Source organism: Gossypium hirsutum, chromosome D05 (genome assembly GCF_007990345.1).
Source record: "Gossypium hirsutum isolate 1008001.06 chromosome D05, Gossypium_hirsutum_v2.1, whole genome shotgun sequence".
In the NCBI taxonomy this organism is placed as follows: Eukaryota; Viridiplantae; Streptophyta; class Magnoliopsida; order Malvales; family Malvaceae; genus Gossypium; species Gossypium hirsutum.
The window spans coordinates 24,068,008-24,140,096 of record NC_053441.1 but is presented as its reverse complement, the minus strand read 5'-3'; the positions used below and the strand labels follow the sequence as shown (position 1 = coordinate 24,140,096).

Here is a 72,089-nt window from a genome sequence, read left to right as displayed (position 1 = left end):
CATAAACACTGTATAATAAAATTTACGAGCTCACTTGTCGAATTTAGTGGTCTCAAACCATTGTTTCCGGCACCACTGAAAATTGGGCTATTACATTCAATCTTGCTACTCCTATTAGAATATGGTTTTACAAGCTTATAAATAGATATAGTCTACTCCTCTTGTAATTATTCAAATTCGACATAGTAAATTTTTTTCTCCTCTACCCGTGGTTTTTTTCCTAAAAGGGTTTCCACGTAAAAATCAATGTGTTCTTTAATTTTTTCTTTCTCTTTTCTTTGCGATATATATTTTCATTACCGACATTCTATTTTTTACAGAACAAAAAATGAAGTGTGCCATTTTAGCCAAGGGAGTTTATGACTCTGCCTCTTTTGGATTAGCTCATATTTGTCATATAAATAAATTTTGTGTCTACATATTGTATTGTGTCTCGATTCCTCTTATATTGGTATAATTCATCATAATAATTCAAATTAAAGAGAAAATATAAGTTATAACTAGATTTTTTTTAAATTTTCAATAATGCAAAAAAAAAAATTGAAATATGCTTACAAAAAAGTTTATTCCCGCAATAGTTATTTTTTACAAGTACCTTGACCCTTATGGATATCGAATTCCATAGTATGTCTTGTGCCACCAAGTTTTCCTAGCCCAATTGGAACTAGGGTAATGATTAGTAGAACTTAGATACCCTTATATGTTAACGTCCTTGTAAATTTTTTAAAATTCTAAGTGGTAACCATTCATGTATTTTGTAACGACTATGGATATTATTTAAATATACCTCAATGTCCTTAAGTGTTGAGGTTATAGTAAAATATTTAACATCGTAAAACTTAATATGTAAATGACTTTTTTTGCAAATGATAAAATCTTAAAGTTTAAATTGGCTTTATCATCCATGGGTGTTAAAGTCCTATAAAAAAAATCTAACGAAACCTTGAAACATATGAAGCTCATCCCACTTGTTTATCTTTTTCACAAAAAAACACCCTTAAACACTTACCCTCTGCATTGTATACTATCCTATATACCTAAAATTTTCTAAATTCAAATTTTAAAACATACCATAATTCGAATTTTAGTAGATCAATCTCGTAATAATTTGAAAATAAAATGACTTGATAGCAAAATCATTCCTCACTTAATAGATATTGGTTTCTATTTTGTTACTCAAATTGAGAATTTTACTTTTGTGTTGACATTTGTTTTCGCTTTGTTTGAACGATGGAGGCCCTAGCACCATAGGTTTCATCTCTTATGTTGTGAAACTACAATAAAACTAGAAGAAGTAGCGTTATTGATGGAACTTCCAGCGGAATATCATCCAATAGTTAGAATTTCTAAGTACAATTTAGCAATAGAACTTGTTGCAACATTTGGAACGCTAACGACAAAGACAAATTTTTACCTCTAATCTTGAGTAGTGCATGGAGCAGTTGGCATTGGTCCTACCACTGCTTGTATCAATCTCAAATTATGTAACATCTTAAAGTATCTTAGCCTAATGTGCTCGACTACTCCACGATCAATGCGGTTTATGGTTTTGACAAATATTGTTAGACTCTCGACCATAACCTTTTCTTTCTTTTTAACGTATTCCTAGACCACCTTTCTTAAGGCTTCTTATTCCTATTGTAAGGGTTTCACCCATTTTCCCACTACTTGTATTGAACTTTTAAGTATCGATTGAGTTGCTATAAGATCCTTTTGAATAGCCTCAAGACTAGTAGGTTTATCATTTAAAAGAGTCTTTTACCTCCATCTTGTTGATCAACTTTTGCCTTTTGGTTCTCTTCTTTTAAACAATAGTTCTCCTCTACCAGCTTAATTCTGACATCACACACTTACTCCCATTTCTCTAGCATTATCTTGCAAGTATGCAGAAACTCGACACTAGACTCTCCGTATGAATCATAATCTGCACCAAAGTTAGTTGAGGCAAGGGTACTACTTTCTGTAGTAAAGGCCAAATAATTAATGTAACACCCCAAAAATCTCAACATCAATAATAGTAGTATTTCAAAAGATAAATAATAAAATTTCTTAAAAACTAAGAGTTTATTAATTGAATAATTATAGTAAAGTCAAAATTTAAAGAATAATTTATTTGTTTATCTGTCCTAATTCATAACATATTTTTCATAATTCGACATAATAATTCAATTTAAAGAAAATTAGATGTTTATATCACGTTCTCATTTTTTTATGAAGTATTATAAATTTACATAATTTTATATAAAAATTGTCATGTTATTATATTTTTTTATGTTTTTTTTTCTCGTGGCATGATCTTTTTAATTAATTGAATTGCCATATTTCAATTTTCATAGTTTACATAATTTTATCTAATGATTCAATATTTTAATTTTATAATTAATTATTCCATATATAGTTGCATCATTATAGATATATACATACACATCATATATATTGTATTTAAAATTTTAATCCAAATTTCCAAAGCAGCGGTCAAATTCTAGTACTATTTAATTAGGCGAGAAAATTAATTTTTTTAATATTTTATGCTGATATTATTTTTAAAAATATTTACCAATTCAAAATTTATTTTTAATTGATAAACATTTTAATAAATGGTAAAAGTTTTACTCATAAAACTAAAGGAAAAGAAGAAGAAGCCTAGAACAAACTAAAAAATATGTATGCATACCTTAATTATTGAATAATTATACATAAAAATTAATAATAATAAAATATATAGTCAAAAATATTAATATAATTTTTGCCCTCGAGTCATATTTTTGAATTCATCACTATCTCTACCTATATTTCAATCCAATTAGTATTATTAGTAGTAAAAAGGATGATTTGGGGTACCCAACCCTACCTACCAACCTTACCTACCTTCCAAACATACCACATATCACATGTTACTTTTAGTTGGTGATTTTTATTTTTATTTTTTCTCTTTCTGCAGTCAAACGAACAAACGATCCCTTCTTTTAGATTTTATATTTATATTTTTAGTTATAGAAATATAAAATTAAAACATATACTTATCGTGGTTGCGGAGTCATTCACTTTTTTTTATAAATAAAATATTTTAATCAGTCTTAAATCATCTCATTTTATTTCATACTAATAATTTAGTTCATATGGTACTAAAATTTTCTCTACAAACATTGTATTATGATATATAATTTAAAATAAAGTATGTCCAGAATCTGAGTTGAGCTCAGCTTACGTCATCCACTGACGATCGAACTCTTTCTTTGACTGTAGACTAATATATAATTTAAAAATAATTTCCAACCATGATTTTCTTTTGATGCTGCCTACTTTTTTCTTATAATATATTTTTTGAAGTTATATTTAATTTATTGGTTCTACATAAATTTATATACGGTCAATTTATTAATATAATAATTATACTTATTTTTAATATTTTTAAAAATCATTCATTAATTTTTAATATTTTTATATAGTTTAAAGCTACAAAAAAATATATATATCCGTATAACCCAAATATAAATATCAAATTCACACCCAATGAAATTTTGAATATGAAATTCTCAAAACTTCTCCTTTACAAATAAATTAAAATCTCATCAACAACCACCACATCATATAATTTGATTAATTAATTGGTATAGTTGGTTGGTATTCCATATCTATGAATAGATCTGATTATGGGGTTAGGACAAATTAAAAATATATTTAAAATTTTGTTTAAACTCGACTTAGATTAAAATTGTTAAATTCAAGCTTGACCTGACTCACCCGTTTAGACTATTTTTATATAAAAATAAATTTAAAAAATATAATACATCAATTACACTAAAAATATTAAAATAAATATTTTTTAATAATTTAAAACTACATTAAAAATTATGCTTAAATAACATCAATATAATTACAACTTAGCAAGCAAATGTCTCTAAAATAGTAGTAAAATTAACAATAAAACAATAATTATACAATATCTAAACAATAATAACAAAATAACAACAAATATAATAACGAAATGGTAGCGAAACAGTAACAAAATAACAGCAAAGCAGCTGATTCGAGTCAGGCTAGGCTCGAGCTAATAAATCATATCTGAGGCACGGCCAATTAAAAAAAATCTTATTTTTTGTCCAAACCTATTTTTCGAGCTTATATTTTTACCAAAACTCTCACTTTTCAAACGGGTTTTTAAACCTGAACGAGTAACTCAACCTATAATCAGATCTACCTATAAAGTACAAAAATTAATTCGATAAAAAAATTAATTATTAATTGGGAACTGTCCTTATAATATTTTTAAAATAAATATTAAATACATGAATTTTCAATGAAAAAGTAGATTTAAAAAGAATGAATCAAACAAAATCTAATTCCACATAAAGCATGTGTATAATGTTTACTACGAGGTTTCTAGAAAGAAGCAATATCTTGTATAACTAAACAAGGGTCTCCACTCTCCAACGAACCCTGATTTTTTAATGCAAGTATAAGATTGTGGGCGTTGAACATGCTCTATTAATTGAACTGACAGCTTTTATTTCTCAGCTTTTTCCCTTTTTTAATTGTATTCATTTCATAAAAGTTCACCTTATAATAAAATGGGATAGATTTTAAAATTATACATAAATTATAATTTAATGTATAAATGTATACATAAAATTTTGTTTTGATCAAATTTTTGTAATTTATCAATAAAATTATTGATATAACATCATTTTATATTTATATATTATATACACGAATAATTATATTTATCTAATATAAAAATAAATTGATGTATTTATTTTTTTGAATGTGCATAATTAAATCAAAATTAAAGTTTCAAGTATATATTTGAATCACAATTAAAGTTTCACGTGTATAATTGTACTAAATTAAATGTATAATTTTAAGATTTATCCCTAATCAATAATTCAATTCATGGGATTGATAAGGATGAGATTGGAAAATCATTGAAATTCACATTATAATGTTTCGTTCATTTTCAAAGAAATTTTTAATCATGGAATTTGGTAATTAATGTTTCATATTACTCAAGTTACTAAAAAGGGTAATTGAGTTGAATACGTTAATGGATATAAATTGAACAACATGTACCAAAAAGTGAATTTTAAAAAATTCAAGTGAACAACTTCGCTATTAGATTAAAGTAGAGAAGACAATGACATGATACATGGTGACGGAGGATGCCTTGCGTTGCCTACCTTTTTAGTAATTGTGATTGAATGAATGTGCATATTAATTTGGTTTTTAGAACAAATTAAGCTCATTTTTATAATCCTATCTACGTGTAAACCCACCCAATATTTGGTTGCGTTAGGTGAGCACCTTAAGTAATCGTTTAGTTCAATTAAAAATTAAAAATACTAATTTAATTGATTAACACGTGGATTTAGGTCGGTTAAGATGAAAAAAATACTGAATGAACTAGATTTCGATTTCTTTGTATTTTGCAAAAGTTATAGATTTAGTTAATGTTATTTTTCAAAATTTAAAGTTCAGTTATTGTTAAAAGGATAACCGCTAAATTCATTAAGTTAGGTTCTGATGTTTCTAAACTCCAATACACCAAACATATTATCATATATGTTATGTCATGTCAGCTTGTTATTTTCACATATTACTCACTAAAAAGTTCATTTAATGGGCTAGTGATGGTAATTTGCATCAAGATTGAAAATTTAAAATTTGAAAAGTGTAAAAATTTAAAATGATCCAATTAAAGAATATACTAAGTTTACAATTGTACACATAATATATAATTAGTAATTGAATTTAATCAGACATTACATTACTGTTTTGGTTAAGACTAAAATTTTAAAATTTAAAAAATAAAGAGAATAAAATTGACCAATTCGAAAAATACGGAGACTAAAATTGATCAAATTAAAGTATATAGACTAAATTCATTTTTTTTACAAAAGATAGAGGAAAATAATATTAAACATGGGATAATTATCGATATAAAATAATTATTCTTTAAATAATATTTTATATAAAAGAATTAAAAGTTGGTGTTAGAAAAAAACAGTATAACTTTTTTTTCTTTTAAATTGGACATAGTGTAAATGTTATACAAATGTAAAAGACATTAAAAGGCTGAAACCTGAAAGAGTGATTTATTTTAAAAGAAATGGGTGTTCCCTTCAATGCACATTTTGCAGAAATAAAAACAAAGAACTTCAGCCAGTCCCTAATTGTATTTGTTAGTAGTATTACGCCATTGCCATCAAAACCAAAGTCAGCCTTGGCGGCGGCTTAAGTAAGTCAATTACTCCATTATCATATATTAAGGAAGGAAAAAATATATTATTCACCATTCTAACAACTTTATGGTTTATTTTCAATTATTTAATAATTTTTTATTTTATTAATACATAACTTTGATAAAATTTTTAATTTAAATTCTGAATATCAAATTATAAATTTAAAATTGTGAATTTTAAACTCTAAACTTTAAATTATAAACTCGAATCTCATAATTCAAGATTTAGAGTTCAAGATTTGAGTTTAAATTTAGAGTGACTTTAGGGTTTAAAGTTTAAGGTTTGATGTTCAGGATTCGAGATTTAAAATAAAAAATTATCAAAATCATATATTAATGACATAAAAAAATATTAAAATATTATTAAATAATTAAAAATAGACCATAAATAATGTGGTAAGAAAGATACATAAATTAATTTCTCATATAACAAAATTACTAATTTGGAAACTTAAACTTAGATTCCCACGTGGAAGAACCCAAAATTTATAAAAGAATTTGTCAGAAGTCAAATTAAAATTGACGAGTGGTGATTAAAATTTCGCATGGTTGATTGCCGCATGATTTGCAAAGAACAATTCGATGCTCAAATATTCAATATTATAATTGGTTTTTGACAGATTTTATGGCGTAATCTTTGGAAAGTAAATGTTGATTTTTTTTTTGTTGCAGATGAGCAAATACAGATAAGGAAAAATTATAGTAAATTATTTCCTAATTTTACATTGATCATATTAAATTATATAATTCAGCATTTACCAATTACCATTCACGATCATACAATTCCCTTCTAGCTATATCTTCGTCTTTAAGAAAATCAGAAATACACTTATCTCTACTGCTTTTTTATTTTCAATTTTTTATGTTTTCAACCTGTTAAAATATTTTAAGACTTCATTAACCTTGTTTTTAAAGACTCAATAAAATATATATTACTGCTTAAAAAAATTTCTTAGTCAAAATTTAAACATATTTCTCAATTAAGTTTTAAACAGAATTCATATCTTTTAAAACAAATTATAGAATAAACTAATTTAGTGTTTAAAAAATCTTGATGGAAAAGTATATTCAAAGATTTATCAAATTGTGCTTATTTTTTTTATTTTGTTAGGCTGGCACCACCATCTTTTTCTTCTCCTATTAACTCTTTATTTATTTATTTTTCTCATTCACTACACACGTCTTCTTTCTTTTCAGTTTGCATATCTATTTTGTAGATATTTTTGTTGTCTTCACAAGTTGTGATGGACAAATGACTGTGTCTGTCATTCTTAAAACTCCACCGACCACTAGTAGTTTTTCTTGGAAAATGAGTAACTCTTCATCAACTTCTTAATTTGTTTCTGTTTTGAGAGTATTTTAGAATAATCAATGATTTCACGTGTCAATTTGGACATGTGTTATCTTAAGTTTTATTTTGTTTTTTGTTTTTTCATTGTTTAATAAGTCCTCAGTTTTAAAATTTTTTGTCTCCTCTTGTAGCACTTTTTTTAATCTTACTTATGCATGTAATTTTAGTTTTACAAGTGATTTTAGGGATGATTTTGTTGTCGTCCTCTCTAGTTTGGTGAATACTCAATTCTTTTGTCTTTTTGCTCACCGCTTTAGACTATCCGGGACTGATTTCCTTATCATATTAAGTACTTGCAATCACTTTAGATATGTCGTACTTGAGTTGTGACAAAGCTAATTATCAATGTGTCATAATCTTCCATTGATGCTGAGGCTGAAGTCTTTGTTGTGTTGATGAAACTTGTCATTCACCATCTAAGACAAGTATTTACTATTTTTTTCTCTAAATTATATGGTTCCATCTATTGAATTAATTAATGAATTTACCTTTAAGAAAAAGATTTATCTATTTATTCTCCAACATGTAGATTTGTCCTTTTTTTTAAATAGAAAAACTTCAAAAGAGCCAAAACGATCAACATGCAGAAACAAAATACTTATTTTTGATTAAAGGGCAATTCGAAGGTTCTAAGACTTCATCCAATGAAACGTGATGGTAGAAAGCAAGCAACAACCTCGAAGAGGCTATAATTTTGGCTTCAAGACGGTCGGACTATGGGTTTGACTAGATCAAAGGTTTTTCATTTTAAACTTGATCTTTAGATTTTGAATTTTTGATTCAATTTTGGGTGGGATCATCATGAAATCAAACGAGAAAATAGAATCAGGTGTTGATCAAGGTGAATTCAAGCTGAAAATGACTTTCAGGGGCAACGTTTCACAATAATAATTTGTTTTTGTGGAGAGAAATGGTTTGAGAAAAAAAAAGAGGAGGAAATTTTTTTTTTTAAAAAATGAAAAATCTGGAAACGGAAGTAAAGATTTTGGGTATGAAATGAATACATAAGAGAAGAACGTGAAAGGGAAAAGGGAAAGGAAAATAGAAGAAGGTGAAAGGGAAAAGGAAAAGGAAAATAGAGGAAAAATAAGGGTTTGGAAAAGTTGAGATTAGCATGTTTGTTTCTCTGAAAATGACTTAAAAGAAAATATTTTTGCATTTTTTTATGTTTTGTTTCATAGAAAATAACTTAATTAAGGAAAATGATTTACAAGTCAATAAAAAACAAGTCATTTTTCTTAATAAATGATTGTTTTTTTGAAAAACGGAAATCGTTTTTCGAAAAAAAGCTCTTTATGGGTAATTTTACTTTTATATAAAAATTAACTTAAATCAAGCTTGATATTATTACATTGATAATAAAATTTATTTTTAAAAATATTTAAAATTATTAAAAATTAATATAAAATATTATATTTTCAATATTATTAAACATACATATTTAATTATATAATAATTTATTAATATAATTTATTATTTTAATATATTATTTAATATTTCAATTTTAGTTTAATAATAAATTTTTTAATAATATTATTCACATATTATTAAAAATATTCAATATTAATATTTTAATAATAAATATTTATTACAATTATAAATATATTAATAATAATGTTTTATAGTATAAAGGTTAGAATACACCATAAGTCCATGTACTCTTCACAAATTTGGAATTTAGTCCCTATACTTTTATTTTAAAGAATTTAGTTCTTGTACTTTTATTTTCAAGAATTTAATCCCTTTACTTTTCAGATTTAAAAATTAAGTCCAATTGTTAACATTGTTAAATTTTTTTTGTCAATTTTGTTGATGTCACATTTTTAAATAAAAAATACTCACCTGATAGTTATATAAATAAAAAATTACATTGTAATGAACCTGAATTTAACAAAATATTTTTAATATATGCAAAAATAATATAAAATATAAATTTGTAGGTATAAAATAAACTCAATTAAACAATGAAAAGATAACAAAATCTCAAATGCACGTTTGTTTAATTGAAAACAGCTTTTATGAAATATTTTCAAGAAATCTGCCAAACAATTAGAAATATTTTACATAGATTCACCTAAACACTAGAAAATATTAATTTTTTTAAAAAAATAAGTCATTTTCCAGTCAAACAAACAGAGTCTTAATTTAGGGTAAAAAAATTAATTATTAAGTTTAATAATATCTAAATTCCAAAAGTTGTAAACGGGGAAAGTTTGCCACCCATCACATGTAGGTAGATAAGATAGTTTAGGGTCTTGGGTTAATTTTTATTAAGTCCCTCATCGTTCATATTTTTTCAATAGAGTTCCTCTTTTTGTTCAATTTAGGCCATGCGCATGTTATTATAATTCTAATTCAATTTGAACCTTATGGTTATTTAATTTTTGTTACCTTAATTATTTTTAATTAAGTATTCTTTGTGTAAGTGTTCCTAAATAAAATATTTTTTTTATGTTTTGAAACCATTCATTGTTGACTATTTTTTAAATTGAATTTCTTTATCATATTATATATATACTTTATCAAAACAAATAAACTTTATTATAATTTTGTTAATAAATACAATCAATCGTATATTACATAATAATGTATTAAATCAAACATATTATATGACCTCTTTAAAGTCAATTAAAACCAATTACACCAAAGTATAATTTATTTTTATCAATTTTCTAGGTCGCATAATTTTCTCACAATTAATAAAAGAAATCCACAATTATAATCATTTCAAACTAATTCAATAATGAAAATTTTAAATTACGGGCACTGTTTAATATTAGCAACTTTATCATTTCTATATAATTAAAATTTTGGATGATGGTGGTGCATATGGATATGGCTTGCCAAAGGTATTTTATTACCTTAATCAACTTTGAATAAAATTATATAATTACTTTCGACCTAGTATTATAATTGTACAATACATACATCTAATTACGATTGAAAAAATTAGCTATATTTTATATTATTAAATAATTAAACCATTGTTTTCGTTAAAATATTTGAACCGTCACATGGATATCTCTTAAACCTCACATTTCATACCAAAAGTTGTTTAGAATCATTAATATGAACCATGGTCATCGTGACAATATTGCCTAGCTATGCTGTTGGGACACTTGTTATTCTTCATTTCTTTTAACTTGTTGGGATTATTAAGTTGAGATATGAAAAAACTGAGGTTATAATAAACTTAAATTTAATAGAAAAACTTTAATTATGTCAATGATTAGACTTGAATTTTTTAAAATATGAAAAATAGAGAGATTAAATTATTTGAAATAAAAGTAAATGGACTAAATTTTAAATATGAAAAAAAGTAAGCAAAACTGAATATTATTGAACACAAATATGATGGTAAAGTGTTAGTTGAATTTTAGGGTGCAAGGGATAAAACTTCAATAATTTGATACAGATAGAATTATGAACAAGGCTCTTTTATGATAAATCAAAAGAATAGAAAACATACTGTTTTGTAATTAGCTTTCAACTACAGAGAAAGGAAAAATATGAGATACTATCAACCCAAAGTTGTACAATATCTAAACAACCCATTTGTATTTTCACAGTTGCTACAAATTTCACTTCTTTGAAAACCCAATTGCCAACACAAACAGACTGCCTTAGGCTTAGCCACCTTTGGTTTGGACTCAGCCGAGTTGGCTGAGTTAATACTAAACCCAATCGAAAGCTCCAAATTTAACTCGTTCGGCCTGCTACTCGGTTGTTCTTCATCTGTAGTCATGCCACTGCTGGTACAGTTTCCTCCTTCAAGGGAATCTGACTTGGCCTTCACTTGAGACTCATCGTATTTGAAACTCAAAGATAGGGTTGCAGTTGTAATGGGTTTTATTTTAGGAACGGTGGGTGCGTTTCTAAAATCCAACTCGGTGGGTGTGGCTTTCGCTATTCCATTTAGAGGACGATGAGATTGCGGATCGATCCCTCTGCTAACAAGCTTTCTCTTGATGTGGGTGTTCCAGTAGTTCTTGATCTCGTTATCTGTTCTTCCCGGTAACCTTCCTGCTATCAAAGACCATCTGCCATATATATATATGTTCATTCAATAACAAGTAAATCTAAAAAGCTGAAAATATATTAAAAGAAGAAGAAAACTGACTTGTTCCCAAGTAAACCGTGAAGTTTAATGATAAGTTCGTCCTCATCTTCAGTAAAATTGCCTCTTTTAAGATCAGGCCTTAAGTAGTTCATCCATCTTAACCTGCAACTCTTACCACATCTAAGTAGGCCGGCAGCTTTGGGAAGGGAACGCCAAGAACCTTCACCATGGACACGGATGTAATGAATGAGGCGTTGGTCTTCCTCTTTGGTCCAAGCACCTTTGTTGGTATGTGCTTTTTCACAACAGGGTGACCGTCCCATGAAATCTGTTGAATCAAAATATCACAACTTGGGAATGGGATAAGTTCATAAGTCTGTGTTTCAAACGGAATGTAAATATTTAAATGGGGTTGGGCAAGATGGCGATGGGATTTGACCAAAGTTGGTAAGAAAAGAAAACCCCCAAAGTGGTTAGTTAAAGATAGGGTTGGGATTTGGTAGGTAGGAGCTACTTTTTACGTCACAATTCATATTACTTTGTGCTTTTCTTTATTCAAAATCCAAAGGCTTCTTGGAATTCCAGGGTGATTTTAGGTCATGATCAGCAATCAGCATGGTGGTAAACTAATACTTGGTCAATCTTCTACACGCCAACTCATGTTTTCTCGTTAGGCTGATTTTTACCTGCAATCTTCGGTACTTGGTTAAAATCTGCCATCAGTCCCTGTACTCTTTGGATTTTTAAAATTCAGTCCCTCTACTTTTTAAATTTTAAAATTCAAGTCTAACTGTTGACACAGTTAATTTTTTTTGGTTAATTATAACGTTATTTTTTAATTAATTTACTACCAAGTGAATTTTTTATTATTTTAAAATGTCATACAAATAATTTTAACAATATTAAAATAGTTAGATCTAAAATTTAAAATTTAAAAAGTAGAAGAACTAAATATTAAATTTTCAGCGTGATTTTATTGGAGTAGATTAAAAAAGGAAAATAAACGGGCTTCACAATGAGATCACTTTTTTCATTGAATTTTTTTGGATTGAGATTGGATTTAGGTAAAATCCATCCTCCTATACGTTTATATAAAAAAAAATTATCAATTTTATAATTATTTTTATATTTTTAAAATATATTTTTATTATTTTTTACATGATGATTTCGTGTGGGCAAAAAAAAATTAAAGTTAATGAGTTTCAGGTTGTCTATATAAAAAAAATCAATTTCAAAGTTGATTGAGTGTAATAGTTAAGTACATTGTATTCTTAAAAAGAAAACGCGTGTTTAAACTTTAGAAATAATATTGTTAGGAGAGATAGCCAAGATTCTTGAACATTGACAATAAAACAAACCTATTAAGTGCCTTTGAATTAATCCCAAGGCCTTTTAAAGTGTTCAAAAATGTTTTTGAAGAATTTTTAAGGCTAAGTATTGATACCAAATCATTAGTATTGGATACCTTTGAGTTAATCCCAAGACCTTTTAAAGTGTTAATGTCTACTGGGATTGAGATGGATTTGGGCCGGGAATGGGATCATGATCTAGGGGGGGTCATAGTGGGCACTAAGCTCCAATATTTAAGTATGGAGAGAGTAAAAAAAATAAAAAATGATAAGTATTGAACATAATAAAGAGGAATCCGGGAAGACCTTTTTATGCTCACCTCTGAGGCTTTGCATCATCTCTCACGTGACAATTTTTTTAGCCTTGTGGCCGAAGGTGGCTCAAGATTGGTTTATCTTCCTATTTTGTTCATTTGTTCTTTTTGTCTCATTCTGACTGTGTCAAGTTATCTTGTCCTGGTTCTTTGCAGTGTTAAAGTCTCCTTTTTGTTTTCTTCATATTAACTATGCATTAGATGTTTTATAATATCTTTTGTAGACATTTTTTACTTTTGGGCTTTATGATATAACATAACATATTATATATTGAAAATCTACGATTGAGTTAGTATCACGAGTTAATTAGATATTAATTCAATTGAAAAATAATTAAAAATTCATTCTTTTTATAAAATAAATTATATTATTATAAAAGTATTTTTTATATTTTTACATAAAATTGATAAAAAAGAAAAGCTCACCTTAACCTAATATACTATGATTTATAAACATTCAGAATTAGTATTACTACTGATGCTTCATTTTATTCTTATATAAACTATTAATAAACTTTTTATATAATTTTTTCACTCCCATGTATCGTAATTTAATATATATATTTCTACTATAAGCCTAATTGCCCTATGAATGTTGCATTTATTTCTCTTCTAGTTTATACATTTACATTATTTCTATTCTAGTTGGTAGTGATAGACAAATAGTTGACAAATTTTTTTTTTTATTAAAAGACTTCAAACAAAGCAGATGTTAAAAAAAATTCCATGATAACAGAATAAATCTCACCGCTCAAATGCTATTGAATCAAAACTCGAATCCTCGAAAACAAAAAAACTATCAAATCAAAACTCGAATCCTTGAAAACAAAATCGAAGCTAGTAACACCATCCGCAAAATAAGATCACATGAAGGGACAACCGAGGAGCACCACAAGCATAATAATAATAAAAACTGGGTCAACCTCAACGAAACAGAATAAGATATGATTAGAATTGAAAGCACGTATCGTATTGTCAAAAAAAAAAACAAGTGAGTGTGGAATAGCCCAATGGTCGAGGCAATGACGGCATGAGTTAAAGGCTCATATCGATCAAGCGACGTTGCATCCTTTCTCTCCTTGGTGGCTAGTTTTAGAAAGAGATGAGAAAATAAGGTCTCCCTTTTCGGCTTTGAAATCAAAGGCTTGATGTTGTTAAATTGGCTCATAACGCTTTTCCTCCAAACAAGAGCATATTGTATTTTGTCTTTTAACCTTACCACATACAACCACATCATCACATCTAACGAATGGCTGGTTCATATCAATCAAAGATAGCACTTATAAGTGATACCATACCATTATATAGCAAAAACATACCCTGATATTTTAGTTCAACTCTCTCAAACAAATAATTAATAACTAACATTAACCGAGTCAATAATTAAACCAATCAAACCACCAACCTTGTTTCAATTAAATAAATTATTAAAAATTTATAAAAATTAAAATATATTAAAAATAATAAAAAAATAATTAATTTTTTTTTTTGATTCAACTGGTTCACATTGATTCATGGGCCAAATAATTCTTTCCCTTACTCTAAACTGGTACACCCGAACGGCTTCATAGCTCTATATCATTCTGTAACAACCAATCCCGGATCCAACCTAGTCCAGTTTTAACAACCTTGCAAATAAGTACCTAGTTTGGACATGCATGCTCAGCTTGAGTTCGAGAAGGCTTAAACATGTAATGTGTTGTTCATCAGGTAAACTAATCAGAGAACCATTAAGAAGGAAATTACTACCATCTATAAAAGGAAAGACGAGCAGAAATTGTTACTTATTGTGATAAAATATTCTGTACACATAGAACTAAAGAGAAAACTAACTATAGCCTTGAATTCAGTTTAATTCTGAAACAGTTTAATTTCACTTGATTTCGAGGCTTGAACAATTCATTTAATCACCCCCTTAACTTTTCACATGCAAAAAGAAAAAATAGTTAACAGCTTGTGTCACACAGCACCAACTGCTGGTAACTCACCAAAAATATAGCCAACCACTTAGCGTTTAGGACGCCAAATGGGAAAATGGAGCAGCAGATGGACTCTTTACACAAGCAAAAGGCCTCTTCTTTTGCAAAGGAATCTCAATTCAACATGTAATTACGAACTCCGGAGTGTGTCAACTCGATCAATGACATCCAATGCCTTGATCCGGTCAATATCAAAGTCGATGAAAGGAACTGAAGACAGCCTCCGAATAGGGAAGGGATCTTTCTTAGTTTCACTTGTAGGAGAGTGGTTACTACTTTTACTTAACCTATGGTGCTTGCTTAACCTAGTTTTTGCTGTGTCAAATTCCTGGCTCTTACTTATTCCAGGTGTGTTTTTCCTCTTACTAACATCTCGAAGCATCTCCTGATCTTCGACCGTCAACATTGGTGATGTAGGTTTCTGAGTTAGTTGAACCATCTTCTGATTAGGGGACCTAATTGGAGACTTAACAGGAGACCTGATTCCGCCATTGCAAGCCCTCACTTGGGTAACAAGATGGTGAAGCCACACTACCAAATCGAGAATATAAACTTCAGTTTTCTCCTTGTCCGCATGGTGTAGCGTTTCAATCCTGAGCAAGTCAGTTTGGCCGGCAGGTTTACGATTCACCTCAGACCTGAAAATTTTGTTCATAAAAGCTGAGCAACAAAAAGCATTAACTTCAAGTAGAGAAAAAATATACATAAATACAGATCTTACCCAGTACTTGCCCATTCTCCAACCCAGCCAAACCCATGATGAGCTCTAGTTGGAACAAATTGATAACAATAGAAACAAGGATCAGTAATTGGAAAATACACTTAGAAGAATAGAAACTAGGGGGCAACAGCTTCATTCTAAAAACTGCAGAGAAGGTATCCCAACCATGCCTTATGAACAGAAACAACAAAAAGTCTATCACAAAAATAGGGTACTGTAAGATGCTTACTTGGTTGTGTTAGTGGCAATGGGAACTAGCCACTGCAATGTTTTCTCCATTTCAGCTTTGATTTGTGGGACAGTCAGCTGAAAAGAAATTGGAGAATTTGTCAGTCGCATATTAGGAGTAAATATTTCCAACAATAAGCAACAGGGTAACGGAATCTTCGAACCAACGTTAGTGTGAACAATAGATGAACAAGTAGGTAAGTAATATATCATGCATCAAGATTATCCAAATTAGCACCTCTTCTTTTATCTGAAATGACTGCAGTCTGGACCACAAAGCAGACTTTACTGTAGGCGGTAGACCTTGGTATAATGAATCCCTCGTATTAGGGGGCACAGAACTTGACCGAGACACCTGAGTACATTGAAAAATTAACTTATCAAAATCCCCCTCTTATTACTGAATATAAGAATAAATGTACCTCAAAATTTTTCCTATGCTTTGAGAGGAAGGAATGGAAAAGGGGTTGCCTAAAACTCCAGTATATCCCTATTTGACAAGATTATCAGGTTCTTTATAAAGTTCCACAAGAAAATCCCACAAAACTGGTTTAGAAGAAACAAAGAACATAGGGACTCTGACCAAGCTTACACATCATCCCCTCTATCATTGTTTTTCCAAGCCATGCTAAAAAAGAAAATCATTAATAATTCCCTAGCCACATTCCTCACCAATATAGAAAATTTCTTATTAATTAGCAAGTTTCAAAAGAAAAATAGAGAAAACAACTTCAAAAGAAAAAAGAAGTTGAATAGCTGAGCTTTCATTGTATAATCTATAGCATGTTAAACATTGTTCTGCGCATGGATTGAACTAAACAATATATTAGTTGGTGCACATTCATCATATGCCCTAAAGGATTATCTGCCTTGGGAAGGGGGAAAACAACCAAGTCCACATATAAATAGGCTAGTGAGGGTAACCAGAACCACCTCTTAATTTCAGATAATAGTCAATGCACAATAACCAAATTGTAAGATGAATGTTATTTGTTTACTCATTATCTATTCTCTAATAACAATATTATGGTTGAGAAAGTTTCAGATGTCTTTATGATTAAAAAAAGGTCTTTCAATAGGTATAGAATCATCAAAATGCTTAGAAGATGCATAGTAGTCATTTCTGAAAGTAAAGCAGCAAAAAGATATTCTTTAGTTTGGAGAAGAGAAAATTCTTATCTTTGCATGTGAAATATTGTAGAAGAGGAACAAATAGCTTAGTTGTTATACGTACAACACTAGTGGAGAGAATGGTTAGCGTCTCTTATGTTCATAGCCATAGAGCTTGCAAAAGCAATTCATGATTTTCTTTTTGTTTCAGTTGGATCATGTAAAGCATCAAACCTAGAACCACTTGCTTATATGCACACCCTGAATATAAGGCTCACAAGTCCCCAAGAAGCTCTAAACAAATGTAGGATACCACTACTAAAATACCAAGAACACTTATAAAGCTTTTATCAAGTTGAATGAATAAATTCATCAGGCCTGTTGCTGGTTCTCCTCCAATTTATCCAAAGCATTTTCCCTGATTCTTATTGATCCCCTGAATGACAATACTCTTCCTTTCCTTTTTGTTTGGAACTTTATTGTAAATCTCAATCACGATAAGTAAGAAAGGATAGCAAAAGGATGCATGAAATGCTCCTGCAGTGTATAACCAAAATTTGAACTACAAAAGATGCACTACCCTTAATCTCTACGACAATATGTCCTCTCAAAATGACTGCTTAGAAAAGCCATTATTAGGCAGAAAATCTTAAACTTACAAGGGTATCAATTTGAGTAATGATATTGGCATAGTGCAATGCAAGACCAGCAGATCCCAACTTCTTATAACTACTAACAGAAGAGGTAAAGAAAAGCCATTATTAGGCAGAAAATCTTAAACTTACAAGGGTATCAATTTGAGTAATGATATTGGCATAGTGCAATGCAAGACCAGCAGATCCCAACTTCTTATGACTACTAACAGAAGCTTTAACAGGTTTATCACCACCTGCAAGGTCACAGACAAAAACCAATACCCCTCCATAAATAGAACAAATAGCAAATGCTGTGTTTTTAAGCATGATAGAAAATGTGTATGAGAAATAATGTTATGTATGCCATCTTAATACATGTAATCAACAAAAGAAGACAGCTTTCCTTGCACAACGAAAAGGAAATAACCTAATGTAGATCTAGCTTTGAATAGAAATTAAGTTCAACATTACCCATTCTCAAACTTAGGAAATTAAGAATTTCCAATTACAAAAGAGAAATTATACTTGATTAAAACTTTGATAATTGCTCGAGTCACATCCTTGCTCAAGTTTTATAAACAAGTGCAACTACATATTTTAACCATCATAAATTCTACCATAAAGTAATACCATTTCCAGATGTTTTCAGTTCAATGTTTTAAATTCTTACCAGCACTGCCAAAGGCCTCATGAATCTCTAAGTGGAAGAAATGAACAACATCTACAAGCTTCTCCATGACCTATGAACATAAGATATAAAACTTCATTTCAGAACAAATATATATTAACTTCAATAATAACAACTATAGGTGCAAAAAGCTTGCATAGTTTAGACTCCAAATCCATGAAAAGGATAAAAGGATGAAGAACACTAACAGTCATTTAGGAGCTCATACTGAAAAGAAAATGGATAGAAATTTACTAACTCGTACCTCTTCCAAAATCCTTGACCAAAGAGATTTTTTCTTCAAACTTCTCACATGCTTCTTTTGACTCTTTAATTCTGCTTTTAATATTGCTAGGCTGTCTCCTGCATGTAAAAATCAAAATTATAGTACCATCATAAAATTAGCCATACCCGATAAAATTACCAAGGAAGGAGGAAAAACTTGGTCGTAAAGAACCTTCAATCTTAAAAGAACTCAGACAGCAAATAATTGCCGAGAGTGTCACAGACAATATCCAGTTTGACTCAACCTAGGCCTCTGAAAACTAAGTTATAATCCCAGGCTGGGCAGCCAAAATATGGAATGTAGCATCCACCAATCTAAATATGAGAGGTCCAATAAATTCAAAATAAGTATGGGATGCACTCATAGAAATTGTGCAAGCGAAATGTCACTAGAAAGCACTAACATGCCCAAGGGCCATGAATAAGCTTAACAACCTCTTAAAAATAAAACTGAATTGAACATATATTGGTTTGAATGGAAATACATAAAAAGAAATTGTTTATTTACATATCAGCAGTTTTTTTTTGGGTTCACACGTTGTTTTAATGAAGAAAACAAATTAGAAAGACCTAATTAATCCAGAAGTAAACAATGCCACAAAAAGGAAAAAATAAAATAAAGATCCAAGAAACAGGTTACCTCTTTGAACAGCAGTTGAATTATCCTCTTCCTGAAGCTTCCGTCGATAATCTTGTTCAAATCTGTCCAAGGCATGCAACTCATGATATAATTCCTGCAAAGAGAACAGTTCTCTCCTTAAATGATTAGATCAGTTATAAATTACCAATGAATTGTACCATTATTCATATGCCTTCTTTCTTAAGAAATGCATCAGAACAGCAAATTCGAAAGCAAGAAAATTTTCAGCAATCTTAGCTAATCTAAAGCTCTGTACCATCAGCCGCTATAAATAGAATTTATATCCTCTTTTGTTCCTAGAGCCAATCAGCTTAAACTAACAATTCTCTAAGATGTCCTTTGAAAGTAACTACTCTCATAAAATATGCCTACATAGCAAATTATTCCCCATTAGTGAATCATCAAGATAATTGGTTTTTCAACTTAAAAGTGCAGGGAGGCTAGAGATCTACGTCATACTTGACTTGTGCATTAAAATTGGGGGAAAAAAGTGTATAGTATTAAGAGATGATACAGATTTCTTTCATACTTCAAAAAAATAAAGCACTATACATTGTCACAGTAAACTTTAAAGAGGTAAAACTGCCATATGAGACAAAGAACTGCATTAAAGTGCAAAAATAAAGAAGCAATTGGTCCTTAAAAGTTCCAAGGTAAAAAATGTAGGTCGATCATTCCTTTCTAAAAGCTTGAGAATCAAGCCTTACTGGATTTGGATTGAACACTATTTTACCATCCTTGAATAAACCACCATATTTTACAGTTTGTCTGGCACACCAACGTTTGAGGTCGAAATTTCTCTCACCCACTATGAATTATCCAATATAGGCAATAATAAGAAAAGCAGCAAAAACAGAATTTCAGAAGCGGGTGCAAAATATGGGAGCAACAAAAGTGTTATATAAGGAGAAGAGAGGACGATATCAAGCCAATGGAAATTACTGTCATTGGCAAATCACTCTTACAAAGTTCCGTAACAAAGCCATGAATCAACAAATAATTGGAATAGGTAGCAAGTTTTATGAATGTTGCAACGGTAGGAATGCCCACGACTTATTCTAGAGCCTCAACAGTGTTAAACATATTGCAAGATTGATTCACATACTAAAATGCAATAGAACAAAACAGCATCATCATTACTTAAAATATTGTAATAGATAATTTAAGAAAGAAATTTCTGAAGCCTTTCAAAAGAAAAAACCAACAGAGAGAATATTTAAAAAAAAAAAAATACTTTGCCGCATGGATATGTAGTTCAGACAAAGTCTCCAAATATAAAGGGAAAAAAAATAATGCAATAGATAATTTAAGAAGAAAACTTCTGAAGCCTTGCAGGATAAAGAATAACAGAAATAAAATATTTGCCACATGGATTTTTGGTTCATACAATGTCTCCAAACATAAAGGGAAAAAAGAAATATTTTCTCTACTGCTTAGGAAAAGATGGAATGTAAATTTCGGTTTTAAACAATTTAATCTTACACTGCAACTTCTAAAAGCAGCTTTCTCAGAATAATGGTAGGAACTGATACTTACAGCTGTATACTGAACATAAGACATCAATTGTTGCATTATTGCCTCTGCTTCATCCTTCAATTGCTTCTCAGGTGTAAGCTCAGAACCCAACCTAAATATTACAAAAGACACAGCATGAAAGATTTTAGAATCTTGCACTAATGTCATAAATAACACTTTAAAAAGTGCAACAAGCCGGAAAATTACTTTTCAAAATAACGATCCAAATTATGCCACTGAGGATCTTTACAACGGTTACCAAAACGTACCACTTCTCCAGAAAAAACTTTTAACTCTTCCCTGTTGGAAATGGATAACAAAAAATGTTCAAAACTTTCACATTATTTGAAATTTAACCACCATTAGAGAGGATATTAACAAACTGTATAACAACAAAATCATTTTCAAAGCAACATGGCATTTATTATCCACCTCTTATCAGCAGCTGCAATTCTCAGGAGTTCATCCATATCTCTTGATATCAAATTTTGCACTCCTTCTGATGGAAGGACCACCTCTTTTAAATGTCTGATGTTCTCGTTAGAAAGCGATTGCATCAGATTGGCACCTTTAACGATCGTATTTGCAACTTCAAAAGCTAGAATTGCTATTTTATTCCCTTTTGTCGTTACCCCTGAGGTAAAGCCACTGCTGAGGTTCAAATTTGTCATGCTACTACCAAGGGTGTCCAAAACTTCCACAGCCTTTCCAAGCCCAGCAGTACCAGCTCTACCTAAAAGAGAGCCAACCTCAGAAACCTGCAAAACCAAAGCAACAAATCGATTGTTTCAACAATCATGATGTGTATTTGGTAGACGATATCAAATAAGTTTTCTGCAATCTGCAACCCAATAAAAGAAACAAAATGATAATAGTAGAACAAGAAGTATCTTTCTCTGCTCCAATTTAGTAGGCAGAATACTATAACCAGTGAATATACTGCAAGAATTCGCACTCCACAGTATTATAGTAACAGACCAATAATCATCAACCTGACTTCTCTCTACAAACATGAAATTCGGAAAAGCAGCAAATTTGTTCATAAAAAACAAAATCTCAATCATGATATGAGTTTGGCCCATGGTTCAGAGGCGACCTGCTTCAATTCTAATGGTTTCTAGCATATCTCTCTTCCCACCCCAACAATCTCAGTCCTAGCAAATAAAACAATCTTAGACATTTCCATGATTAAGCATAAAAGATTCCATCAGTTCTTAACATATTTAAGAAACAATGGAAGTTATCATGATTGCCAATATCCTGGTCTGTTATATTATAGAAAAAGATTAAAGCTTCGGCATTTGCCGAAAAGCCTGACTTCTATCTGAAACACAAAATTTTCATGGATTTAGATCATATTATCCATTCTTTCAGTCATTAAGGTTAGAAATATCTCCATTAAAGTGTGACAGTTAGTAAAAAGATCTCATTGATACAATCCACGGTTAGGTAGAGAAGCAAGAGTTAATGCCAGTAAAAAGGGCATTCGAAAACCTGAACTGTAGCTTGTTAATATGACTAAAACATAATGAGTTTCACAACATCAAGTGTCGGACATTTTTCATCAAAGAAGTCATTAAGCAATTATATTTTAATTTGTACTCCAAAGTAACCATATGGTCGTGTGGCTCTCATATAATCACAGGTTGTAAATGTACCCCAACCCCAACCCCACCCCACCCTTCACCCCCCCCCCCCAAAAAAAAGAAAATATAAAGATAAAATATAATAAAAATTTAAGCTTCTTTGACGAATGACATGCATCAATACAGCAACCATAACAAAAATAATATGTAACCAGACAAGGGGGCAAAATGCACACTTTAGGCACTCAAAACCTTGTATTGCCTGGTATGCAAAGCACAGAAAAAGAGCTTGCTTAAGGGTGTACATGAGACACTAGTGCTCACAAGCTACTCAAGTTTAACTCGAAAAAAAACTCTAACTCAGTTTAGTAATATTGAGCCGAGCTCAAGCAGCTCAAGCTATCGGTCGAGCCAAATTTGAGCTTAGAAATAGTCAGCTCGAACGGCTAGCGAGCCTTATTGATGTTTTCATTTTTAATATATAGTTTAAATATTTTTATATTATTAAATTACATTAATTCCCTTGGTATATATTATTAACCCTAAGGATATTTAACGAGCCAAGCTCGGACTCAAACTTGAATACTTAAAAGAATAATCAAGCTCAAGTTCAAGCATGAGTATGAAAATTGATAAATGAGCTTAATTTAGTTTGAGAAGCTCGATTATATCTCAAGCCGGGCTCAAGCTTAAAAGTAGACATTCGATTAAGCTGGACTTGAGTATCAAGCTCCAAATTTCGAGTCGAGCTCAAGCCTGCCCATATTTGGGCTCATTTCGGCTTGGCTTGATTACACCCCTAGGCTCGCCTAAGTGAAAGCACAATAAGCATATTTGTATTCCTTTTGTATGTGTCTTTGTGTGTATATATGAAATATATAATTATTATAACAATAAACTCTACAAGTGCTCCAGTTTTTTTATAAAATTCTTCTTTTTCTTTTGTAGGCCAATAAGCACCATTTCTTTAGATATCATGTCTGTTGAAGAATACTCAACTAATAAGTAGGAAGTTCCATATTATCCTATTTCTTACTGATGACACTACACCTAATGAAAAAAGTTTAAAATAAAATAATTAAAGAGAACTTCAATCGAATTCTTTTTTTTCTCGTGCGCATATGCCCATCACCTTATTTAAAAAAAGACAATAGGTGGATCAGGTATGCACTTGATCAAATGCACCTTGCCCTTGAGGCACTTTTGTTGTTTGCCGCTAAGGAGCACACCTAGAGAACAGTGTGCAATAATAGATCTACAAGGAAAAATATAATAGAATTAAGCTCACAGCACTGCAAGAGTTGCAACATAAACTTAGCTTGTCTCATTAATATCATTGTAAAGCAACTTTACATCATCTCAATTAGTGCACATATGCATAATTGAAAAGGAAACAAACAACTTTCATACCCTTGATCGTAGAAATTCCAAAATTGGTAATACTTTCATATTTACAAGCTTCTTCCTAAACAAAACTGGGAAAAAAAATCATCACTTTGCCTCAGTGAAATCTAGAGATAACGCACTCTGATCATATACAGAAATTAGACATAAGCACCAAGATAAGGTTCACTAAGCAGTATATATAATAGAGAAAACAAGAAGTAACAGACATACATTCTTACAGCTAATGTGGTCATAGAAGAAGTTTCCAAAAGGCATGCATTTCAACTTTCACCCTTGGCTGAGGATAGCTAGCTTACAGACAACATGATACAGCACAATAAAACAGCATCTGCTAATTACCTAGTAACTTCTCTTAGTCTTTAATTTACATAACTAATTTCACCTTTAGCGCATTCTATGTTGTCACAAATTGTACTCAGATAGTTTTCAAAAGTCAAAGCCTATCCTCGGTCCTATATCTAGCAAAAAGACTATTGACCAAGAGATGGGAGGAATACAGACAGCCTATTTAACCACAAGTGACTATGCCATTTATCATCTTGGAAAGACAGAGCCCATTTATATGGGTTTGACTAAAGAGGAGTTTATTTAACACACAAATGACAGCTCTAGGAATTAGGCCGTAAACCCCTTTTATTCATCATGCAAACTCACTCTAGAGAACAGGAGCAGTTGACAACGAAAAGATAACCTCCCAGGCCCATCTCCTCAAGAATATAAACCTTTATATCCTTTTGCAATTGGTCAACACCTTCTGCATCAATATCCTTCCAAGTGAAAAATCTGTGACTAAATGGACTGCAGACAACAATAGCCAGACCTAGTCCAGCATCTCTAAGCCCTCACATAAGTATAAAGCAATCTAAGAAAAGAGTCTATGCCGATACAATATAAGCACCTATGGAGAAAACAGAAAATTGGAACTAAATTTTGTATGGGAACAAGTAGAATTTGAGCTTACTTTTGCTGCAGTAACCTGCTTAGATTTTGTTGATCTCGATTTATCTGATAGCACCCTTGACAAACGAGGAATTCCATCATTGATATCATCTGCACTTGTCCCATATGGAGCTGTACTGATCTCTGGGAAGGAGAACGGTTCTCCAGACACCTTGTCTGCATTATCCTCAGCTGGCGGGGGATTTGATTTGGCGTTTATCTTAGCAGGAAGTTCACGGGTCTGAAAAACTAATCCAGTCCTTTGACCAATATGGCCATTAACATGTGGGAAGCCTCCACAGGGAGCATTATCTACAGTGGATCTCCTCGAGCAAAGCCCACCCATTTGTGCTTATCACGAGAAATTTTTATACTTCAGTATTGATTGAAATTTGCCATAAAAGGCCAAGAACCTCAAGTATGTACAAGAACAAACACTGCTTCCTTATTTTTATCAAAGCAGTGATACAATATAAAAGCTGCTAACTTCCCACAAAACTAATAGGGCCCCTAGCTACTTATTGAATCAAAGCAGTCTAAACCTAAAGATAACCCATGTCCCAGCAAAGCAGTCAGAGTACCAATTTTCATTCATACTTAAGCTCCAGTCCATTAACACCAAGTCTCACCAAACTGTAAAACAGCAAAAACAGAGGCAAACTCATCAATACAAATTCCAAATAAAGCAGTGAAGAATGAACAAAACCTAGCTCAAAGCATCTAAAATAAACATGCAAAACCCAACTTAGGAACATAACAAGTAAAGTGATTTCGGCTGTGCTGACTAAAACAAAGAATCCCCAGAATGGATCCAAATACCCATTAGCAAAAATAATCAGAACTCTGAGATCAAAAAAATCGTTCAATATAACCAAAAACAATAAAAGATAAGCTTACCAGGTGGGGAGATAGACAAAGGGTTGGATCTGAGAAGATAGGAAAATCAAAAGGTATGCCGGGTTCTATTGTTCACTAACCAACAAACAGACAAATTTTACCAGAGAAGAGAGAGAGTAAGGTACAAGGGTCTTTTTTTTCAACGATGGTGATGTTAAGATGAAGAGATCAGTAACAACAGCAAAAACAAGGGAAGATCCTAGATAAGATGTATGTTCAAATTAAAATGAGAAAGTTAGATAGGGAGAAGACTTCAGTTCCGAAGGGGTGTGTCAGAGTTTGAGTCAGAGGCAGCTGCCTTCCATCTCAGCTTCTCTCGTCGCTGTTAATGCCAAACAAACAAATAGTCTCTCTTTTTCTCAATCATAGAAAGAAAAGAGAAAAATATAAGAGACTAATTGAGGAATTGGTCAAAGCAAAATCTCTCTCTTATGAAAAACAAAATAAAAATAAAAAACACATTTTATTAGTTTTCTTAGGGAAAAAACATCGGCAGCTTATTTTTCCCTTATTATTTGTTTATAAATTCTGAGTCTGTTTGTTAAAATATTTTTCAGAAAATAATTTTTGAAAAATAATTTATTTTTGAATAAATCTGTGTAAAATATTTTTTTGTTGTTTGGCAGATTTTCTGAAAATATTTTTCGAAAAAGTTTTTTTTTCATAATATATATTAATAAATTTTTATATTTTAAATTGTTTTTACATATATTACAAAGATTTTATTTATAATTAAATAAATCAAATTAAATATATAATAATACTCAATTATTAAGCTACAATATTAATTGTCATAAATTGAAAACAACCAATATCAAATAAATTATTTGTAATTGTGTTAAACAAATAAAAAACAATGATTGAATAATTATAAATTAATAGCTTCGAAACCACAAGTAATACTATAAATTAATAATATTATCCAAATGCATAATTAGTAGTACATCACATAATAACAACATTCTCCAAGTGCATAAATAATATTACACCACATAAAAGTATCAATATCTTCAACCTTGAGAAAATTTTTGAAGCCAAATTTTTTTTATGCTTCTTACTTTTAACTAAAAAAGCTTTGACATCGGATTCATGACTCACTAGATAATCAAACACAGAACACAAGAAGTCATCATCAAATCATTCTTCCTCCATCGACATCACATGTTCGTAAAGTTGTGGTGTCTTATCCGCAGTAAATTGTTCCAAAGCATTAGCAATTTTGCCGAGTTGTTCACCCACAAATTTAATTTGTTCATCAACGACACTTTCTTGAACATTTTTTCTTTTACGTTTGGATGTGCCAGATGAATATATATTTGTTCTTACCTCTTCAGCCTCTTCATTGTCGCAGTCTACAGGCACTGAATCTTCATTACCATCATCCAAATCTATGTCAGCAAATGTTCTGGCAAAACTTCATGTTGCCATATCTTTGCCAACAACCAAAGTCATTTCATCATAATGATCAATGCTTTTATTCAAAAATGGTTCATACTTCTTGTGTGTCTGTTGGATATTATACACAATTAGAATAACAAGTAAAAAACAATTGAAATATACTCAACATATATATACATATATTACCATCACTGCTGCATCATATGTCGCTTTATCACATGTGATCATTTTCATGTTATCATCCCATCCAAAACCACTTTCACCTCGAATTTTGCATATAATTTGCCACTAGTTTTTTACAGTCCTCAAATGATTTTTCACATGCTTCGCATCGCATTGGACTTGGAATCTTTCAGAAATAGCATCGACAACTAGATTAATAGAAACTGCTTTGAAAATATTAGATGGCTTATTTCCTTTCTGGGCCTCTTCTGCTAGAATTTCAAGGAAAACATGTTCCATCGGTTTTGTCCACCTAAATTGCTTGGAGGTCACTTCTTTGTTGCCATTACCCATTCTACATTAAATAATTGTCATTGTTAATCATTTCAATATCCAACAAGCTTAAAACATAATCAATATCTAACAAATTCAAGATATAATATCAAAATCCAACAAACTAAAATTTCAATATCATTATCCAACCAACATTAATAAAAAAACAATTTTAATACTAAAACATACATAGCATAGAAACAATAACCCTAAGCTCTAAACCTACCTAATATTTCTAGCCATATAATCAGTCCACATAGTTTGTGCAATTTCGTCTCTTTTAGCAGACCATTCTCTTGCTTCTTCTCTTTCTTCTCGCTCCGTGAGAGTTGGTATTATCAAATCAGACTCAGACGCCTCGTATAATCCTTGATTAAGTAAATCACTAGGATCAACTACCATTATATGATTATGAATGATACAACAAGTCAAAACTATATCTACTTGAGTTTGGAAATTCCAAAATGGTTCAGCATCTAATACACGAAACCATTTCTTCAAAATCTCAAAAACACGTTCAACAGTGATTCGTAATGATGAATGACGAAGATTAAAGAGTTCCTTTGCATTTTCAGGCCCTTCAGCACTAAACTCTTTTAAATGATATCGGACACACGATATGGGGTAATATATCCATTTCGGATGTCATATCCAGCATCAGCAAGATAATATTTACCTACAATTTTACAATACTTAATTAATACTAATAAGTTATGAGCTTACTAGAACTATTTGCTATTTAATGATAATTATTACCTTCCAAAATTCTTAATCCTCCTTGGCGTGAAAGTGCATCACTTAAAATACTAGAATCATGTGCACTACCTTCCCAACCAGCTAGAACATAGGAAAATTTCAAATCAAATGTAATGGTAGCCAATACATTTTGTGTCGTCCCCCCTTTACGGCTACGAAATCTTCCTTGCATGCTAAGTGGAATGGATGCACGAATATGAGTTTCATCTAATGCTCCAATACAATCTTTAAAATAAGGATAAAACCTTGGATTGTTTCTAATTTCACTAGGAGTTGACTCATCAGGTAATCTAATAGCTAGTCTATACAATTTAAAAATAGCTCTCAATACAACCCTAAAGTAACGATGAACTGTCTCAGTTGATCTATAATATCTAGATCCAATCACTTGAAACCTTACATTATGACCAATTATATGTAAAAATATAACTACTTGCTCCCTAATATTGACAGATTTAGATGATTGTAACAAATTATTCCTACTAAGAGTATCACATAAATTAAAAAAGGCGATCGGTCTCATCCTTATCACATCAATACAATGCTGGTCACCACTATATAAAATACTATTAATATAATTTTCTCTTTCATAATCTTGATTCACACGAGGGCGAGAAGCAATTTCCTTCCTAGTTTCTAATTTTTTAATCCAAAGAGCCCCAAAAGCTAAAACTGAAGCCACGACTCTGACAATTGCATTTTGAAGTTAATTACGATCCATCCACACAAAGTAATGCATACATACATATCAAGCTAATTATAATTGCAAAATAATTTTTTGAGAAATTAAAAGCTGCTTTGAAAGTACCACTTAAAATATATTGATCATAGTTAATACAATACTTCAATAAATGATTTGGTTAATACAATACTTATATTTGATAAGCATATGAAAATGAAAGCATGACAAATGAGTTTTCTTGTAGGAAATTGTGAAAGAATTGTAACTAATGTGTTTAATCATGATAGGTTAAGGGCTTATAAATAAATTTGGGAAATTTGGAATGGAATTCATTTAAAAATCATGAGTTTGATTGGTGTAAGATTTTTTTATATATTATTAGGTTATCTTCCATGTATAATTAATTAATTAATCCCTCATTACATATTTTATCAAGAATTTGAATGGGAAATTTGGATGGAATTCATTTAAAAATTAATATATTATTAGGTGCAATACTTTAATATTTAACATATTATTTATAAAAAATATACATTAAAAGAAATTTGATTATTTATAAAAAAATATACATTAACAGAAATTTGATTATATATATGTTATAAATTTTATTTATTTCTATTTTTTATAATTTTTTAAATTATAAATTGATTAATTTTTATAAAAAATAAATAATGTTTAAGTGCACTCCTAATTGCTATAATATGAAATGATATCTAAGACCTTTTTAATGTGCGTAAAACATCTGATTAACAATGATATTAAACCTTAATTAATTAATTAATACATGTCATATGATATTTAAACAATAAACAAGTATTCTATTCATGCGTCAACATAGCCTTCAACAATTAAATAATTAATTAGCTTAAGCCAAACTTTAGCATCCAAATGATCAATGATAATCTTTCTCAAAAAACTGAAACAGATTGAACAAAGGAAGTTTGGCAAAAGCCATGTGGGGATGGCAAACTCAAATTCCCGATCTATTATAAAATCATAAATGTCAGTTTCACCCTTCAAACACAAGACAAATAGCTCATTCTAATGAAACAAAGGCATCAATGTAACACCCCTTACCCAAGACCGTTGCCGGAGTCGAGCATGAGGTATTACTTGACTTAACTTATTAGTTCGGGGCATAAAAATTTACTTTTAAAATTTATTTCACTGTTTACCATAATATTGTGCACCTGCGCAGTAGTCACTAATTTAATTATAACTTGCGCTACGAAACTCAAAATTTAGATCCGTAAATTTTTCCTAAAACTAGACTCATATATCATTTTAGCATAAATTTTTCAGAATTTTTGGTTCAGCCACTTAGTACAGTTTATTAGTTAAAGTCTCCCCTATTTCACTGATCCATTGTCCTAACCTCTCGTCACTAAAATTTAATTATCTCATTGTACAGACTTCATATGGTGTTCTAACTTGTTTCTAAAGAAAATATACTCAATAAGGAATCTATACATATAAATCACAACTCATAAATATTTTTGTACAATTTTTAATGATTTTCCAAATTCAGAACAGGGGATTCCGAAAACCACTTTGACCTTGTCTAACTAAAATGAAAATATCTCAGAATACATAATTTCTTTGTCTACACTGTTATTTGTCTATGAAAGTAGACTCAATAAGCTTTAATTCTATATCTCATCCACCCTCTAATTCATTTTCTACTATCTTTGGTGATTTTTTAAAATCACGTCACTACTATTGTCTCGAAACTGATTCACTGCCAATTTTTGCCTTTTCATGATTTCTATGCATAATTTATCACCTAGACTTTTATAACAACAAACACCTTCATACTTAGCCATTTTAATAATTGTTCATCATCAAATATTTACATATCATCTTTTGGTCATAATTTAAGAATATACAATCGAAATGACTAAGTCCCTATACATGCTATAGCTCGAAACATTTATCGTCTTAAAATACTGAGTTGTGGTGGTTGATAGTGTGAATGCTCTCCGACGTCTTCAAGATCTCGACTATGCTTGATAATACTATATGAAAGAAAAAGAAATAAAAGAAGTAAGCATAAAGCTTAGTAAGTTTACAAGTAAATAAATAACAACATTTAACACAAATAATGATATGCAAGTATCATGTTCTTAAGTTTCCTCTTTACTTACTCTCATTTACTTGTTTATTTACTTACCTATTTAGATAGCTTAAGATTACAACTTACTCTTCTCTTGCTGAAATATTGGTTCTCACTGATATCATAACATATTCTTAACTCTTATAACTCACTTGAAGTTGCTAATTATACTTTTACTTGAACTTCCATAGAACATAATTTGTTTTCTAGCCCGTTGAGCCACATTGGAATACTAAGGATACTTGGGTCTCATATATGATAATAACATGCCAAAGCCATGTCCCAAATATTGTATTACATGGGATGTTTTTTGTACTGCCAATGCCATATCCCAGATATGGTCTTACATGGGAGTTCTCATATCGGTGCCCATGCCATGTCCCAGACATGGTCTTACGGGGAACCTCTCATCTCGGTGCCAACGCCATGTCCCAGACATGGTCTTATATGGGACCTCTCATAATCTCAAAGATGCCAATGCCATGTCCCAGACATGGTATTACATGGGATCTCTTTACCCAAATGTCATGACATTTGTATCCGATACTTTCCTAATGTTTCAACGGGACTTTTTAATACTAATTCTCTATCGTTTCATACTTGAGTCAACATCAAATAAATTCATGAAATAAACATATAATTGAAGAAAAATAACAGCATTAATAATAATTATTAAAATATTGCATTTATTTACCATAAACTTACCTCAGTACAAAATTTGACCAAATCTAGCAACTTAGTCCTCTATCTTTTTCTTTCCCCGGTCTAATTCCGAATTTCGTTCTTCTTAATCTATAATAGAAAATTTAACTTATTTAATACTCACATTCATCAAAACAATCCTTGACTCGAACTTTGGAAAAATTACGATTTTGCCCTTAAACTTTTGCATAATTACACTTTTGCCCCAAATATCAAAAATTAAACTTCATCTCTTTTTCTTATGTTTTATAACATGCTGAACATTTTTCCCTTCTATGACAACATCAAATTCTTACTCTAACACTTACTTATGAACATTAGATATTTTTACCAATTATGTCGTCTTACTCGTTTTCACTTAAAATCGCTTAGCCAAAGTTGTTTAACATAATTTCAAGCTTCATATTCTACCATAAAGCATCAAAATAAACACATTTCACCTATGGGTATTTTTCCAAATATATATCCTAGGTTAAATTATTGCTAGAATAAGCTAAATCAAGTTACCGGGACTTTAAAAATGTAAAGAACATTAAAAACAGGGTTTGGAATCACTTACTATGGAGCTTGGAAGCTTGAAAACCCTAACTATGGCTTCCCCGTTGCTATTTTCGTTCACCAGGTAGAAGATGAGCACATTTTGCCATCTTTTTCCCTTTTTAATTCTTTTTATTACTAAATTACCAAATTGTCCCTAACTTAAAAATTTCCTATTTCACTTATCTAATGTCCATTTTTGTCTACCAACTTAACCAATGGTCTAATTATCATATAAGGACCTCAAATTTCAAGTTTCATAACAATTCGACACCTCTAACATGTAGAGCTCAACTTTTGCACTTTTTGCAATTTAGTCATTTGACTAAATTGAGTGCCCAAACGTCGAAATTTTTGAACAAAATTTTCACAAAATCATTCCGTGAAATCGTAGACCATAAAAATATAAGAAAAATAAATTTTTCCTCATCGAATTTGTGGTCCCGAAACCACTGTTCCGACTAGGCCCAAAATCGGGATGTTACAATCAATGTTACAACATGACTTTCCTTTGAAGTCACACATGATAGATATCAAATGAACATTCATCACCCATTTTCTCTAGCATCAAATACTAACAGATCATTAATTGCTAACAAATACTAACAAATACTAACAGATCAGTAAGTGCTAACCAAAGAAAGACACATATGCCAATTCATACATTAATCATACATTGCTCACTTGAGTAACATTAATCATTTTTTTCATGTAATTTAGCAAATCAGTCTATATGCCAATTCCATATGCTATAAATCATGCCAAAATTACCAAAATTCATGACATAGGCACATATGTATTTACCTACCATCAACCAAATATAACAGCTCATCACTGCCAATAATACATAAACAAATTACAGTAAAAATGCAAATCAATAATAAACCATACCCAAACACATCCAACAATCATGCTTAATTCACTTGAACCGAATTTTAACAACCACAAATGCATATTATGCCAAATCATATATCAAGCACACCACTAACATATAACAACCACAAATGCCATGCCATTGGCAGACCAGAATCAAGAAATAAGACATTCCAAATATGCTCAACACCAACCTCTTATGAAAATATCAACCAATGCCATTAACAGGAGTAAGAATGATGAGGTAGAGGCTAGGACAGTAAGAAATGTATACCTGGAAGTCAAGCATAGAAATAAATTAAAACCATGTCAGGACCATATTTGAGCTTTTTCTGTCCCAACTCTGGCATGCCCCATACATTTCCTTTTACCCTCAATAGATAATGCAATGCATCACATTTAAAGATTAAAAAAAACAAGAAACATAAGAGAAGCCTACAACTTTATGCCTACACAAAATGCATGTGCCCCAATGAAAGTTGGCTTTTGCAAGCTCAGTATTGCCATTGGCGCCTAAATATGGTGCTTGACTACTAAAATAACTGTCCAAATAAGATCAATCCAGCAAGCAAGAAATTGATTTATCATAACTCAAATTACAGTACCTGGCTCTTTAACAAAGAGCGTTCTATTTAATTCAGGAGTTAGACAAACAAGGCTTGTGTAAAACTTCCTATTGTGAGAAGCCTAAGCGTGACCAAATCCAACAAAAAGGGTAATTGATACCCATAGACTTCGCCAAACTTGTCGAGAAATTCAGAACATTTCTACCCTCTAAGAACATTTTGAGGCTATTAATTTCTAGTCTCAAAAACCAATTATTTAGTCAATTGAATATGGTTAGCATACGAGAAAATGAACGAACAAAATGGATCAATATCAGTGAAAACAAACAAAACATATTCCAGGAAGAATATATACTTTTTTTCTTGAGAAATGAAACAAAGCCAGAAAATAAACAAACAAAACGAATCAATATCAGTGAAAGCAAGTGGAACAAAAACTAATTCAACAAATATCTTATCTTGCTTTCATTTTCCCTTCAAAGTCTTCGATAAAATAAAATGGATCTGACCCCATACAGAGAAAATACTAAACAAAAAATAGATCGGTGGCAAAAGCCGCAGATCAAACCGCAAATGAAGAAATTCGAAACAAATCCGTTACATTGGGGGAAGAAAATATATGTACCTATTGCTCCGATAAAGGCTTACACTGCAGCAGTTGCGATATCCGTTCGTCCAGGTTCCAATACGAGTTCGAACCCACAGACAACCACGGCGATAATCGACAGAGAGGAATGAAGGAGGAGAGTGGAGGATTACTGGAAAATCGATAATCTCAGGGAAGTTTTCTAACAGAAATGAAGGAATAAAAGAGGAGAGACTGGAAAATCGATAGAGAGGAGAGCTTTGAAAATGTCTTATGGAAATTGATAGGGTAATACATTTTCCCTAAAATGTAAGGTGTTTTCTCGTGTTTTGGATTTCATTTTCCAAATGGAAAATGTTTTCCGGCAAACAAACGTTGGAAAAGTTGGAAAACAATTTCCGGAAAATCAATTCCCACAAACAAATAGACCCTCTATTTTTTTAAATTTCAATTCAGGATAAATTATCCTATTAGACTCTCCAAAATTAGATCATTCTCGTTTTTATTAAAAAAATTGACCAATTTGATTGCTTCACTATTAAATTTAGAATAATATCATTTCTTTTTTAATTTATATTTTTTTAATTTTTCTTCTTTTTATTTCTTTTTTACTTTTTATTTCATTTTCTCCCTTCTAACCCAGAAGCCATAGCCTCTTCTTTTGTCAAATCATTGTTGTTGAACATGGTCCCTGTTAATGAAAGACACCGATGGATGCTTCTTCTTTTTCCTTATTTTCCCTATTTTCGTTCTCCTTTCTCCTTACCTGCGGCTTCCACTTCTCATCATCATTGTCATAATCATCCAACACATTCTTTAGTGTCAGGCTATCAATCTAGAAACCACTAAAGTGAAACTCAAAGCCTATTATTTGAATCTATAGGGTTAGATTTCTCAAAAAAACCCTAAAAATTGTGAAGTCGCTCTCAAAATTTTAGAATGTTCATGCTAAGATCTCTTAACCCCTTAATTTATAAGACCTAATTTTGAGATGTCTTTTTACTTTTAAGCTCATCAATGGTGGTTCAATGAAAATAACATCTTTAAGGGAGGTGGTGGCTAGGGTTTCTAGGTTAGAATGGAGAAGAAGAACAAAAGAATAGGAGATAGAAAAAAACAAGTGAAAAAATGAATTAAAAATAGATTTAACGATAGAAGAGATGGATTCAACAGTTGAATGACTAGTTTAATCAATTTCTTTAATGACAGTGTTATTGTTGGATATGGTTCCCTGAATGTAGTATATTTGTTTATAAACTTGTAATTTTTTCAAATAAATTGATTAATAAAATAATTCATGGATTACATTAATATATTTTGTATAATTGTCCGCATGTGGTTTTTGCATGCAAAGTAAAATACAAGCAAATATTAGTTCATTGGTTGTCTAATGTTTAAACTAATATCAAGCAGGATTAAGTAGTTAGATTGTAATACAAAAAAAACAGCTTATATTAGTAAACAAACATAAACATGTCATTAGTCTAATAAAAAATAAGCAAATCAATTGAAAGACTAATATATCTATTAAGTCCAATTGGGAATATACATAGTCTTGGGCATCGGAGTGGATGACTCCCAAAAAATAGAGACATAAACGTAACTGATTGGACTGACAATACATTGGACTGGACCCAAAAAGAATAGATCCTGAGTTTGTTTATGAATTATTCACTTGTGACGTTCAAAGTATGGCATACCTTAATCCTAAGTGGATAACAGGCTATATATGAGTGACTCGTATACTTTGATGTACGCAAAAGCTTGAGTTCAAATAGATAAGGAATCAAAAGCTAGTACGTTAGGTATACGACTTCTGCAGTATGTAGCATCATTCACAACAATAGAATTCATAGCTCGAGATATAGGTAAATAATATCCTTTCATTGGCATTACATGGTTGGTGAAAAGTAAACGTGGTTACGGGTCGCTTGTCTTTGTGATGAATGACTTGATTATTATTTGATAGTAATTGACTTTTCATGAAGGAAGATGTAATGGTCAACATGAGATAAATTAGGATCATATTGAGAGAATAAATTTATCTCAAAGAGATTAAGTGTAACAGCCCGATTTTGGGTCTAGACGGAACAGTGGTTTTTGGACAACAAATCCGACGAGAAAAAAATTTGTAATGGCCTGAATTTTTAGAGGTATCGAAACGATGATTTGAGATCACTAAATTCGATAAATGAGTAGAAAATATTTTTAATTTAGTGAGTATAAGTTAAATGTGAAGTTAGGAAAATTTTTTGAAATAGTGAATAGTGCACTAGAAATAAATATTTAAATAATTAGAATAAAAAAAAGGGTATCGAGACCTCAAAGATTTTAAATCGAGCCATAAATATTTTTATAAATATTTATGGAGAGTTAAAAAGTTAATATTAAAGTTTCGTTAAGAAATTTTAAAGTTCCGATAATTAATTGAATAAAAAGGACTAAATTGTAACAAATGCAAAATTATGAGAAATGATTAAATAGCTTAAATGATTAAAGGAAGAGGGCTTCAAAGGCAAATAGACCCAAGGTCTATTTGGGCTGGACGGCAAAGGCATGAAATCAACAACAAAGTAAGGAGAAATAAGGGTAAAATTGAAATATTGCAAAATTTACTTAATAAAGTTAGGACCAAAGTGGAATTATCTAGATTTCTCTTTATTTTTCTGCATTCTCATCAGAAAAAACACCATAGAAGGGTTTCCTTAAGCTGGTTCTTCCTATTTTTATTGCAGGTAAGTTCAATTCTTGATTATTTCTTGAAATTTTGGTGTTTTTGTGACTTTTACAACTAGGCCCACTTGTTGTATTCATTAGTTTTTGATTCTATGAAAGAAGTTGAAAGTTGATATGAATACATGTTGGAAATATATGATGATTTAGCATTGAATTAGAGCTTTAAATTGTTCATATGCTGATTTTATTGAAATAATTGAATAGAAAGTGAATGTTTGGGACATAATAGTAAAAGAGTTTGAAGACAGAGTTATATGTGGAAATTCTGAATTTCAATAGTTGTGAAACAACTTATAATGTCTAGGTAAAGTATTAATTGAGAAAATTAGATTAATTGAGGGGTTAATTGAGAAAGGACCGAATTGTATAAACTGTGAAATTTAGAGCAAAATGGAAATCAACATTTTGCACTAAAGCAGTTTTGGACATCAGCAGTAGTATAACTTTGAAAAATCACCAAAAATTGTAGGAATTGAATTAGAGGGTGAATAAAATATGAAATTAAAGCTTATTGAGTCTAGTTTTTCATAGAAGAAACGGTGTAAGTAATGGAATTGTAAATCATGAGATATAATAAATTTTGTGAGACAATGTCAGAATGATTTTGGGTTCCCCTGTTCTGACTTTGGAAAATCATCAAAAATTGAAGAAAAATAATTATGAGTTATAATTTATATGCTTAGAATCCTTAATGAGTCTATTTTCAAAGGAAATAAACAGAAACATCATCCAAAGTCTGTACAATTAGATAATTCATTTTCAGTAAAGAGTGGTCGGAACTATCAGACAGCGAAATAGGGGAAACTTTAAAGAATAAACTGTACTATTCGGCTAAACCAAAAATTCTGAAAATTTGATGGTAAGAAGGTATGTGAGTCTAGTTTCAGGAAAAATTAACGGATCTTAATTTGGATCTCTGTAGCTCCGGATAAAAATAATTTAGTGACTCTGACTCGGATAAATAGTTTTGAATATACATGTGAGTGAATAGTGAAATTATAGCTAATGTTGTTTAAGTGTGTTATACACATTAAGGATGTGGAATGGAGAGGAGGAGGAGAAAAATTGGGAAATATATGAGTGATGTGTATAATTGGTCATATGCTTGATTTTAATTGATAAACGATGAAATAGAAATGATGCTTATATTTGTGCATTATTGGTCATGGTTTAAACTCATGTGTGAAAATAAAGTTTCATAGTATGTGTGTATGGTATATTCGGTATATGATTTGGCATGAAATAATGGCATGAATGGTTTATGAATTAACACATGTTGGTAAGCCTGATACATGAATAAATGTTGTGCTCATCCATGCTTATAATGCTTGTGATATATGTGTATTTGGCTAACATATTTGGTGTATATGCTTAGGCTTTGGCCAAGTAGTGGCTAGATTATGCCACGTTAAATTTATAAGTTATACATTGAAATGGTTTATCGTGTGGTTAGTTCCAAAAAGAGTTATGTTTAAATACACTAGCTTGCAACTATGGTTAAATGATATGCTTATATCTTGTGTGATGTGCATAGAAACAAATGTGGAAATATAATGAAATAATAAGTTCATATGGCTGAAATTTAATGATTAAATGTTAATTTCATGAATTATATAATGTATGATGAAATATATATTTATTGTTGAAATGAGAATAAAATAAAAATGTGAAAATTGAATAAATGATCAAATTGAGCGGATCGCTGGATTTGAGTACTTCTGATCAAGTGACAAAGTGATAAGTGGTAGCTTTAGCTACACTTATCTGATCAAGTGACAAAGTGATAAGTGTTGGCTTTAGCTACACTTATCTGATCAAGTGACAAAGTGATAAGTGGTAGCTTTAGCTACACTTATCTGATCAAGTGACAAAGTGATAAGTGTTAGCTTTAGCTACACTTATCTGATCAAGTGACAAAATGATAAGTGGTAGCTTTAGCTACACTTATCTGATCAAGTGACAAAGTGATAAGTGGTAGCCTTAGCTACACTTATCTGATCAAGTGACTAAGTGATAAGTGGTAGCCTTAACTACACTTATCTGATCAGGGACAAATGATAAGTGATCATACGTAAGACCATAGTTATACTATGGCAAAGTCAAAGTGAACTACTCAATTTTCCGTAACCGTTCCCTAATTTGATTAAGGATGGTAAGTGACAAATGGACCCAAACGAATTAAAGTAAATGGATAAGTGGTAGTGTATTTATACCAGGATGATGTTATTTAAGCTAAAGTGATATTTTCATTGCAAAATTGAGGATTTCATAAATGTGTTATTGAACGGTATAATCGATAAACGTTGAGTTAAATGGTAAATACGTATTAGTGCTGAACTTAATGTCATTGAATTGTACGTGAATTAAATGGAAATTGCTAGTGAATTGATTTAAATTGTGAGCATGAGAAGTTGCGAATTGAATGAAATGGAAATGAAACATTGAATTGCATGAGTATGTATCGGGTCTCGTAGGCCCTAATTATTATGATTATAATATTTTGAGGATATATTGTGAAAAGTTATAGAAGCATGTTAATTATTTTGAAAGTTTTAATTTAGATGAAATTTTATAATTCGGTTAAATACGTTTACAAGTGCATGTGTTTTGGTAATGCCTCGTACCCTATTCCGGTTGCTTTCGTAATGGTATGTCACTGGAGAAAGCTTAGTTACGATACTATAGTAAAATGGCTTCGTGACTAAATAAGTTTATAATTAATAGACGAAAAGCTAAAACTTAATTATAAATCATTTGAGCTCTAATCGCATAAGTCTAATTGGTCCCTTACCTAGCTCATTGAAACCAAAAATGAATTGCATGTTAAATCAAATAAATAGAAATGGATAGAAATGATAAAAAAAATGAGAAATGAGAAACATTTGGAAATGAATATGGTGTTCTCCAAAATGAAAATGACTTGGAAATGAATTTATGGTTTTTGAATTAAATGAATTTCGAAAATAGAAAAAAACCATTTGATCATAGTAAATCCATCGAATGTAGAAATATTAAATATATTTTCTCATAAATTCTTTTACGAAAAAATTTTCATGTTTTTAACGAAATTAGAATTAGGTTGAGAAGATTATTTAATTGGGAAATTAATTTATTTAAATTAATATGATATTTTATTTTGGGAAATAAAAAAAATAAATACGAGGTTGAATCGAATTATAAAGTACTAGATTAAAAGTCCAGGAAGTACTTGTAATCGGGTCCGATATAGGAGAGACCCAAAAAGCCACTCTTATTTAAGAAAGGGACAACAAACTCTAGCTTGTTTAACTAGGGTTGTTACCCCACCTACTCTTAGTTAGATTAGGAGTACGTTTTTCTATTGAAATATGCTTCTACAATTCAACAAAAGTTTTATGTAACGCCCCACTTAATTTGTTTCTGTTTCTATAAATATTTGACACAAATGTGTATCTGCTTCAATGGTTAAGTATTCTAGGAGCGTGTGTGAGGTATTGGGTTCAAGTCTCATTGTTGCCAAATTTTGTTATTTTGATCCAAGCTTTACTCTTATGGAATGGGCTTATGTTAAGTTGTTTGTTAATCCATATTAGAATAAGTCTACTGGTTCGAGTTGTAAGGAGTTAATGTGTTGGAGGTCCTGTGTTTGAACCATTGCGTGAGCGTGAGTTTAATTTTTGCCTCGTTTGGTTGAGAGAGTTTGGATAGGATTGGGAGTCTGAGGGAGTGGGTAGTTGTGGTTGAGATGATAGTGAGAAGTTGAGATTTTGGGGTTATTCAAAATTTATTTTTTGTTTTTTTTTTCTTTTCAAAAATTTTTGGTTCTCCCTCTCCTCCAAGTTTTTTGACGCTAGTTTCTGCCATCCCTCTCTGGCTTTACTGTTTGGTCCATTTTGTTATTCATCTATGTCATTTTTTTGTTTCGTCGTTTTCTTTCAATCGGTTTACTTTTCATTTCTGTCATTTGCACATTTCCGGTAAGATTTCCAATTCATTTTCATTGTAGTAGCGTAATGTTGATTGTAGAGAACCTGATTTCTACAGACTGTTATGCAGGGAAGGTGGTGAAGCAGTATTTTTCGCTCCAACGATTTAGTTTTGCGTATGGTCATTTTTGCAGTGGTAAGTTTTTTAGCGTTGATCAGTTTAGTGTTGTTGATTCGTATTTTGGTTGCAAAATTAGTGTTGGGTAATCTGCTTTTATGTGCTGGTGGTCTCGAGAGTGGTTTTGTAGTGTGTTCCCAAATCACTGAAAATCGAGTTTCGATGAAAGCCAAAAAAGCTTTCTGTCGACACCACACGGGCGTGTGCTTGGCTGTGTGTTTGACGAAGGTGCGGTCATGCGCAAGACATGGCCGTGTGATGGTGTGAGTGTGGCCGTGTGGGCCACATGGGCTTGGCTAAGTTGGGCGTGTGGGCTATACGGGCAGGTCACACGGGTGTGTGAGTTTTGGGTCAAGTCGTGTGGGACATACAGGCAAGGTCAATCTGGGTGTGTGGGCCCACACGAGTATGTGGGCTCATAATTCTGAAATTTTCCCTGGGGTTGCACGGGTTGTTCTGATCGACTGTGGTCCTACCGTAGGGTCGGTAAGGGATAACCAAACCTTAGATTATGTGATCTGATATTCTAATAGTTTGTTCTGAGTAGGACACTGATATGCATGTCTACTTATATTGTGATATATATATTTGATATCTGTATGGGAGCATGTTAAAAATGATATTTCTATATCTGTAATTATGTTTGGGGTTGGATTTGTATATGTAGAGGAAGTATTCTGTGTGGCGACCATTGCCTATATTCTGGCAGTATGACTGCATATTATCTGTTACGTGTCGTAGTGACACAATATAGTGTGTAAGGATGGGTGAGTGTTTTTAACCCCACACGGTGTGAAGGGATGGTCAGAGTTGGTGTGTAGAGGATGGGGGTAGGAATCTGTATTTTTGATCTGCATATCTGTATCTGTAATGGACTTAAGTCCGAATCCGTAACTGACTGTATATGTGATTTCTGTTTGTGTAGCATGTCTATTCCTGTGAGGTTATACACTGAGTTTACGAAAAATCACATTTGTTTGTTTGTTCTGTTCAGGTAATCCCCAGACTTAGGCAGATTGGTGCGGCGGAGTCTCGCGGTGACCAGAAGTTTGTGAACTGCTTTTAAATAATGGTTTTGTTTAATTATGGAATAGTTCTGAGAGTTTTGTAATATCTGAACTATTCGGTTAAATTTTTGGATTTTCGTTTTAACTTTGTTTATGATGGATGTTTGAAAGTGCGAGTTTTACTAAAACAAAGATTTTCCAAAAATTACAAATGTGATTTCTAAAATAACGTTTTCTATGACTTACACTACAAGTTACGTTTTTGAAAATAAATTATTTAAACAACACATTTGACAAAATGATATAAACGAGTGTGGCTTATAAAACTAGGATGATTTGTTGAACATCATTACGAAGCTTTGTCGAAGTAACTCTGTTTTCAAAATCTTCCTTATGACACTCCCGAATTCGACCATAGCGTCTAGGTTGAGTTAGGGTGTTACATTTTACTTCTTCCCCCTATAAATAAATGACATCAGTAGGGCTAAATATACAACTTTAAGATATTGTTAGTCTATCCGAAAATAGTGAGTTTATTATCTAAGTATTAAATATATTTTTCGGAATAACAATTCTACCAGTTTCTATTGAGAAGAGATTTGCCTGCACACTGAAAGTAAAGAAAACTATTTTTGGATCTATGTTTGATTTAAATAATTCGAACCCACACTCAAAGCAATTCGTGGTATAAGAATAGCGGAGAAGGTCATTCGATTGAAAGCCAAGAATGATAGGGATTCGTCTAGTAGAAAACACATGTGCAAGTTTGGTAAAGGGTTTATTGCTATAAATATTACAAAATGGATTGATTTTCAAAAATTTTATTTTCCTCTGTGCAAAAAAAAAAAGTTTTCAAACCAGGTTTTTTCCAACCTACAGACACCCCTTTGCTAAGCACGATCCGCACACAACCCTTATTGAGAACCATTCATGAGGATCTCTTGCCTAAAATGATCCATAAAGAACCCTCTACGTATCCTATTTGAACTAGCTTCGAATGATTGGCATACCCAATCGCAGGGACCACTAAAGGATCCCTCAATGTGTATCTTTTGTGGGGACCACTGAGATGCAATAACATCGTACAACCTCATGGAGGAGACTATTAAAACAAGGCCACACAATACACTATATGGTGACAACTAACCTGTAACAACCTTGCCACCTAATGATTAAAATTTTGGTTTAATTCGAGTATTAACAGAACGGATCGTTTGAACACCCCTAATTGGTGGTGTTCAAATTAACAAAAAAAAGGTAAAAAAATAAGAATGACCTAATTTTAGAGTGGCTAAATGGGTAGTTCACTCTTTAATTTATTTTATTCTTTTTTTGTTATTATTTTTGGTGAATGAAACATTTTATTATTACTATTAATGTTAAGCTTAAGTAGTAAAAAAATATTGTAAAATAATTTAAAAAATCAATTGAATCACCAAGTAAAAAGTGCAATCAATTAAGCACTTAATCAAAAGTTAGTAGTCAACTGGGCTTATGTAACATGATTTTCTGTCAAAACCCTTAACAAGTCGTCAAGTGTTAACGTGGTAGCTAATGTGATGGTTGGCGTGGCAAATGATGTGGAAAAATATCGACATGAAAGGCTTAATAGATCTTTAATTATTTGACGAAGGCTTAATTACTTTTTATATTTATTTAAATCTATAAATTATTAAAATGATATAAAATTTTGAAAATAATAGAAAATTATAAAAATTATAAAAATTATAAGATATTAACAATATGTTGTGAAATATATGCAAATATTATATAAATAATATAAAAGTTTAGAAATTAAAAAAAATTACTTTAAAAATATAAAAACTATAAACAAAAGTTATAGAAAAATATATAAAATTTATAGAAATTGTTTAAAAAGTTATAAAATTCTATTAAAAGTGTTAAAAAATTGTTTGTTATTTTGAAGGTTTGATTTATTTTGATGGTCAACTTAAAGTATGATGGTGATCACACCTGTAGGAAGTGTCGAATAAGGGGTCTATGAGACAATCGTAGTGTTTGGTGTTTTATCATGTTATGGTTCTAATGGGATGTGATTTCTTGAAATGTGATACCTATAATGTTACTTTATAACGTTTGGTGTACATAGAAAAGTATAGGTTAAAATATCAAGAAAGTTATATCATCACATTTGATTTACTAAGTACTTTCCTGTAACTATAGTTTACAAATCTAATTTTATTAAATAAAATATAATATTCATGTATTTACCTTTTATAATAAATTTTATTCTTAGCAAATATTTGGATTAAATATTTAATAATAAAATTTATTTGATAGTTCTTAAATTATTTTTTAATTTATAACTTTAATTGAAAGCAAAATTGTTTTAAAATTTTATTGCACATATAAAATTAAGTATATATAAACTTGTTTTGGAATAAAATTAAAAAATACTTTAAACCACGTTTTATTTTAGTTAAAGGTTAACTCATAAGAACATAACAAAAGTTGATTCCAAGTATTATTCTAAGCAAAACTATAAATAATTTAAAGGTAATGATTAAATAAGTGAGCTAAACCTAAACTTTAATTTTTTTCCCTTTTGCTAATAAATATTCTTAAAGACTATAATAAAATTGAATTTTCAATTAATATATTAAAAAGAAAAGAGAGAACAAATTAATAGAAAATAAAGTTAATATGTAAACAATATACTATATAGATATTAAATATGCATATAAAAAATAATACTAGGAAAAAATTATTTGTGAAAAATCTGTTGAAGTAATATAGAAAACAAAGTAAAAGGAATGAGACTAGCCTTTTTTTTTTCGCGTTTATTAATAGACAAATGCCATAAACCAATATAAAACATGGTTAGTTTTTTCTTAATATTTTTTTTAACTTTTCAATTTATATGAGAAAGAAAGCAAATTTTCCACATTTTATTATGAGAATCACATTGTTATATTCATTGGAAAAGTAAATAAAATTTAACATACCAAAAGTTAAAAACACTTTCCAACTATAAAACTTGACATATCAAACATTAGAAATACTTTTCAAGTATAAAACTTGATATATTAAATGTTAGGATTACTTTCCAACTTTTCAACTGATTAAATATTTAAGAAAGTGATCACTTTTCAACATACCTAACCTACCAATGAGTTTAGTGTTTGGTGGAAAGGTGATGCGAAGAAAGTTGATAAGAATATATTGAGGTATGATACAAGATAGTGTATCAGTTTAGACAAAAATAAATAATAAATTTTTATAAAAACATTATAAATTTAGAAAGTTATGAGAAATAGGAAATTGTATAAGTTATTATAAATTATCAAATATTATAAAAATTAAAAAAATTACTACTTTTATAAACTTTATAGAAATTTTATATAATATCTAAAAATTAATTAAGTTATTGTAAAATGATTAAAAAATCAATTAAACAATTTACGTTAATATTTTTTCATGTCAACCGATACATTATCATTTTCCATGTTAGCACTTAACGACTTCTTAGACACTTCAATGAATAACCATATTACAATGACTTAATTAATTGATAATTTTCAATTAAAGATTAAATTAATTACAATTTTTTACTATGAAGTCAATTATTTTACAAGAACAATTTAAGTTTGATTGAACAATTTCAATACAACCCATTAATCTGATCTAAATCCTTCATATGGAATGCCAAAAAAATACTTATAGAATAGAAAAAAATTGAAATAAATAATTGAGTGCTCTAATTATACTCAAGTTAGTGGGCTTATTAGTTATAATAGTTATTTAAATATGTCAAAACAGTATAATCACATGTAATTACACTAAATCTAATTATGATATCAGTTTCTAAATATAGTCAAAGTCTAGATTAATACGTTTACATTAAAAATTTATTCAAATTAGTAACTAATTAGGTCAAAAAAAACTTAGAACCTAATTAAATACAGGAATGGCTTAAGTTCGATAGTATGCTCCTTGTGTAGCATTTTTTTTCCTTCTGTTTGTTCTAGTGTTCTACTGTGAGTTTTGTGTTTTCGATTTGAATGGAGGAGGCGCTAGCAGATTTATGGTTAACAGAGGAGGGGGACAGTAGGGAGATGGAGGCTTGGGAGATTGAAGAGGAGGTGGGGGAGGGAGAACCTTTATCAGATTTGTGCCTTGTAGGATGCTTTTTAATAGCAACGATAATCAATTTCCAATCAATGAGGACAGTGATGGCAAATCTGTGGCACCCTTTGGCGGGAATCTCTATTACGGAGGTGGGGGAGAAACGATTTGTGTTTCAATTTTACTGTGAAATGGATTTTGACAGGGTGGTTAAGGGTGCTCTATGGACCTTTAACAATCACTTACTTGTCTTTCATCATTTAAAACTTGGTGATGACCCATTAGAAGTGGATCTGTTATTCACAGAGTTTTGGATTCAAATTCATAATTTACCTCCTGGAATGTTCACAGAAAAAATAGCTAGACAATTTGGAGAATTCATTGGTAATTTTGTGGATTATGATAGCAAAACTATTGTGGGAGGATTAAGAAATTATATGTGAATCAGAGCTAAGATAGATATCCGACAGTCTCTGAAGAGGAAGAAGAAAATTGTTGTAGGAAAAAAAGAGTTCTTTGCAATTTTCAAATACGAAAGGCTGACAACTTTCTGCTTCTTATGTGGAAAATTAGGACATAGTGAAAACTGTTGTCCCAAAAGACTGTTGGAAGGGAGGAAGAAGCTTCCACTAGAATGGGATATTTCGCTGAGAGCTCTACCACGACGGGCGGCAGTGGCGGGAAGTAGCATCTGGTTAAGGGATTCAAGCAGATTTTGGGGAGGAAATCAAGGTGTTGCTAGAAATGTGGGTGAGGATGAAGGAAAGAAGATATTTGGCAGTAATCTAATGAGGAATGATGGAGCAAATTTGGGCTTAAGTTTATATGGAAAGTCTAAATAGATTCTGTATGAGGAAGGATGCAAAACAGATTTGATGGAGGTTGGTATAGTGAATGAAGTTGAGCCCATTATTGTAGGAGATGGGAAAAAGAGACCTAGGCCCAATAATGATAATTTTGGGTCTCCTTTTGAAGAATTGAGGTGGAAAAAGGGGGTTGAGGAAGGGCAAATCATTCAAACGGCTGAACCTGCTGGGCAGGTCAGCCGAGCATTATGAAAATTTTTAGCTGGAACGTCCGTGGGCTGGGGAATCCACAATTTGTTCGAAAAGTTCAGCACGTGCTGAAAAAATATTATCCCCAAATCGTTTTCTTTATGGAGACGAAAGTGGAGAGGAATAGGATGGAAATGATAAGAAGAATGTACGGTTTTGAGAATGGTTTGATGTCTCAGCTCAGGGCTCAAAAGGGGGCCTTTCTTTAAGCTGGTGTCAAATGGTGGATGTTTCTGTTTTGAGTTGGTCAGAAAATTTTATTGATGTTGTTTTTGATAATAATGCGGATGGTACGAAATGGAGGATAACGGGGTTTTATGGTAGTCCTGTTAATAGAAGGAGATTTGAATCTTGGAACATATTAAGACAGCTGGGTGAGAGTAACGATTTGCCTTGGGTTGTTATAGGGGATTTCAACAAAATTATGTTTCGTTCAGAAAAACAGGGAGGGCGATTAAGGGATGATAGGCAGATGGAAGCTTTTCGGACAGTTTTAGAAGATTGTAATTTAGTGGATCTGGGATATAATGGTCGCTGGTATACGTGGGAAAGAGGAAATTTTGGGGTTAATAATATAAGGGAACGCCTAGATAGGGGAGTGGCGAACCGAGCTTGGTCGGATATTTTCCCATCCTACAGTCTTCTCCATATAGATAATACAATTTCAGACCACTGCCCTTTGCTTTTGAATACAGAGCTATCATCTGGTTCAGGCACTTCATCCAGAGTGGGAGGTCATTTTCGGTTTGAAACGGTGTGGTTATTAGAAGACTCATGTTCTGAACAAGTTCAAACGTTGTGAGATTCTAATAAAAATGTGATTGTGCCTGAAAGACTTACGATGGTGGGGGAGGGGCTGAATAGGTGGATAAACAGATTGAAGAAGGAGAGAGGGGAGGTCATGGAGATATTAACAAGGCGTTTGCATATTTTAACGGCGGAAGAACCTTCAGATGAAATCATTGAGGCGACAATTCAAACTAAATTAGAGCTAAACTTAGAGATGGATAAGGAGGAATTATATTGGGAACATCGGGGTAGAGCGAATTGGTTACGATATGGTGGTCGGAACACTAGCTTTTTTCATAATTGTGCTTCAAGTAGACGTCGTAAAAATAGGATTGTTGGACTAAAAGATGAGGATGGGTCAATGAAAGACAAGGAAGATGATTTGATGCGGATTGCTACTAATTACTTTAAAGGGTTATTCTCCAGTGAAGGATGCAGGGGGACACGAGAAATTTTCGAAGGGGTGCAGAAAACAATAACTGACGAGATGAACAGTATGCTATTGGAAGATTTTCGAGCTGAAGAAATTAGCAAGGCTGTTATGGAAATGGGAGGAACTAAAGCACCAGGATTTGATGGCTTTCAAGCGGTGTTCTTTAAAAAATTTTGGGGAATTGTTGGCGAGGATGGCACAAAATTTTGCTTGGGTGTGCTTAATAGGGAGGCCAGTTTAAACGAGGTAAATTCCATAATTATTGTTTTAATCCCAAAAGTCTCAGCGCCAGATTGTATGACGTCGTTCCGGCCTATAAGTCTATGTACGGTGCTGTATAAAATTATTGCGAAAGTTATTGCAAACACGTTTAAAAGAGTTTTGGAAGTGTGTATTGACGATGCCCAAGGAGCATTTGTTCCTAGTCGGCTTATTACTGATAACATTCTTGCAGCTTATGAAATTCTTCATTCTTTTAAAAATAGACGAAATGGGTGGAGCTGATTTATCTTTGTATTTCTTCGATCTAGTATGCGGTGACGGTTAACGGGAGATTGAGTGAGTATTTCCAACCAGGACGTGGACTTAGACAGGGAGATCCATTGAGTCCCTATCTGTTTCTTATCTGTACGGAAGGTTTTTCAACTATCCTAAAGAAAACCATGCAGATTGGGTTAATTAAGGGAGCTCGTGTGTGTAGGGGAGGTCCGAGGGTAACTCATTTATTTTTTGCGGATGATAGTATAATATTTGGTGATGCGAATGAAGATGGATGTAGACGGGTGATGGATTTCATTGAGACGTACGAGAAAGCGTCAGGCCAGAGGATTAACATGGAAAAGTCTCAAATTTTATTTAGTTCTAATTGCTCTATGGACAGACGAGATTCTTTAACTAATAGGATGGGTGTTAGAACAGTCTCGAGCGTGGAAAAGTATCTGAGATTGCCTACTATGGTGGGGAGAAAGAAGAAAGAGGCGTTTCAAAATATCATTGATAGATTGAGGAAAAGGATGAATGGGTGGGAAAGTCGGATGCTTTCTCAAGGGGGTAAAGAGGTTTTCATCAAAGCAGTGCTACAGGCTATCCCGATTTACGCCATGTCCTGCTTTCTCATTCCGAAATCGTTATGTGTCGATATGGAAAAAGTTCTGAATAGATTCTGGTGGAGCAATGGAGGTAATCGTCGAGGTTTACATTGGAGCTGTTGGTCTGAATTATGTAAAGCTAAAGAGAGGGGTGGATTAAATTTTCGAGACATGGGGAAATTTAATATTGCTTTGTTAGCTAAACAAGGATGGCGATTAGTGGTTAATCCAGAATCATTGTTAGCCAGAATTTACAAAGCTAAGTATTACCCTCGATCAACCTTTTGGGAAGCTAGACTTGGGACTAATCCGTCGTATAATTGGAAAAGTATATATGCGGCACGAGGGTTACTGGAATGTAAGCTGGGATGAAGGGTTGGAACAGGTGAGAACATATCGATTTGGCAAGATAGGTGGGTACCACAATTGGTGGGGAACAAGATTAACACACAACCCATTCATGGTTCAGTTCAAACAGTGAGTCAACTAATTGATCAGGAAAATCGAATATGGAAAGAAGAGCTAATCTCCAGTCTTTTTTCTGATGAGGAGGTGGAAGCGATCAAATGTATTCCCCTATCTAAAACTAGATTGTAATAATGTAAAAGAAATTTGGGATGGAATAGGCATTTCCTGGGATAGTAATTTGAATTTGGAGACTTTTTGGCATTGGTTTATTCACCTTGTTCAACATAAGGCAGAGAGGATATGGGAGAAGGTGGTCATAGCGATTTGGGCAATATGGTGGGCTCGTAACAAACAAGTGATGGAAGGTATCTCAACAACAAGGCAGAGTACAATAGCAAAAATTCTAAGCATGGTTGAAGAATTGAAAGTGTTGAATGAGAAACTACCTGTAATAAAGGCAGTGGGTTCAGACTGTTGGAGACCACCTCAAGAGCCGTGGGTTAAACTGAACTTTGATGCAGCCTACAAAACCCAAACAAACAAATCATGTTCAGGTTTTATTATTAGAGATGGGAGAGGAAAGGTAATGGGAAGTGGAGTTACTCATCATGGCAATGTCTCAGATGCATTCATGGCAGAAGCTGTTGCTTGCTTTCAAGGGCTTCTTTTTGCCAAAGAGACGGGGTTTACCACAGTGGAGGTTGAAGGAGATTCGAGAACGGTAATTGAGAAAATTAACCAGGAAGGGTTTGGTCGAGCAGACTTGGATTCTGTCATCTTAGATATCAAATCGATGGGGCGATTTTTTCATCAACTTAGATTTAAACATGTAAGAAGGGAAGCTAATCGGGTGGCACACTTTATTGCAAGGAAGGGGAGTTGCAGATCGGAAAATACCTTTTGGATGGAGGATTCCCCGTCGGCAGTAAGGGACATGGTGGTTGCAGAAGAGATGAGAGAGGCTTCCCAAACGGATGACTGATTTGGATGGGTTCATTCGGACTGGCCTGATTCTTACATTGTAGGCTATGATTCAGTTCAACGAAAAGATTCAAGGGTGTTCTGAAGTTTTTCTACCGGGTTTCCTGTTTTTTAGTTTTTGTTGATTTCAGATGGTTTGTTTTTGATTAAAGCTGCACTCTGATTTTGGTTTTGGTTTATGGAAATCACGGTTTTACCTTTCAAAAAAAAATTATTCAAATTATGAAATCGTTATAATTTATTGTTAAGTTATTGATAAGTTAGATAAAATATATTATACTTAATTGATTTACTCATAACCCAACCCTCAACTCAACTATACCTTAAAAAAATTCATATATTTTTAAACTATCACGTGGCTAAAAAATGTGTTAAGTTTGTAAATTTTTCAACCACAGGTAGTTCGAAAATATATGTAAATTTTTAGGATGGTCAATGAGTAAATAAATTGGGAATGACATTTTTTATTTACTTCACCAATAATTTAGAGACAAATTATAACAGTGTCATTATTTGAATAATTTTTTATTTTACAAAGATTAATCGGGAGAATTTTTAGTAAATACAATCCACTTTTATATTTTATTCCGAAAATGTTACATAAAAAATAAAAAGACAAAATATATGCAATATCATTTATTGGGATGTTAAAAATTGGTCGAAAATTGATTATTTGTTTATTCAGGTAAGCATATAATGGTCTCTAATCCGGAAAAGGAAAAAGTCCACATTCCTTCATCCTCTTCCTTTCTTCTATTGTACGTTATTTATAAATTCATTCAATTTTGTTCCTTCTGCTAAACTAACTTCAAACAGAAGGAAGAATGTCGATCAACATGAAAACCCTAACCCAAGCCTTCGCAAAAACCGCTGCGGTCATCGAGAAAACCGTACAAACTACCGTCCAGGAGGTCTCCGGACCCAAAGCGCTCCTGGACTATGAGCTCCTTCACCAGATTGGTTCCGCTGGCCCTGGCCTTGCCTGGAAGTTGTACTCGGCCAAGGCGCGTGATGCGACGCGTCCCCTCCAGTATCCCACCGTTTGCGTCTGGCTCCTGGACAAGAAGATGCTGGCGGAGGCGCGCGCGCGCGCGGGGATCTCCAAGATCGTTGAGGATTCATTCTTCGATCTGATACGTGCGGACGCGGCGAGGCTGGTCAGACTGCGGCATCCAGGTGTGGTTCACGTGGTGCAGGCTTTGGATGAGAATAAGAATGCCATGACGATGGTTACGGAGCCATTGTTTGCGTCGGTGGCTAATGCGATTGGGAATGTCGAGAATGTTGCCAAAGTTCCTAAGGATCTCAAAGGGATTGTACGTGCTCTACTCTCTTTTTCTTGAACGAATTCAAATTTGATTCATTTTCAATTTGAGTTGCTCCAATGTTTTGTATAAATGAGTGAATCTTAAAAGTTATATTTGATCCAAATCTTTGTGTATCTATGCAAATCACTTTTTGTTCTACTAGGTGATAATAGCTATTTTCAGTGGTGTAGTTCTCTAGGATCAGTTTTGTGCATGATGGTGATACTGTAATCGGTTTGTCCAGTTTACTAGATTTACTGTAAATGTTGAATTATAATTTCTGTATAGTTTACCACATCGGTATTTTGAATTTTAGTCACTATGCCCTATACTAATTTGGGTACGTGGATAATTTAGCTGTGTGTTTCTTGTGTTTTATGTCAACAGAGTTGTGGAAGTATCCTAGCTTTAAGAATAAGAGTTGCTAAAATAAAGGAATAAGCATTTTGGACTAAGAATGACAAATACGGTCAGTTGCAAGTGCTAAAATGGTGTTTGCTTGTTGGTCAAGCACTTTTGAATCTAAATGTATTACTTTGTTTAGAGGCAAAAGGTGGGCAGCAAGGAAACAGGTTACTGGAATTTTTTTCCTTGTAAAATAGTAGGGCTTAATTCAAATTGGGGGTTTGTTATCAAGAACTGGTTAGAAGATACATGCAATCTCTTGAGGGTCTGAAGGATATAAGAAAAGTAGATTGCATATGCATTTCAAATGAGGGCGGCAAACCATGCTGAGAGAAGCATTTGCTGCCCTTACTAAGAGGAGATTTTCAAAAATATATATTAAGCTGTCCAATAACTTGGTCCATAATCTATGTCATCATGGAAGTTAACTAAATCTGCAAATTTCAGATTGGAGATGGGAAAGACATGGATATTAGACTGGATTGAGGATAAGATTTTTAAGTTTTAGAAATAATAAACAAAATCTAAGAAAATGGTTAAATTGTAGTATTGATATTCCATGATCAAGATCTGTTTAACAAAATAGAAAATCTCAAATACTAGTGGCTACTATAAACCATTGAAGTATTGAACTAACCAGCTGAGTAACTATCAATAAGAATAAAGAAAACCCTAATTATCTCCTTTGGCTTCAAACAAGAATACTTTTATTTAAACAAGTTGTTGATGCAATATTATTTTAATTATGGTTTTGAAGTATTACAGAATCTGTTTTTCTTAAGTAAAATGTGAATAAAAGGAATAACCAATTCCATATAACTAAACTATAAGTCTGAGATGTGGTTTTGGAAGAGTTAAGAACAAAAGGCTGAGCAATAGTTGTTAGCAGTTGTTACCTTGATAAAGCTTGTTGTGCAAGTTTCCTGCTGTAATGCTTAATTGCTTAGTCCTTGAAAGAATTTATGTCAAAATATAAGTTCAATGATTTTATTCACAATACACCTATAGGGACCATGCCTTTTGTAGTTAAGATGGAATGTGGTTCACTTGCAAAGTAGACACAAATTGTGTCACACAATGGTTCAATCTTGCATAAAGGTGTAAAACTTAGAGCTTAGTCTAAGCCTTATATGGTAAATATTTTAACATCTTAATCGCCCCCCCCCCAAAAAAAAAAGGAACACAAGGAAGAAAAAGAAAAGAAAATAGTTTGAATTTTAGCTTTTTTTTTCACCGTGCTTAATTGGAGTTTGGAATGCATTTGAGATGCCCTGATATTTAATTTCTAATTGGTCTCAACCTTAACACTATGTTGGGAAGTTTGGAGGTGGAAGAGATTACAGTAAGTGGGTGGGGAGATTACTGGAGTGGTTGAGTAGTAATGTTCCTTTTAGATTTTCTCAGAGTGGACAAAAAGAAGTTAAAGTTGTAGGTTTATAACTACTATAACCTGTTTTGTGGTTATTGTTAAATTGACACTATTAAGGGTTTAAAGGGAATATCAACCTGAAACAGTGATGTGGAGTACTTTTGAATCCTTTCGGCTTTGGGGAACTTAAAGTGATGTTTTCGGGGGTTAGTTTCAGTGTAAACAATATTCTCTACCTTTTAAGAAAATGTTCTCAAATGGGATAAGGGCAAAATTGTACTTTTCACGATGCCTCTATTTCTCCTCTACATGAACAAATTGCTTTCACCTTGAGATATTGCTAGTTTTTGAAATCTAACCCATTGTTTCTTTTAGACATTGGATGTGCATGTTTCTAATGTTTGGTATGTCTTTGTATAAGATGAAAAGTTGTTCTTTAAGATTTCACTGGGAATGCTGGATGCTTGAATCACCATCTTGTTATGCATTCACTTCTTATGTTATATGATTATAGCAAACTTAGAAGTGTGTTTTTTTCACAGGAAATGAGTTTGTTGGAGGTGAAGCATGGTTTGCTTCAGATCGCGGAATCCTTGGAATTTCTTCATACCAATGCACGCCTTATTCATCGAGCTATATCACCTGAGGTTGCTTTTTTTCTTCTTCTTTTTATTGTTTTAATAATAATGTTGTCTTGACTTATACTAATATGATCCTGATATTGCAGTAAAATCTTCCTTGTCTGCATAGTTATCTTGATGTGTTGGGATAAAGAACTAGTGATAATTTATGGGCCATCTTCTGTATAGTGTTTTAACCTTCCGATTTTTTCAAAATTTTCGGCCTGTTTATTAATTTTAGTAGGCTTAGGCCTACAAATTTTTGGTAAGTTTTTGTTTGCTTCTTTCATACTTTCTTGATTGTTGAAAACAGATTACTATGTTGCCTTTTGAGCTTACATGGTAGATAATTGTGGGCGGGGAACCTAACTGCTTTACAAGTGTGTTTAACAAATGAGTTTGTACTTTGCAGAATGTCTTAATTACATCAAGTGGAGCTTGGAAACTTGGTGGGTTTGGTTTTGCTATCTCAACAGATCAGGTCTCTAGTGATTTTGTGAAGGCCTTCCATTATTCTGTAAGAAGCCTTTTGATATCTTAACGATTTAGCTCAAAATTGTAACTGTCAGTAGACTTTGAGAAGACATGTAGGTTCAAGCCATGGTATTTTCCATTATACTTAAAGAAAAAAAAAACTTAATTCATTGGCCAACTGAAATCGGCACATTTTCTCTGGCTATGTTGCTTTGATTTCATTTTCCATGAAATAATTTCGTTCAACACATATTTGATGGTTGTGGGCATGGAGGTCTGACTGTCCACCTATAGGGAAAAACATGAAAAATTTGAATGTCAGGCTAGTAGGCATATATGATACTAACCCTTGAGCATAAGTAACATACTTTAGTTTACTATTTGTAATTTACTTATTGTCATGCCATCGTTCATTAGGTTAGCTTCTTTGCATTGTGGATATGATGCAATCTTGCCGTGTATTATTTTATGTTCTAATTTGATATATCATAGATGCGGTACATGGTCGTACATGATTAAATATTTATTATTGTGTGTGCATTTTGGAATGTCATTTAACTCCATTCTTTAATCGCTTATTTCTTTGGCATAAATACATCTGCTCTTAGTAGCTGTCTTTCTACATTTTAGGCTTTGGTCCCTTTGTTTTATTCATGTTTACTTGTTGGCAATGTGGTGTTTGGTCTTTGCAAATAGGAGTGTGCTCCTTATGATATTTTGTCACTTCACTCATCATGATGGGTGGATTTGCACGTGCAATTGTGATTTGCATTTAGCTTTAATATTCTAATTTGATATGGTCTGTTTGCAGGAATATGATACTGAAGATTCTGTCATGCCTCTTCAGCCATCATTGAATTATACTGCACCTGAGTTGGTTCGTAGTAAATCATCTTCTGTTGGATGGTCTTCTGATATTTTCAGTTATGGATGCCTTGCATACCATCTAGTTGCTCGAAAGCCTTTGTTTGACTGCAACAACAATGTCAAGATGGTACTTACTAATTAAAATTTTTATTCTTTTCCTATTGCCTCTTTTGTTTTCTAAACAAGAAAAACTACTTTCTTATTAATTTTATATCATGCCTATGGGTTTTGCTCTCATTTTTGTTCAAAGTAGAAAACGAAAATCATTTATATTAACTTAAGGCAGGATTATACAAGGAGGTAGGCAGAGATCTGTACCAGAATTGCTGTTCTCCTTCATCACATGATAGCGCTGCTCCTAACATGATAGAGAGAACTGACAACTACTAAATTCCAAAGTTAAACCCTAAATGTCTAAATTATATTACTCCATTCCCAAAGGTCGATCTTTGTTTGGAAAATTTCCTTCATATCCAGCAATATATCACTTTCAAAACCTAAATACATAAATCCATGTTTTCTCAGAATGTATCACTTTAGTAAAAGCACAAAACAACAGAATACCCTCTGAATAACTTTGCATTGCTATCTTCAGCGAATTATAAGCCACATCCACATTGACTTTAATTCAACCTAAATGAGAAGGCAATGGTTGATGCTTCTTTGACTTTATCATTCCCTCTGTTTCTTGCACTCCCTGCATCGCTTGGAAGTCCTCCAATCAGACTTGGAACTTGAATTTCAAAAGATGGGTTTAGATTTCAAAAGTAGTATATATTGTGTAATAAAACACATGTAAACTCAATCGTTCTTTTAGTGTATGTCAAAATTTTAGTTTTCAGGATTGAGTTATTATTCTGGATTATCTGGTTCAGCAAGTAAGCTTTCCTTTGGGTCTTTCGATTTTTGAAATTGGCTGGACTGAGAAACTTAGTGCAAACCTGTTCAACCTGACTTAAGGTTGCACTTATCATCAAATCTATTTCAGTTGAGAACCCAATGGGTTGTAAATTAGTGACTCAGAAATGCTAACCACATTGCCACTGATTATATGGTGTTAATTCTTTCAGACAGTATCTTTCCTCTTGTTTGTGCTAAATGTTCTTTGAAGTCTTCCTCTTATCCGACCTATTGACTTAATAACAAAGTTCCCACTGTTCCTGCATTTATATTTTTTTTCAGTAGTCAGTTTACCAAATGTTGAAGTCTTTTAAGATTTAGCGAACTTTAGATTTATAACTATATGAATCCAGACATTGTTGTTCAACAATTGACTCAGTCAATGTTTTACACCTTGCACTTTTTCCCCATTTTTAAGTTTATATAGATGCTTTCTCCCAATTTATTCAAATTTTGTTGGCACCTAGCAAGACACATGTAAAAAGCCTTTTCTGAAAACTCTCTACCGCCATCCATTTGTTCCCTCATGCAAATTAGAGAGGTTTGCGTGAAAGACTGCTTTAGAGACTTAGGAATTCAACAAGTTCACATTTTGAAGATATATCCTATTCTAGCATACTAGATTTGAATTATGTTTTTTCTTCCCTTTTTGTCTTTCTAGTGGTTGATTGTGGTGTTTCTTTTGTGCAGTATATGAACACATTGACGTACTTATCCAGTGAAGCCTTCTCCTCTATCCCACCGGAACTAATCTATGACTTACAAAGGATGCTCTCTGCCAATGAATCTACCAGGCCATCAGCACTGGATTTTACAGGTAATAAACCTTTTCAATTTTCTTTTATGTCCTCAAAAAAGAAAAAAGGAAAATACTTTAGAATAATAGTCTGTTTCCTGTATCCAATTTTTTTTAGAATTAAATAATTTTAAGAGAATGTTTCAGGTTGCTTTCATCTCTTTACTATGAGCTGTACTGCATATTCAGTGGTCATTGAGTTGCTGTGAAAAGCAAATAATCATGCATTAAGTTTCTGTTTATCATAAAATATGGACTTCCTCTCAAAAGACAGTGGCACTGTTTGCTTTGGATACTGATGTTTGTCCTGCTAATTGGATTAATTTATTGAATTTTGTGTTATATTTCAGGCTCTCCATTTTTCCGGGATGACACTAGGTTGCGTGCTCTTCGTTTCCTTGACCACATGCTTGTATGCATTTGAATTTTTCTTGTCTAACACATGCTCATTAACTGCAGTATCTAGAAGCAACTTGCTTGAATAATTGCTATAAAATTGCTAAATTCCTGGATGATGATTTTGTTTTGCAGGAAAGAGATAACATGCAGAAGTCTGAGTTTCTAAAAGCTTTATCTGATATGTGGAAAGATTTTGATTCCCGTGTGTTGCAATATAAGGTTTGAGGTTTTATTTTGTCTCTTTCAGTGCTTCTTCCCTAATATTGCTTGGTGTGTAATACAAGTTCAAATTTTAAGTACATTACTATAGTTATTTAGGGCCTGTCTTTAAGGATATTTGAGAAAATAAACGAAGATATATCAGAAATCAGAGTTCTTGATTTCTTAAAGTGATTAACATATGTGCGTTCCTCCTCCCAGACTCTTTCCCTCTCATTGGGTGATGCTTCAAGATCTTCAAATGTTATCTCTCTCCCTTTCTTATTTGTTGCTATTTCTGGTTCACGAGCTTAATGAGGAGATATTAGTGGTTCATGATATTATGGATTGCATTTGTTTGGCCGAAGCAAGTCAAGTAAAATAAGATTTCTAAATGCAGGTACTTCCGCCTCTTTGCGCAGAGCTAAGGAATCTGGTTATGCAGCCAATGATTGTGCCCATGGTTCTCAAGATTGCTGAGTCACAGGTGCTTGTTTTGCTCATACTAAGGTTTTGGAGTATTAACAGAATGCATGTTTTATTTTTCGTGATTGGAATTCAAATAATTTGATTGGAGATTGTATTGGCCTTTGAAGTATCTCCATGCTAACCTTTCTGGATCAGTTGTTAATGAAGGTCTATCTTTTGATATTTTCAATGTGCTAGGTATTTTCTCTGTTAAATGTTAGATTACCCTTTTCCTGCCTCTCAAGATCTATTTCTGCAACTTTCACATAAATTGCCTGCACTTAGTTATATTTCTGAAATATGGTATAGCCTGTGTTTCTCTTTCCTGCTGTTTCTTGGTTGACAGCTTTTTACTTCCCTTAAATTGTTTGTGCCATCTACTAAATCTTTTCATAAGAAAAAATTCTGTTACTAAATAAGATACTTCAGTAGTTTCTCAACTGTCTAATAATGACAATAACAATGAATAAACATATCAAATAATAGCCATGAATATGCGCAAATACTTAAATATATGTTATTTATATTTATAATGAATGTTGTAATTTACATTTAAATAAGCATATTAAGATTTTGGTGTACGATCTATGATGAATGCAGGAAAAGCATGTTATGCTCAATTTAGGACCATATCCTAGGTTATGGGTAAAAGGAAGCTCTCTAGGAATAGTTTCTTCCTGTGAAAATAAAGTCTAACATATAGCAAAAGGTTAACAAGTGCAAAGCCATGTTGCTTTAGTTGGATTCTAAATGAAATGTTAAAAGGGTAATTTCATTTATTGTTGCTGAAAATTATCAAATCGACTTCTACTGGCATTTGGATTATACATGGAGCTACTTGTATCAAATCAACATTCCTTATTGAATGCCAAATGTAATATAGCACCAATAAATAATGTTAAAACCATGCCAAAATTTTCACTCTCAAAGTTGTTACATTTGGTTGACTTGCCAACTTTCTTTTTTCTTTCATCTATTTGAGGTCTGTTTGAGCTTTATCATTTGGTAATGTGGAGGAAGTGCTTTTCCCTTAGTTCATCTCTTTTTTCTGTTAACAAATCTGAATCGTGATGAAACCGCATGTAATACTGAATCTGGTATAGTTATATCTAGTATACTATAGTCATGCTTTTCAATCTTGTTTGATTAATGAACTGATGGCTTGAAATGTATTGTAGGGTAAAACTGATTTTGAGTTAGTTACGTTCCCAGCTCTTGTGCCTGTCATGAGCATTGCTGCAGGAGAGACCCTGTTGTTGCTGGTGAAGCATGCAGATCTAATTATTAACAAGGTAACTAGTAGTTTGCTCCTTCAAAGAGTGCTCCCAAGGGTCAAAAGTTCCATTTTTCTTTTTCTGTATCTTTTAAGATACAATCAGAAAAAAGACTGGTCTAGTTTTGTTTGTGAATATGAACAAGTTGATATCTAGTAAAATTTTACATGATATGGAAGGAAGTGATGGAGAAATAGATCTATGTGGTTCGGAACATTGCTAATATTCTACTTTGATGGTCATTTTAGGTGTACATTCTTTTTAAATTTCATGAAAGCTATTTAAATGGGTGATATAGGTTTCTTTCATTTTGTTCTGTTGTTTTTCTTGGATATCTCTCGCTCCCTGACCCCAAAGTTTTCTCAATCTCAGTGATTTATTAGAGTTAGGTGGTGAGGCTTTATTTATGATATGAGGTTCTTAAGAGAACCAAGAAAATAAAATAAGTGAAAACACTGATAAAGATTCCATGGGTTCCTTGCACCTATGGTTGATTGCATCACACAGTTATGATGGAATACTGCGGAAGTTCTCATATAATAATTTCATATCTCAATTGAAAGGGCAAATTGATTAATATAGACTCCAAACATCCTTACTCCTAGAAGGAACAGAAGTTTTACTTTAATTTGGACTTTAACGACTGCATAGACTCCAGATAGGAAACTAACAAAACTTATAGCAGAACATAATAGGATAAGAAAAGCCCACATTAAGAACCTACATATAACTGTAAAGCCCTAGAACTTCAAAACTACAGTTAAACTAATACAGAACTCCCTAACTAACCAAAGAAAATCTTAATGTCTCAATCATCTTTGCATCCTTAATAGCCCCATCCCCCCTCCCCAACATACACACACGCCCAGTCCTCTTTTTGTTTTGGGCGTTTTGTTTGAGCTTTTATTAAGGTTTCAAGGTTGCCACCTGATGTTTTAGGTACTGATAAATACTTCTATAGATAGTCATTCTTTTACTGCTATTAATCAGTAGCTCAATAGAACTGTGGAATCATAGACATCGTATCATGTAAATGAAGAAGCTTGATATTTCAATTGCTTTCAGATATGCCATTCAATTTTACTGGGCTTTTGTGTTTCACTTCCTTCCACCATATGGTAATTTCTGAGAAGGATCCTTTATAAAATGGCAATGTCATGTTTCACATTTTCTTCTGAGGCTTGTTTTCATCATGGATCATGCTCAATCATTTAATTTAGTTACTCCAATTACTGTAGACAACTTCGGAGAATCGAGTATCCCATGTAATGCCCATGCTTGTTCGAGCTTATGATGACGGTGATCCTCGTATACAAGAAGAGGCTTTGAGAAAATCTCTATTCCTTGCCAAACAGCTTGATATGCAGGTGACTGTCATACATTGTTTTTCTTTTAATGGATTGTTATTTCAAGAAGTTTACCTTCTCATCTTTTGTTGCATGCAATAATAATCATAAATTGATTGCACATCTTTTAGAAGAGAATCATTTATATTGCTAGATCTTTGACTTGGATGTTATTTATGCTTGTTATTGAATATTACGAAAAGGAGCAACCATTAGTACCTGTTGATTGTTGGATGGTGTAAATTATTCCTTAGACTCTAGATACTAAGAGGAATGTACAGCTTCACACTCAGATCTCATCTTTGCCTTAAATTTTAAAGAAGATAAAATAATTCCATCGTTGCAGAAGGATCACACCCTTTTTTTTTCATTAGCTGCATTTCATATGAATTTGAAATGAATCAAATCTCAAGCCGAAAGTTGAAACAATGGATGGAGAGACCAAAACTTACAACTTTTCGGCATTTTGTTTGAATGATTGTGCTTGATTTTTTCATTAATTGCTCGCATGCTTGACCAACTTCTTGAGTAATTTAATGTAAGAAATGTCACTGGCTTGTGTCACAAAAATAGAGAAATTAATAAAAATCATTCTTAGTACATCCAGCACTTTTTGTCAGATAACTTTTGTTCTTCAACTCTTATAGTGCTGGATCTCCATGTTTAATTTTGATGATTCTCTTCATTATTTAAAAGAAAACATACTCTGATCTGGTAGGCTAATAAGTTTATTCCTCCATAGCGTAGTTCCATTTCCTTTTTGTAGTCATAATAGTGGGTCTTTACCTATCGTAAGTTGCAGTTGTCACCATCAACATTTTTGTAGTGGATTTTAGCTCAAATTTATTTTTCCAGATCACTGTGAAATAGAAGCATGATCTTCATGTTTTGAGTTCTTTTTAGCTGTTATATTCTTGTTGATATTTCTATAATGAGGGTGTTAAGTGCCAACAAGTAACAGCTGGTTATTTAAGATTACTTTTTTATGCTTTACAGCTTGTGAAACAAGCTAATCTACCTCATAATGGATTTTGTTCAAGCATCTTTGAGCTATTCCGAGTGCATTGCAGTATTTTCAGTTATTTTTGTAAATATATTAAAAATAGGAATTTGTCGGTTGTGAAATATGGATTAGGCAGTATGGTGTCAAACACCTTGTAAGTTTCATCTATATTTTTGATGTTCTTTTTCGTTACTGTATTCATGATGATAGCCTGTTGTTGAAGTACTAACTTTATGTTTCAAATTATTCTTCATGTTCAGCTTGTGAAAGAAGCCATTCTGCCTCGTATTCATGGCTTAGCTCTGAAAACAACAGTTGCTGCGGTATGTATGCATATTTTTGCTAATTAACTTTAATTATATTATTTTGTCATAATTTATTAGATGTAATAATATGAATAAACACTGCCATGTGATGTAGGACAATTCTCCAGAATAATTTTCAGTATCAACGTTTTTCTGTTACCCAAATCGAACCTCCTAACATAATATAACTTACATAAGCTTCATAACTTGGTGTTAAACCCGTGAGGAAATATTGCCCAACTAATCCAAATAGAGAGACATTCTTCATCAATATTTCATATAATTTATTCAAAAAAGAGGCCCGCCTTTGGATATTTAGTCTGCTTCAAATGCATATGTTAGAGCTGCTTTAGGTTAACTTTGTGTATTATCCCTACTAGTTTCCTGGAAAGACATTTGAGCCTCTTGAAGAATGTGAATTTAGGCCATTCATGAAATTATCATATTGGAAAAAGGAAGAATGGGCATAGTGAAGTGTGTTTCATTATTGCTTTTAGGAAGACATCTAAATTCTATCTTCTTTCTTGTCATTCAATAGTATTCATAATGCTCATCCGAATTGAATGCAGCAGATACAACTGTTTCTCAAAGTATGTGGAGTTAGGGGATTTTTTTATTCTTGTTGAATATTATTCTAAAAGCAGTTTTAAAAGAACATAGCTACTCTATTTCTATTGATTTCTTCTGAATCTCTTAGTTTCTTTGAGCAGGTTAGAGTCAATGCTTTGCTATGCTTAGCAGATTTTGTTCAAACACTAAATAAACATGCTGTGCTGGAGGTATTACAAACCATTCGACGTTGTACAGCTGTTGATCTTTCAGCTCCCACCCTTATGTGTACCCTAGCAGTTTCAAGCTCAATTCTCAAGCAGGTAATGAGAACTCTATTGTTTGTTGCTTAGGTTGTTTTTCTTCTGTATGTCGAGAACTTCTGGTGCCTTACAGCTCAGTATCTGTCTTTTCTATTCATCTTGTTCAGTATGGAGTTGAGTTCGCTGCAGAGCACGTTCTCCCTCTACTCACGCCTCTTCTCACTGCCCAACAGTTGAATATTCAGCAGTTTGCTAAATATATGCACTTTGTTAAGGATATTCTCAGGTATATTTGTTATTTTTGTGATTGTTGAATTCCCTTATATCCTATTTCTGTTTACCATTGTGATTTTGTAATGAAAAAAATATTTTAGTCTCCCTTGCTGAATCTCTAATTTTGTGTTAACTCAGCAAGATAGAAGAAAAACGGGGGGTTACTTTAACTGATTCTGGGATCCCAGAGGTAAAACATGCTACTGCTGCGAATGGGCTTCAGTCTCAAGCCTTGAGCAAAACGAGTGCAACAGTTTCTTGTGCTGCCAATGCAAAAAGCAGCCCCTCATGGGATGAAGACTGGGGCCCTACAGCTAGAGGAGCTGCCAATGCTGGTGCCAGTGTCAGTGCCACTGTTCAGCAGGCTTCACAAAACAACTCATCCATTAATCCCATTTTGGGTGATAAATCAATTCAATCAGCACCCGTACAAACAGAGCCTTCCGTGATATCTACTGTATCTAGCCAGCAAATGCCTGTTTCTTGCGCTGCAGTTGACATTGAGTGGCCTCCTTGTGCACCTTTAGGTGTTACTGCAGAGTCAGGCAATGTTGAGAAGCAATTCAATGCTGGAACATCATCACCGTCAAATTTTGATGATTTAGATCCTTTTTCAAACTGGCCTCCCCAGCCTAGTGCTTCTAATGGTTTTGGGACATTCAACAATGGCACCATGGGACCAGTCACAAACAATTATGGATCCAATTCTATAACAAGTACCTTCCCTGAGAGCAAAAGCAACAGTTGGGCCTTCAGCAACCAAAACTCTGGGGAGCTACTAAGACCAAATCCTGTGGATTCAACTCCGAATGCAAGTATTTTGAACAGTGGGGGCTTCCAGAATTCTATTGGTTTCTTGAAACAGAATCAAGGGAATTCAGTTTCGATGAGCTCTTCATATAATAATCAGAAATCATTAGATCTTGGGTCTATATTTAGCACTAGCAAAAATGAGCAGGCTGCTCCAAAACTTGCACCACCACCCTCGGCTGCTGTGGGTAGAGGAAGAGGGATGGGAAGAGCAAGGGTTACCCATGCCAAATCATCATCTCAGCAGCCACCTATTTTAGATTTACTTTGATACTTGGGGTTGCTTCTACTAGAGTGACTTGTTTTATTTTATTTCTCTTTTAAAATGATCTGATAGAGCAGTCATTCCCTTCTGCATAACGCTTTGTCAGATCCCTGAAAGTAAATTTATACATCTGTGGATGACAGTCATATATGGTCACTGCAGACGGCATTGTTTACTATATATATATCATAGCATCGGTATGGGCTTGTTTGTAACTTTATTATTGTAATTGGGATTACATGTAAGAAGTGTGTGTTATCTCAATTAGTGTTGCCTCTGCACTGCACTATAATTGTTTGAGTCCTCAATTTTTGTAACGAGAAATAAAAGTAAATCATTTTTTTGGGACATTCATTATTTTGTAGATTGTTGTCTACAACAGTGGATGTAAATGTTAAATTGGATCGATATTGAATCAAGTTTGATGTTCGATATTTTACATTGTATTGCGCTGTCAAATTGGGAATTAATATGATTTGTGATGCGAAATTTTGATGACATTGATAAATGATTGGGTTAAATACTTGATTGACCCTTATATTTGTACTTTTATTTGGTTTGGCACTTGAAGAGAAAATAGCAGTTAATTTGATTCTTCAATTTTCCTCCAGACAGTAACTTCGTTAGCAAAAGGTTTATTTTCTTGTTAAAATGAATCTTTTTGGTTAATACTTGATAATTCTCTCAATTTTTTAAATCAAAAGTTGAATCTTATTCATAATTGGAAAGAAATTTTCTAATAGCACAAAATGGTGAAAATGAAATTGGAGCAAATATTAGCTATTATAGCAAAAAAGAATTTGAGCGGCAATGGTGTATTATTCCTGATATATATACCTTACCTCTTTGCTTGCGTAAGTGTCATGGATTGCACAAAGGAGCCTGCGATTGATGCACACATTGTAGATATTTTATGTTCATTTGGGGTCATTCGGCCCGACAAGATACGTTCATTGTTTGGAAGAGACTCCAAGCTCATCCACTTAAATCCTGATTAAAATATAAACACTACAATAACTTGTATTTTTACCAAGAAAAATATTTAAAACCTCAAATGATAAGAATGTATAGAGTTTAAATCCTTTAAAACTCTCATCTTGTAGATAGATACTAATTTCAACCAATTTCAGCCATTGACGTAATTCAATTTGTATTGTTGGATTTGGAAAAGTTTCACTATAAATAGAGTTTAAGGGACAATGTGCGCAAGGGATGTGGACAATTTCTCTAGGGATGAAACAATATTTCTGGGAGATTAACATTGAGGATGATGCCATTTAGATAAATAGTATTTCAATTTATTTTACTAATGTTGCTCTCTTATAATGGCATTGTAGGTCAACAGATGAGAAACGTGGAGAGACTGCAATTAAGACTTGGGAAGAGTTTTAAAAGAAGTTGAAGAAGCAGTTTTACCTACAATATGCTGAGGAGAAGGCTTGGGCTAAATTACGCCGGCTTACGCAATAAGGTATTGTTCAGGAGTATGTCAAAGACTTTAGTGAATTAATGCTTCAAATCTCTGACTTGAGTGTGAAAGAAATATTTTACTGGTTTAAAGATGGGCTGAAATTGTGGGTAAAACAGGAGTTGCACCGAAAGGGGATCATTGAACTTACCGTGGCCATGGATGAGACCAAGTCATTCATAAAGTTGGGTGGTAGGAAGCTTGACAAGTCCGAGTCTATTAAGTCCAATTCAAACCAAAGGGAAATGGTGGGGGAGACAAAGACAAGCCACCCAAGAATGACGATGGTAAGCCGCAAATAGTGAAAACTAAAGCCAACAAGCCATAGGAAAAGAAGAAATAGAGGGACCTGGTGAAATGCTTCCTTTGTGACAGTCTACATATGATGAGAGACTATCCGAAATGGGATATGATTTTTGCCATCAAGGGGGATGGTGAGTCAAAAAAGATGTCCATGAAACTTTGTTAAATTTTGAGTTTTGTTGAAGCAAAGAAGGGTCGTAAACGAAAGGGGCTGATGTTTGTAGACATCACTGTGACAAGAAAAAGATTGAATACCCTCATTGACATGGGTGCTTCAGATTTGTTCATATCCAAAAAGATTGCTAAAAAATTGGGTCTCAGGGTTGAGAAAGAACTGGGGTGGATCAAGACAATGAATTCCAAGAGGGTTTCGATAATGGGTGTTGCAAAAGGAATTGGACCGGTAAGGGAACCATTGAGGTAATACCACTTGATGATTATAACTTTGCGGTTGGTTTACATTTCCTTTACTGGAATAATGCACTTCTTGTTCTTTTTGCTGATTGCATGTGTATTTTGGATTTACGCCATCAATGTGTGGTATCGATTAAATGTGAGGCGAGTGCATAATCCAAGGTATTGCCCGCAATACAATTTGCTAAGGGGGTGTGTAGAGATGAAATTTCCTACTTAAAAACTTTAAAGTTATTGAAACTCATGTGCTCATTGATGAAACCCTAAAAGAGGTGGCACAATTATTACAACCTTTTCAAGATGTCATACTTGTTAAGTTGCATAAGAAATTGTCACCTAAGAAGGAAGTGGATCACATGGTTGAGTTAATGTCAATTTCGAGCCTCCGACCAAGTCCCTATACCGAATTCCACCATCGAAATTCGAGGAATTGTGGAAGCAATTGAAGGAGCTTTTAGATGCTGGGTTTATTAGACCATATAAAGCTCCATTTAGTGCACTGATTTTATTTTAGAGAAAGAATGATGGGTCAATGAGATTGTGCATAAACTATCAGGCATTGAACTTGATCACTATAAAGAACAGGTACCCAATCCTACTCTGCAAACTTGTTTTATCAACTTGGTAGTGCAAAGTGCTTTACTAAGTTGGATTTACGGTCGAGGTACCATCAAGTCAAAGTAGTTGAAAGCGATGAGCCAAAGACAACTTGTGTGACTTGCTATGGCTCGTTTGGGTTCATTGTAATGCTTTTTGGACTGACTAATGCTCCATCGATATTTTACACATTGATGACTAAAGTACTTCAACCTTTTTTAAATAGCTTTGTAGTTGTTTATTTTAACGATATTGTGGAGTACAGTAAGTCACCTGAGGAGCATCTGAAGCTTTTTAGGGAAGTGTTCCAAACCTTGTGAGAGGATGAGCTTTATGTGAATGAGGAAAAAAATGCTCATTTGCACAATGCGAGGTACGTTTCATAGGCCATATTGTAGGAGGTGGCAAAATTCAAAAGGATGAGAGCAAGATTCAGTCTATTGTTGATTGAGAGCCACCAACTAAGATAACAAAGTTACAATCTTTTCTTGGGTTGAAAAATTATTACTAATGCTTTGTTGAAGGTTATTCCAGAGTCACCGTACCATTGGCAGATTTATTGAAGAAGGGTAAAATGTGGAATTGGAATGATCAGTGTTAGAAAACCTTTGATCAAGTAAAACATGTAATCACCAAATAGCCAATGCTTACTTTGTCGGATTATAATAAACCATATGAGGTGTATATGGATGCATCAGACTATGTAATTGGGAGAGTACTGATGCAAGATGGTTATCCAATTGCTTTTGAGAGTCGAAAGCTTAATGATACTGAGCAGCGATATATGCTCTATGAGAAAGAGATAACCACAATGGTGCATTGTTTGTGCATTTGGAGGCACTATTTGTTGGTTTCTAGGTTCATGGTATTTATATATAATGTTACAAATGATTATTTTTTAACTTTGAAAGAGTTATCTCACTAGCATGCTCGTTAACAAGTTTTCTTGATAGAATTTGATTTCAGTATGGAGTATAGATGAGAAAAGTCAATGTAGTGGCTGATGCATTAAGCTAAAAGATAGATTTTGCAATAATCAGTCAACTTGACAATTCTTTATTGAAGTGCATTAAGGAGGGTTTGTCCCATAATCCCACAGCTATATTGTTGATTGAGTATGCTAAAGAGAGGAAATTGAGGCGATTTTGGCTTGAGGGAGACTTGTTGTATACTTGGGGGTATCGCCTTTATGTGCCTCAATATGGGAAGTTACGCAAAAAAAGTCATGAAAGAATGTCATGATTCGAGATGGGCTGGCCATTTAGGCATGCACTGCACATTGTCTCTTTTGGAGGACAGTTATTATTAGCTTCACATGGATGATGATGATGTCGAGACCTATGTGAAAACTTGCTTAGTGTGTTAATAGTTGAGTTGAAAACTTCGACTGATTTGTTACAGCCTTTGCCCATTCCGGAGTGCCCATGGGAGAGTGTATCCATGAGCTTTATTATTGGTTTGCCTAAATTTGATGGGTTTGAGAGAATTATTGAGGTGGTTGACAGGTTTTTCCAAGTATGAAACTTTCATTCCAGCAATCAATGAGTGCATTGCTGATGAGGCAACTCGTTTATTCCTTAGACATGTGGTGAAATATTGGGGAGTGCCACAGTCTATTGTTAATGATCGAGACGGGTGGTTTATGAGCTGATTTTGGAGAAAGTTGTTCAAGTTGATGAGGTCAGACTTTAACTTTTTTACTAGCATGCATCCACAAACTGATGGGTGAATCGAGATATTAAATGATTTTTTGGAGATTTATCTTTGGCATTATGTGAGTGCTACACAGAGAGACTGACCAAAGTTGTTGGATGTAGCCCAATTTTCTTATAACTTGCAATGGAGTGAGGTCACAAATCAATCCTTTTGAGATAGTGAAAGGGCAACAACCACTCACACCCAACATTGTTGATACCTGTTATAATGGATCAGATCAAACAACTAGCTGATTTTCTAAGGACTAACAAGAGTAGAATGACTTAGCTAGAGCTTGCCTACACAAGGCAAGTAAGTGCAATAAGAAATGAGATGATCGTAATTGTAGAGATGTCGAGTTTTAGGTTGTGACTTAGTCCTTACCAAATTACACTTATTTTTGCATCATACTGGCTTGCACAAGGGGCTTGTGCGACGGTATGAGAGACCTTTCAAAGTTCTGAATAGGGTAGGCAGGTGGCCTACAAACTTGAGTTGCCAACAAAACTCAAGGTTCATCCAGTGTTCCATGTTAGTATGCTTAAGCCTTTCTATGGGGATCAAGAGGATCTAAATCGAGGCAAGTATGAGAGAGTACTGATGGGAATTAAGGTCTCTTACGACCGTGACGTTGTGTGCATCATGGCAGACCGTGTGATTCGACAGAAGTATTATAGGCCAAGGCATGAGTACTTTGTTTGATGAGGACTTCCTAATAGTGAGGCAAGTTGGGAACTCGTCGAGGCTTTATCGCAATTACAAGACAAGATGGACCAGTTCCATTCCGAGGACGCGATGAGAGTGTCGCTAGAATAGGTAGGGGAGAATGTCATGGGCTGCGCAAAGAAGCTCGCAACCGATGCACTTGTAAACCCTTTTTATTCAATTGGGGTCATTTGGCCCGACAAGACTGACCTATTACTTTGAAGAAACTCAAGGCCAATCAATTTGGATGTTGGTTAAAATGTAAACACTCTAATAACTTGTATTTTTACCAAGATAAATATTATAAACCCTAAATGATAAGAATGCATAGAGTTTAAATATCTTAAGACATCTTGTAAATAAACACTAATCTCAGCCATCGATATAATTCAATTTGTACCATTGGACTAAATATATTTGAGAGCATTTACTCAAACATCCGTTTTATTTCAGTGCCTTAAATAATTTCCTTTGTGAATTCACACTTTCAATAGTTAGGATGACTTAAACAAATTTGAAGCTAAGTTTCTGCCTAAAGCCATACGGTTTGCAAGACTTAAATTCTAACCCCGTAACATAAGTATGACGTTGGTGTGTGCTTCAAATATTGCATTATCTCTGTCCTTTTGCTCCTTTGGATAGATATTCACTTTATATTTTCATTTGTCTCTTACATGAGTCATAGCAGCTAATTTATATGACCTTACAGATCCTCACAAGAACCACCAGCAAGAGAGAAAAAAAATTAAAACAAGTAACAGTCTAATGCCGAAAACTCTGCCAACAATACCGTGTGGCTGTGGAGATGAACATTATTATCAAATAAAGCACTCTTCATGCACGAGTTAATATACATATTTATTACCAAAATAAGAATATGAAAAGGTCATTCGCTAACCCAACGACAGACCCATTCGGTTATGTTTTGGGGTTATCAAGGAGCCAATACAACGGTGATGCTTTCGATGATACAAAATTTGTTCTCGAAGTAACTCATATTTGTTATGCACCGTTTTCAGCTGAATAACTCGTATTTTCAAGCTTCTGTTGTATTCTTCTTACTCAAAATGTTTTAGCTAAACGCTGTACATGCAGGTTTCGGGATTCAAAGAAATGGAAGAAAATGCCCAAATTGAATAAAAGAGCTTTGCACAACAGAGGCAAGATATGGTAAAGAAAGGGAACTTAGGTTTAAAAGAAGGAAAAGAAAAAAAAATCAGATAATCCTATGACTTGTACAAGTTGGTGTCTTATTTGGGATCCTAGTTAGTAAGATTTAAGTCATTTAACAACCATCTATTCTTAACCATGAGTGTGTTAAGTTCTGATACATATGAGGTTATACTGGCACCCGCCTGCCCCGGTATCGGTCGAACAACTGCACCAAGAAGAAGGAAGGCCAAAATTAGTTCAATAATTTCCTCAAACAACTTTAGCAAGTCAATATATAGATGCGCGTATGAAAAATAAACTTTTATGATGTTAACATGATCTGCACATGAAAGATATAAAAGGTGGTCCATCGATCGCTTCAGCAGCTGACATGAATAAAAATTAAGCCTACTAAAGGGGAGGAAAGAGAGAGAGAGAACCATTTTCTTAAAGAAAATGTATCTTTCTTGCATACAATGTAAAAAAACTGATAATTGTTTTCCGTCCCTAGGATTTCAAGTCAATGCCAGTTAAATTGACATTTTAGTCATCATGCACTTCAGATAATC

At 32.6% G+C, this 72,089-nt stretch overlaps 4 protein-coding genes and 1 long non-coding RNA gene across 12 annotated transcripts in view; 1 reads left to right on the top strand and 4 right to left on the bottom strand.

Moving 5' to 3' along the window:
- Positions 1–10,941: 10,941 nt before the first annotated feature.
- LOC107914572 (myb-related protein 330) lies at positions 10,942–12,303 on the bottom strand. The gene is made up of 2 exons (XM_016843512.2): positions 11,710–12,303; positions 10,942–11,629 (listed from the first exon to the last, which is right to left on the bottom strand). The coding sequence occupies exons 1-2, from the start codon at positions 11,970–11,972 to the stop codon at positions 11,110–11,112; spliced, it is 783 nt and encodes a 260-aa protein (XP_016699001.1). The 5' UTR covers positions 11,973–12,303; the 3' UTR covers positions 10,942–11,109.
- A 2,764-nt stretch (positions 12,304–15,067) lies between these two features.
- On the bottom strand, positions 15,068–26,415 carry LOC107914054 (protein PSK SIMULATOR 1). Of its 2 annotated transcripts, XM_016842777.2 has the most exons (14): positions 25,922–26,349; positions 25,047–25,657; positions 21,525–21,850; positions 21,300–21,392; positions 21,114–21,204; positions 19,578–19,671; positions 18,918–19,015; positions 18,656–18,725; positions 18,183–18,239; positions 18,010–18,056; positions 16,479–16,595; positions 16,242–16,318; positions 16,013–16,057; positions 15,068–15,929 (listed from the first exon to the last, which is right to left on the bottom strand). In XM_016842777.2, exons 2-14 carry the CDS (start codon positions 25,368–25,370, stop codon positions 15,422–15,424), a joined length of 1,947 nt encoding a protein of 648 aa, XP_016698266.1. In that variant the 5' UTR covers positions 25,371–25,657; positions 25,922–26,349; the 3' UTR covers positions 15,068–15,421. The 2 variants fall into 2 exon arrangements, with proteins under 2 accessions (XP_016698266.1, XP_016698264.1); XM_016842775.2 differs by lacking the exon at positions 18,010–18,056 and having other exon boundaries at positions 18,136–18,239; positions 25,922–26,415.
- A 4,488-nt stretch (positions 26,416–30,903) lies between these two features.
- On the bottom strand, positions 30,904–51,447 carry LOC121217878 (uncharacterized). Of its 6 annotated transcripts, none has more exons than XR_005914076.1 (5): positions 51,212–51,447; positions 50,918–51,091; positions 50,761–50,836; positions 34,669–34,801; positions 30,904–31,267 (listed from the first exon to the last, which is right to left on the bottom strand). It is a non-coding gene; the product is annotated as an uncharacterized lncRNA (long non-coding RNA). The 6 variants fall into 6 exon arrangements; XR_005914079.1 differs by lacking the exon at positions 30,904–31,267 and adding an exon at positions 32,071–32,157; XR_005914075.1 differs by lacking the exons at positions 30,904–31,267; positions 34,669–34,801 and adding exons at positions 32,071–32,157; positions 33,672–33,751.
- Positions 51,448–51,593: 146 nt separating this feature from the next.
- Positions 51,594–65,605, top strand: LOC107914055 (SCY1-like protein 2). The gene is made up of 14 exons (XM_016842778.2): positions 51,594–52,611; positions 54,919–55,023; positions 55,409–55,513; positions 56,282–56,464; positions 57,928–58,054; positions 58,384–58,445; positions 58,565–58,651; positions 59,031–59,117; positions 60,277–60,390; positions 61,611–61,739; positions 62,982–63,044; positions 63,737–63,898; positions 64,006–64,124; positions 64,250–65,605. Exons 1-14 carry the CDS (start codon positions 52,120–52,122, stop codon positions 65,190–65,192), a joined length of 2,778 nt encoding a protein of 925 aa, XP_016698267.2. The 5' UTR covers positions 51,594–52,119; the 3' UTR covers positions 65,193–65,605.
- A 5,783-nt stretch (positions 65,606–71,388) lies between these two features.
- LOC107914636 (vesicle transport protein GOT1) overlaps positions 71,389–72,089 on the bottom strand; it is a 4,251-nt gene continuing 3,550 nt past the window's right edge. For both annotated transcript variants that reach the window (XM_041094416.1, XM_016843596.2), the window contains exon 7: positions 71,389–71,746. In XM_041094416.1, coding sequence (XP_040950350.1) covers positions 71,708–71,746 — 39 coding nt within the window. In that variant the 3' untranslated portion in view covers positions 71,389–71,707. The remainder of the gene's footprint in view (positions 71,747–72,089) is intronic.

Coding starts and splice junctions, on each gene's coding strand:
- LOC107914572 (XM_016843512.2), bottom strand. CDS start 11,972: ATGGGACGGTCACCCTGTTGTGAAAAAGCACATACCAACAAAGGTGCT. Junction 11,630..11,709: donor CACGGTTTACTTGGGAACAA/GTCAGTTTTCTT, acceptor TATATATGGCAG/ATGGTCTTTGATAGCAGGAA.
- LOC107914054 (XM_016842775.2), bottom strand. CDS start 25,370: ATGGGTGGGCTTTGCTCGAGGAGATCCACTGTAGATAATGCTCCCTGT. Junction 16,058..16,241: donor ATTGCCACTAACACAACCAA/GTAAGCATCTTA, acceptor TGTTCCAACTAG/AGCTCATCATGGGTTTGGCT. Junction 15,930..16,012: donor GGAGAATGGGCAAGTACTGG/GTAAGATCTGTA, acceptor CAAAATTTTCAG/GTCTGAGGTGAATCGTAAAC.
- LOC107914055 (XM_016842778.2), top strand. CDS start 52,120: ATGTCGATCAACATGAAAACCCTAACCCAAGCCTTCGCAAAAACCGCT. Junction 58,055..58,383: donor ATCAGCACTGGATTTTACAG/GTAATAAACCTT, acceptor GTTATATTTCAG/GCTCTCCATTTTTCCGGGAT. Junction 58,652..59,030: donor CCCGTGTGTTGCAATATAAG/GTTTGAGGTTTT, acceptor TTCTAAATGCAG/GTACTTCCGCCTCTTTGCGC.